The sequence below is a fragment of the Electrophorus electricus genome, chromosome 2 (assembly GCF_013358815.1).
Source record: "Electrophorus electricus isolate fEleEle1 chromosome 2, fEleEle1.pri, whole genome shotgun sequence".
NCBI classification, from domain to species: Eukaryota; Metazoa; Chordata; class Actinopteri; order Gymnotiformes; family Gymnotidae; genus Electrophorus; species Electrophorus electricus.
The window spans coordinates 7,241,570-7,312,240 of record NC_049536.1 but is presented as its reverse complement, the minus strand read 5'-3'; the positions used below and the strand labels follow the sequence as shown (position 1 = coordinate 7,312,240).

The following is a 70,671-nucleotide window of genomic DNA, read 5'->3' as shown; positions in this document are numbered from 1 at the left end:
GTAATTTATCAATGTTGGCAGCAGAACTGCAATGCCTCGCATGTACATAAATTGGCAGGCAGCATACCATATGGTAAGACAAACTTAATAATAATAATAATCATCATCATCATCATTTGTATAGCACTTTCTTAAACACAGACCACTGCTACACCCCATACAAGGACAGCTACAAGGCGCTAGCTCATCCACCGTTTGGTAAGTCGGACCATGCCACCATCTTCCTCATACCAAAATATAAACAAAGGTTGAAACAGGATGCTCCAGTTCAGAGGGAGGTCGCGCGCTGGACAGACCAATCGGTGGCCGCTTTGCAGAATGCTCTGGATGACGCAGACTGGGATATGTTCCGGCGCAGCACTGATGATGTCAGCGAGTTTACGGAGGCAGTAGTAGGCTTTATTGGGAAACTGGTGGATGATACGATTCCAAGAGCCACCATCAAGAAATTTCCCAACCAGAAGCCCTGGGTGGACAAAACCATCCGCGAGGCTCTGAACTCTCGTGCTGCTGTATACAATGTGGGCATCATCAGTGGGAACATGGACGAGTATAAGTCTGCAGCATACAGAGTGCACAGTTTACAAAGTGTTTTACAGATAACAGAGTACATTGAAAGATAATAAACTTTTTACATCATGAGTTCTAGCACCGTATTTTAAAAAATGAAACCATAGTGTGGTGCTGGTGTGTAACTTCAACCAAGATAAGTAAACCTCATTGGGCCTTTCCTAGGTTTGGTAGGAGGGTTTAAACAAGGAAGAGGCAAATCTGGATTTAGTACATTTATTATGAAAACAATAAAAAATTGTTCAAATACAATTCAGGCCTAAAAAAGGAAATAAAAGTTGCTAGCTGTCACGCCATCCGTTTCCACAGATTAATACAATTCCCAGCATTCCAAGGAGGACTCAGAAGAACACCCAGACAATCACCAACAATGCACAAGATCATCATCACCGGACTAATAAATGCATCTGTTGCTCATTTACTCTGTCTATTTGAAATATGCCATTTTCATACTCTTTGCGAAATATTGTCACTAGTATTGTAAGTGCATACCAAGCGTTATACCCGATTGTCCTTCTGTATTACTGAACCTCTTCTGAGTGCTTACTTCTGATTTTGAATTCCCATTTGGATTTGTCTGCTTGTTTATACTCTCTTTTTGGATTTCGAAATGGGTTATTTATACTGTTTTAATGCTTCCTGGCTCTTTATCCTAAAGTGTTGGTTCTGACCCTTACCTGTCTTTTGATCATGTTGGATTATATTCCAATTTATATTTTGGTTTCCAACGTTTCATCATCAAAAATTGTTGAATCCTCCAAAACGTTTAGCAGCCAATAAGGTCTGTACTGAATTAGTTTGGTTAGCACAGACCAACATAATTGTGTGATAACGGTTACATACGATTGTTTATATTAGTGTGTACAATAATTAGATCACATCCTTCGCATATTACATTATTAGTCTTTGTTAGTACTGACAGTATCATCTTTATGTGGACATGTGAACATAAGTAAAGGTCTTCAGGCATAACTCCACCTACAGCATACACTGGGGACTTATTGTGTGTATATTTAACTCAATCAGTCCCTCTTCACACTGAAAGTACTAATACTTTTCACTAATATTTATACTGTCTAAGTAGGATACAATGGATAATTGGATATATTGATGAATACATGTGGATAAATACATGAGTATATTTCCTCCCCAAAGGTTTTCTGTCTCATGGTTTACCTTGTTGTATGATGTTCACAATTATAATAAAAATAAACAAGTAAATGGATATGTGAGTGCTCTTTGGCTTTTAGAGAAAAATGACACTGGTATAATAAAGTCTTCAGTGTCAATAAAAAAGAAGCATAAGACTTAAGAACGCTTCCAGGGTCTACTGTCTTATTGACAAACCATAGAAACATTCTTACCATCAATGCTTACACAATTCAAAACTGACTTTTCACTGTGGTCTCATTGTCTAATCTGCTGAAACAATGACTACAGCTAGAAACATTAGTTAAGTGTTTTGGTGAGTTATGAAATTTTGTAGGTAGTCTATGGTGTTGTGCTGTACCATATAATCAGTTTTGGGAACTGCATGTAGAGAATACCCCTTTGAGAATGTTAAAACTGTAAAAGGAAAATGACATCAGTTTTTTAAAGATGATGATAAGGTAAACTACAACACAGGATTTCCAATACTACACAAGATATGCCATTCTTTATTTTGTTGAACCATTTTATGCCTTACCTGACTCAATGGAAGATACTTTTACAAATCTTTTCATTTGCTGTCATACATCTGAAATTAGACCTACCAATCCAGCACATACTTCATGTATTTGGTGTTCACCAAGCAACTATCATCGGTATATTTGAGGACACCAACTGTATTTTATATTCTCACTGTTGGTGTACTGTGCAGAGACTGTTTGTGGCTCAGTGTGCCAAGCCAGATTGTTGACCTTTTATCAGGAACTGGGGGAATTCCTACTTAAACCACAGGCCTCTCGGAGAGATATATATGTGGCAACCAAATGCAGATATGGCCCTGATGAGCTGTGTTCAGTGTTTGTTCCCATTTTATTAAGGCCTGGACTGAGCAGGCCGGCCTTGGATCAACTTCTGAGTCAGACAGGAACCTGTTTGTATCAAATTGTCTGCAAAATATGGATCCCCAACATGCACAAACTCTGCGGTGTAACACAGAGAACCTCTTTAGTAACTCCCCAACTGAGTTTGCCGCTAGGGTGCGTGAATTAAAGGCTGTGGGCGCCCTTATCATTACAATAGCGCAACCAGTCCTTGCCATGGTTAGCACCCAGTCTAAGGAGAACCTGGAGTGCTGTTATTGTCACAAAAAGGGTAATTTTCCTTATGAATGCCATAAGAAACGGTGGTATGAGTCAAGGTCAAAGAATGATGACGGAAAGCGTCAGCAGCCCAAGAACGGATCCCAATATCCTGGTAATTGGCAGGCTGCGCCTGCCTTCGCCATCTGATCAATAGGGGTGCCCAGAACGGGACCCTCATAGACAATGATCCAAACCAGTTTACAGGTTTAAGTGCCACCCTAGCTAATGATTTTTGTTTGCTTCCTGTTATTGGTCTGCTGGTCGATAATCGTTCTTATTCATTTTTGGTGGACTCCAGTGCCACTTATTCATCCTTTAACTCGCACTGTTACACTGGTCCATTGTCTGGCTCATCCGTTAGCTCTGTGGTAATTTCAGGGGTACCTGTGGACTGTCCTAAAATGCACTCTCTGCCCGTTAGAAGTCCAGATGACCCCTCATTTTTGATGCATCAATTTGTAGTTATTCCTGGTTCTCCATTTAACCTGTTGGGTCATGATTTGATGTTTAAAATGAATCTCTGTCTCTTTTGAACAAGGTAAAATGACAATCCATTCCAGACCAAATATCTCTATGTTTACAGACATGCTGGGCCAGCCTAGCGACACAGACCATTCTATATGTCCTGAGCTGGAAGACATCCCTAAGTCTTTGTGGGCCACCCATAGGAATTATGTGGGGTTTATAGATTGTCCTGCCTACAAGGCTCGACTCAAGCACAGTACCCCTGTTTACTGTAAACTGTACCCGCTATCTCCTGACAAAGAAGCAGGTCTGTCACCTATCATTGACTCCCTGCTCGCCCAAGGCATTATCATTCACACTGTGTCACCCTACAATACACCTGTAAACACATTACATAAACCAGGTGGTAAGGGGTGGAGATTTACACAAGATCTCAGAATCATTAATGACACAGTAGTTCCTATAGCACTGCTGGTGCCTGATGTGTCTGCCATTTTAAGCACTATACCAGCACACCATCACTATTTTACTGTTGTAGATATCTGCTGTGTCTTTTTCTCTGTATCAGTCCACCTGGACAGCCATCCACTTTTTGCATTTACATTTCAGGGTAAGCAATACATGTGGTGCCGTCTCCCTCAGGGCTTCCTGGAATCCCCGGCTGTGTTCTCAGCTGTTGTAAGAGACACATTGGCGTCCTGGGCCCCTCCGGAGGACTGTGTTATCAGTTACGCAGACGACATCCTCTTGTCATCAACAACGGAGGAGCGCTGCGTCATGTGGTCTTGCTCACTACTGGAACATCTGGCTTCATGCGGTTTCAAGGTTTCACCATATAAGCTCCAGTGGTGCAAGCTGCCTGTCATATATCTGGGGTTCCTGCTGTCTGCTGCTGAACGCTGCCTCATCTGGCAAGATGGCGCCAGTGAGGTCGGCTGCCGTCATGACTGCTCCGTCCACACCTGGTACTTTTTTTGCTCTTTTTGCTATCTTCTTTGCTCTTTTTGCTCTTCCCGCTATCCCTGATATCTCCACAGCCCTTCTCTCTACACCACAATGCGCATCTCATACAGCAGAGATGCTCTTATTTCTTTTAGTCTACATAACACTCACCTCAAGCCATCTCTAACCCCAGACCCAAGATGGCCGATGGAGATCCTGAGGGAGAACAATGGATGCGACGCAAGGAAACACCCTTGAGGAAAGTGAGCCAGCATCAGGAACAGGCTGAGAGAACAGGCATCCTGCTAGCCAATGTCCAGTCTCTGGACAACAAGCTCGACAACCTCCGGGCCAGGATAAAGTTCCAGAGGGACATTCGGAACTGCAACCTCCTTTGCTTCACCAAGTCATGGCTGATCCCAGTGGTACTAAGCCATGCTATCCATCCGGTAGAGTTCTTCTCTGTTCATCGTATGGATAGGACAGCAGATTCGGGGAAGTCGAGAGGCAGTGGAGTGTGTGTGATGGTAAACAACAGCTGGTGCAACAATGCCAATGTTGTTACCCACTCCTGCTCACCTAACCTGGAGCTGCTCGCCCTCAAGTTTCGTTCTTTCTACCTTCCTCGGGAGTTTACTTCAGTCATCGTCAACACTGTGTACATCCCACCCCAGGCCAACACGGACACTGCACTGTGGGAACTTGAGGCTCTCACACAGTTTCAGGCACAACCCCGGGATGCTGCACTTATCGTGGTTGGGGATTTTAACAGTGCTAACCTCAAGCATTGCAGTGCCCAACCTTTACCAGCACGTAACCTTCCCCACCAGGGGAAAGAGGTCACTAGACCACTGCTACACCCCATACAAGGACAGCTACAAGGTGCTAGCTCATCCACCGTTTGGTAAGTCGGACCATGCCGCCATCTTCCTCATACCAAAATATAAACAAAGGTTGAAACAGGATGCTCCAGTTCAGAGGGAGGTCGCGCGCTGGACAGACCAATCGGTGGCCGCTTTGCAGAATGCTCTGGATGACGCAGACTGGGATATGTTCCGGCGCAGCACTGATGATGTCAGCGAGTTTACGGAGGCAGTAGTAGGCTTTATTGGGAAACTGGTGGATGATACATTTCCAAGAGCCATCATCAAGAAATTTCCCAACCAGAAGCCCTGGGTGGACAAAACCATCCGCGAGGCTCTGAACTCTCGTGCTGCTGTATACAATGTGGGCATCATCAGTGGGAACATGGACCAGTATAAGTCTGCAGCATGCAGAGTGCACAGGGTGGTGAGAGAGGTGAAGTGGTGCTAGGGGAGGAAACTAGAGACACAGTTCCAGCAGAGTGGCTTTAGATCTCTGTGGCAGGGACTATGGACGATCATGGACTACACAAGACCACCCTCCAGACTGATGAGCGTGGATGAGTCTCTGGCAAATGAGCTAAACACATTCTTTGCTCGCTTCGAGGCTACATCTAGCAGCACTAATGCTAACAGTGCTAGCGCTAACAATGCTAATGGTGCTATTGGCACAGCCAATGGCACATGCGCAGAGCCCACTATAGAACAGCACCCTCTCATCATCATGGAGAGTGACATGAGGAGAGTGTTTAAAAGGGTGAATACCAGGAAGGCAGTGGAACCAGATGGTATCTGCGATAGAGTTCTCAAAGCCTGCGCAGACCAGTGAGCCCCGGTATTCAACAACATCTTCAACCTCTCCCTGACGCTCTGTATCGTCCCATCTGGCTTCAAGCAATCCACCATCGTCCCTGTCCCAAAGAAACCTTGACCCTCCGGCCTCAATGACTACCGCCCTGTTGCCCTCACATCAGTCGTGATGAAGTGCTTTGAAAAGCTAGTCAGAGACTTTATCACCTCTTCACTGCCAGCCTCCATGGACCCACTGCAATTTTTATACTGTGTGATGGAAAATATCATGTGATTCATATGTGATGATTCATATATAATCATGTTAATCCTTTCCATCATATAATCCTATATGAATGGTTTAGTCTGTATACTCTGTCTCTGTATATTGTGTGAACAAATGACTGTGGGAATGCTGCTTTATGACCTGCATGTGACCTGCAGGGGTCATAAAGAGGGATTAGACTATTGTTTTCTTGCAAATGGTGTCTGTCCTTTGAAGCATCCTGGCATATGCAGGAATGTTCATCACCAAATGGAGCAGCGAGTGCGTAAACAAGATCACAGAGCACCCCCTCCCTGGGGAGGGGGTTGAAGTTTAGATATAAGGAGTAGAGTCAGTCTACCCCTTTAGAGCTTTCGCTTTCGAGCATTAGCTCTCATACAGCTGTGTTTTGTGTGTCCTATTTTCTTTATTAAATTACTCTCTTAATCACGTCTGACTTGCTGTTTGTTCAAAATTCCACCACAACTGCCACAACCGCTCCACTGATGATGCAATTGCACATCTGCTCCACACTACACTGACCCACCTGGACAAAGGGAGGGGTAATTATGTTAAAATGCTGTTTGTCGACTACAGTTCAGCATTTAACACTATCATCCCCTCCCGACTCACTACTAAATTGGAGGATCTAGGACTACATGCATCCCTGTGCGACTGGATCTCCAACTTCCTAACAGACAGACCACAATCAGTAGGGGTGGGCAACTGTGTCTCATCCACCCTCACCCTCAGCACTGGAGCTCCTCAAGGTTGTGTTCTAAGCTCCCTGCTCTAATCACTGTACACCTACGACTGCACGGCCAGCTCCACCATCATTGCTAAGTTCGCTGACGATACCGTCGTCATGGGCCTGATCTTGGACAATGATGAGAGGGCCTACCTGGATGAGATTAAACACCTGGAAAACTGGTGCCAGGGAAATAATCTCCTCCTAAACGTCAGCCAGACAAAGGAGCTGATTGTGGATTGCAGCAAGAAGCAGGAGCGGCACTACCAACCTGTGAGGATCAGTGGAACCACGGTGGAGAGAGTAGACAGTTTCAGGTACCTTGGAGTTCACATCTCGCAGGACCTGTCATGGTCCCACCACACCAACTCCCTGGCAAAGAAGGCTCGTCAGCGTCTTTACCACCTCAGACGCCAAAAAAGACTTCAGACTGCCCTCCAAGGTACTGCGGAACTTCAACACCAGCACTAACGAGACCATCCTCATGGGGAACATCACAGTCTGGTTTAGGAACAGGACCAAGCAGGACAGACAGGCACTCCTGGGTGGTACGTTCAGCAGAGCACATCACTCATACGGAATTCCTGACCTGCAGACCATCTATTACAAGCGGTGCCAGACCAAGGCCAGGAGGATTGTCAAGGACCCCACCCATCCCAGCAATAGACTCTTGTCTATGTTGAGGTCAGGGAAGTGCTTTCACTCCCTGAAGACCAACACAGAGAGACTGAAGAGGAGCTTCTTCCCACAGGCCATTTGGGCACTGAATCAGGGCAACTGATAAATTGTGGGGACTACCACCATGATGTAAATAACATCATGACTGTAAATTGTAAACTGGAATTGTACATTGTGTACATATGCATATATTCATATATACATTGTGTATATATACATATTAAACATATATTGTACATACATTGTTATATATTTTTTTGTATATATATTTCTTTATACAGCCCTCTATCTTTCCTCAGTTTGGACATAGCAGTCACAAAATAACATTTCACTGTGAGTTATACCATGTATGACTATGTATGTGACAAATAAACCAAACTTGAAACTTGAAACTTGAAACTCACTAATGACCATTAGGCAATCATATGTGACATCCCTCCGCCCAACACAAAATAAGCCATGCTGAGTTTCCTGGGTCTGGTTAACTACTGCCACCAATGGGTGCCAGATTGTTCCTTTCATGATAAAGTCCTCACGCAGGGCTGTGGAAAAGACTGAAGCCATATATAACTCATTTAGGACTCTGAAATTGGCCTTATGGTATGCTTGAACGCTTGGCCTGCCGAGCTATAATCTGCCCTTCCACCTTTTCGTTTCTTAAAAAGGTTCCACAGTCATGGGCATCCTGGCCCAGGAGTACGGTAGCAGTTATCGCCCTGTGGCTTACCTTTCGAAAACTTTTGATTCGGTCATTCAAGGCATGCCAGCCTGCTTACGCACCATGGCTGCCTCGGCCCTGCTGGTCACTGATGCAGGGAAATTGGCACTGTCTCATCCAATGGTTCTTCACGCTTCACCATTTATTACTATTCTGAATAACATTCAAACACAGCACATGACGGCACAGTGATGTTCAGGCTATGAGGCCATCCTCTGCGCCACTCAGAACCAACCCTAAGTTCACCTGCTAGTCTGTTACAATCACTTTTGACATCGCTAAATCATTCTGTTGACTCTGTGCCCCACAACTGCATGGTGGCTATCCATGATTCCTCTAGCATGCGCTCTGATCTTTCTAGCACGAAATTCGGGGATCAGACAGTTTAAAACATGAACCATCTACAAAAATGTGATAGCCGCCTGTGGAGGATCAATAGGACTCAAGCCAGATGTGCACATGAGCGAGCTTTATTGGTCCTGTCCCTTATGCACCAAAGGAGAGAAGCCTCTCACTTCTCTCTCACATGAGTTCATATACCCCCACCATTCCCTGTTGTTCTCTTGTGTGTGCTAATCTCATGACTCCAGGTGCCAGGCATCTCAACCATCCTTGAAAATTCTTTCCTGCTAAGAACAGTTTGTTACTCCCTGTTGCTGCACCCTTACCCAGCAACAGCTAAGCAATAACTGCCATACTTCTCCTTTTTCATTAGCTGCACCATCATTTCTCTATTCACCTTTCTTGCAGACTGGTCAAGACAAGGGCAATGGTCACATAAATGTCACATCTTTCTTACTTCCTTTTTTAAGCAAACATTAAGCATTTTCTTTCACACCACCTTCAAGCATGGTTATTCTGTTATTCTGGGCTCTCTGCCCAACCTCATTTTGGAGGCTTACTCTCTCCCTTACAGTTCTGCTCAAGCAGCTGAACTGATGGCTTTGACCAGAGCCTGTTATCTATTCCATATACACTGATTCCCATTATGTGTTTGCGGTTGCTCATGACTTGGGTAAATTTTGGCACTCCAGGGGGTTCTGCACCTTGGACGGTAAGCCGATTTCTAATTCAGGACTAGTGTCTGCACTTTTGTCTGCATGTACACTACCATCTCGGCTGGCTATCATAAAGTTCAAGGGTCATGACACAACCTCTGAATCTGACACGGCCACTGGCAATGCCTTAGCAGATGAGGCTGCACGTTGGGAAGCTGTTAATGCCCTCTCATGCCCGTACACTGTATTGTTGATGTGTGAAGCTGTCTCCATGTTTTCTCATTGCTTGGTGCCGACTGATATTGATCTGCATTTCTTACAAACTATTACAGACACTAGCATTAGTAAACGGTATTACCCCAAATTCAGAAATATGACCTTAGCAATATTACCTGTGACAGGTACCACCTGCCTATGTTCTGCAGGTTTACCATTTTTAGGCCACATGCCATGTAAAAATAGGGTATGGGCATTAGGCGTGGGGCTGAGAAGGTGCACAATAAATAATATAACAGGCACACCATCTCTTTACCCTGCAGTCCTGGGCACTGGAGCCCTAGATCTCCCCTTGGAAAAAGAGGGGGGCGTCTGCAAGACCATTAATGAAACATGTTGCTTTGACATCTAGTTACCTAGTTACTATAACAACATTGCTGACATCATTTCACACATGAAGGCTGTAATTGCTGAGCCTCCACCTGCTAATGATTCTTGGTTCAGTTGACTGACAGGCTTTGTCAGCCCTTGGGGTTCTTGGCTCATAAACATATGTTCGCCCATAATCTTGATTATTGTGTTGATTCTTGTTTGTGGCCCCTGTTTATTGTCACTGTTGTCTTCTTTCATAACTCGCATCTCTACCTCTGTGATGAATCATGCTAACGTTGCCTTGGTGCCTGCATATGAGAAAGGTCTATATACTGATGTATATGAGTCCTGTTGGAATGAAAGGGTGGAATGTTAGACACTGAAATCTTTCTGTCTTCAGCCACCCAACGCAAGGTCTCTGCTTATCAGCCATGACATGACTGCTTGACCACGAGCTGGTTGCCCGTGTTCATCCACTCTCTCTGTCCCTGTCTCTCTCTGTGCACAGGAGTGGCTCATGGCTCGCACGGGAACGGCTCGTGGCTTGGTCATGCAGAGAACATCTAATCTTTACTAACATTTTTACACAGACCCTTAGAACATGCCTTACTTTTCCCCCCCGTCATCCTATGAATTTAGATAGTAGATATAGGACACATATATACTCTGCTTTCCTCAATAAAGTGGAACTCTCTTGATTCAGTACCATGGTGTTAGTGTCTCTTGACTTCCTGGATCTGGCTACAGAGGATGGAGAGCAAAGGGTAACTTAGAGGAGACTGAACCTGAAGTACTGGTCACTTTGAACCAGTTTCTAACAGGAAGAACACTGCTGTTGTTTTGGACTGTTCCACAGTGTCCTTAGAAAGACTGTCATGTCTGTAGGTACTGACACAAACATTTTCAAACTACATCACACCAGCAAGTATCCCATGAGCATTCCACCACAAGGTGTTATCGGTTTCATTCAGTGCTGAGGTGGGCACAGCCATCACAAACATGTAACACAGAAGAGTGGCTTTCTAGATAAACTGTTGTTGGTTGACATTATTAGAAGACCATGATTTTGGTATTAAAGTGTGTGTGTGCTGAAGTGAAGATCCCCGCATTCCAAAAAGGACATTATCGGATGAATTCTAAGGATAAGGTGAGAGAAATAACACCTCACGATTTATGCTGAAAGCCCAAAATATGCATAACAAATACAAAATCCCATATGAAATAATTCCCATCAATGTCATTCTTCCTTGTGATGGGGAGAACATGACATTCTACACATTAGCATGTGTCCACGTGTTATATATAAAAATTGTTTCAAAATAAAAACTGCTGTCCTAACCTCAATTGTAAATTTAGTACATGCTATTTTTGTTTGGAGAACCTTTCCTCTGAACAATAAACATATTAGGCAAAACCATATTTATTTTTAGGTTTTTAGTGAAAATACTATAAGAAAAGAAAATTCCAAAACACACGCAAATGTGAATTTTTTATTTTATTTTATTTTTTAAAAGTAGTGCACAAAGGTAGTTTAGGTTAAATAAGGCACCTGTTTCCATGTTTTGACTTAAAATGTGTATTATAGAAAATTCAAAATCTTTTCAAAGATCCATTACCGCCTGGTATTGTAACGCGGGAGGGGGTGGAGAGCGAACACACGTGCGAAGTGCCGACGCCATAACGAACCAAACTGATTGAATAGTATAAATAAGATTAATAATCGACACGGACTAACAACACAAAATAGAATGAAGAACAAACAGACTAACAGAAGAATAATATGATAACAGGTTCAGGGCGAGAAATGGGTAACAAGGAAACATTAAGGAAAGACTAACGGAGAACAACAATAATAAAACATAACGGGGAGCATAAAAACAGACAAACGGGAACAACACAGAACCGGGCTACATAAGATGAACAAACAATATTGACGACGAAGATACAGAACTAAACAAGGAAAGAAACATGCAGCAAGGGTAACAAAACATAGAACAAACGAGATCGAACTAGAAACACATTGATGGAGATTAAACGAGAACTGACCAGAAACCATGAAAGTCAGCCAAAGACAAAGACCAACAAAATACGTAGGAACGTTTTTTTTTTTTTTAATAACACTTCAATCAGGAACAAACTAGGAACAACTGGCGTGAAAAGGGAGGAGACAGGGAACCATGGAGACGAATGAAAACCCGGAAGTGATTTGGTTGCCATAACAACGGGGAATGCTCAGGTCTGCGGACGTGACAGGTATAATATATTTTACATTTACAAACCCACATGGTATTTTACTTCTGATTGGTATCGGACATTTGTGTCAATCTTTTAATGGAAAATTACATTGCATTTGTGTTACAAGAACACAGAGCAGACAGGTTCTCTTATTTCTCTGCTCCGTGTGGATTTCTAGAATAATCTAGTATAATCTGCTAATCTGTTTTCTGTAGTGGGAGGGGTGGGGGAGAACACTCTGTTGTGGGGCAAATAAAACAGCAGGTAGCAAAACAACCCCTTTTTAGGAGTTGATTGGCTAGTTTGTGAAAGCCAAGAGTAGTACAAGAAGCGCAGTGGAAAAGAGGATGCTGCCTCTCCTGTAAGGCATCCTTACAGATGCCTTGTGTTTGTGTGTAACTGAGATGCCCTCAGGCTGAGACAAACAATAAATTAGATTTGCTTTTGCTTTAGCCATTGGTGTTTGGCTCATCATTAATATAGGATTGGAGATTTCCACGACAGTCTCTCAGGACCTTCTTAAACCATTTCCTTGCAGCAGGTGTGTTATGTGATCCTGTGGCAGTAGAACAAGTGAAGTGGTGGGCAACAAGTTCTGGAAGGGTCAATCTTCCTGAAAACTTGCTGCCCTTTCTCTGGACACATCAGAACTCTAGGTTTGGTTGCGTACACAACACAGCACAGTCTTTTAGTGTCCAAACTACAAAATCACAGTATTTTCGCTCAGTTAAAAAGATTAGGGTCTGCACCTGCATGTAGTATCTTTGACCTTTATTAGTTCTAATTACTCATTACCTCTCTCATGGCAGAAGTCAGTGTCTTCATTGGTGCATGCCTTCTGGATGGTATAATGTTGTATTTTGCTGGACAGTGGATTTTAAGCCAACCTCTCCTACAGGAGATACAACTGACCAGGGCCTTCAGACAATGCACCAGTTTGCAGGAAGTCAGGAATGGTCATAAACCCACATGCTGAAACATCTTGTCTGTAGTGTTGTTGATTTGTTATGTTGCTATATGCTCTTCTTGCTTTTTCCTTGTACTGTATCCTCCAAGTAACATTAGCTGTCTGACATATGCAGTCTTTGGGATAGCACATGCATGTCAATTCCTTGTAGGAAGATCTGTGTAAGAACAGACAATTTGGGAATACCAGCACAGCTTACAGTATGATACATTTCATGCTTTAATGGAAAATGTGACGCTCAGAGGCTTAAGCAGGATGTGGGGAGGAGGCACGTTGAAACAGACGTTTATTAACATAGAACACCTAGGCGTAGGACACATGCTATTTTTCAAATACAGACAACTCACCAATAAGACACGGGACTTATATACGCATGACAATTACACACAACAAGCATCAGGTGAACGACACGAGAGGGCATGACGATACAAACACACACCTACACACGGAGATCTTTGGGGGGGGAGGGGCAATACCGTGACAGAGCCCCCCCACCAAGGGCGCAACTCCCGGCGCACCAGCCTATCGGGCTGCGGTCCTGAGACCAACGCCAAACAGTGATATAAAAGGGCCAGATAACCCACCACGGGCCAGCGCGAGCAGGACAGCAGGGGAAGGACAGGGATCAGAACGATGACAGACACAGGGACGCACACACTAACGGGGATGGGCACAGACACAAAGGGGGACAAAGTGACCGGTACATTCAGCATAACAGGGACAGGCACATGAACAACACCACACGTTAAATAGTCCAGGGAAGGGAGAAGGCACCCCAGCCAGTCCACAAGTCATCGGCTGGTTCGGAGACTGACCAGCCTGGGGGGGACTGTCTTTCGCCATCTTGGGTAGCGACGGCTGTCCTGATTTTGGTGCATGTGCGTTGGGAACTGCACCAGCTGTGTTGCCTGGTTCCAGTGCAGGCAATGGTGTCGCTGCCTTTTTGCCTCCACGAGGCTTAGGCATAGGCGCATGTGCTCTGGGGCCTTTCACTTTAGGGAGAGGAGTGTCCTCCTCTGACGATACCTCCCTGCTAGCCACCCAGGGCAGGCTGCTTGCTCTGAGGCAGCGTACTCTGGGCAGAGCCTTAGGTGGCGCCTTGGGTACTGAGAGCTCATCGTTCCCAGAGCCTTTAGCGTCACTGTGGGAGGGAACATCCCTATGAGGGTCCTCTTCCACCTTCATTGGAATGTTCCCCTCTCGAACGGACCCCATGTCTGACTGCAGGCTAACATCGCTACACTCCCCTTTCTCTTCATAACCAGCGTAGCGCCTATAGTCTTCCAGGTAGGGGCTGTAGCACCCAGCGGAGTCCACGTACGAGTGCCATTTCTCATAATCCGGCTGGTCTCTGCAGGACTCCGCAGAGTCCGACCCCTGACCATATATAGGGCCCCCCCCCCAAAATCGTCAAACGGGTTCCTACCTCATTGAAGATCCATGAAGCAAGGCCTGATGAGTGAAGGTCTTTCCGTGAGATAGTTGAAGTCCACACAGTCTGACTCCGAGGACTGGAAATCGTTATACCAGTCCTTTGTTTCTGCCACTGGACCACGCTCACCTCTTGTGGGCGTCAGGAGGGTGCCCAAGAGCACGGGGGGCTTCCCTGTGTGGGCTGTGGAAGGGTGTTTACTTCCTTTATTTCCCTTCCTTTTGCCTTTCCCAAGGATCCTTGGTCGGTTGGTGTTTCTGTGACGCTCGGAGGCTTAAGCAGGACGCGGGGATGAGGCACATTGAAACAGACGTTTATTAACATAGGACACATGCTATTTTTCAAACACCGTCAACTCACCAAAAAGACACGAGACTTATATATGCATGACAATTACACACAACAAGCACCAAGTGAACGACACTGTCCTAGTTTCCTTCATTAACGTGAGGCTACAAGGGAGACGTCATTGTTGTCTACTTCTTTGTATACTGAGACTCTGTGGACTAGGTGGTAGGTGCTAGTAAGGGATTTTGTTCTGCTGATAGTGATACCAGGGATTTAGGGGGTCTCCTCAATGCTGAGTGTAGAGGTGACTCTGGTTCTAGTGGAGCAGATATGGATGGGTAGTTGCTGAAACTGCATATAAAAGTAAATCATCAGTGTCTGGACCTTCCTGTTCTGTTAAGGATGAGTACAGGCATGAAAGCATTACCTACAGTACAATTACTGTACAGTTAACAACCTGAACTGGTCAATACTCAACATATGTTAATTTGGGTCACTAACCTTTTCTGCTAATTTGTGTAACATAGTGCCTGTTGAGTACAGTTATTAGGGTGCTTAGATTTTGTTTTACACACATCCTCCCATGTTTCAGCATAACCTTCAGAGAATGCATATAGGCTTGGCTGGCAGAAATCTCTTTATAGAATCTCTATTAAAATTACCAACATTATTACAGAATTACATACAAGTAATAGAATAAAAATAAAAATAACATTTGTTTACCTGCTTTACAATCTCGTCCCTGCGATGGATAATCGGATCCTTTAACAATCGTCAGATCTTTATACATTTTACTTTATGTAGTCTTCTCTTGATTATATGTCTTGCTGCATGTTTCTTAAAGTGCTTAGCTCTAGACTCACCTACCATAATAATATTACTTGTTTACACCAGATGTAAAATACAAAATTGAGCCACTTTGCATAGGTTCACAGAATATTGAGTACACACAGGGCCATATATGAAATTCTCCATTTCAGCTAACTGCATGTCAGATAAACTCCTGCTTGTTTTGATTGAGAAATTAAACAGAATGTAGTGTACAGCTGAAAACACACACCTGCAATTGTACCTTGAGCTGCAGCCAGTATAAATTCATTCTAAACATCAGTCACACTAATAACATAGCAACAGCCCAAATTTGTCTGCTAAGAAATATTACAAGATAGATAGCCCCATAGATTTTTACATATTTGTATAAGAGCTGACTTTTCCTAGTAAAAGTGCATTCTCTTCTCATGCCTAGAAAAGATGTGCATCTGTACCTGAACCATCATGTAACAACTTCCTCCTCTTGTGAGTAGATCAAGTGATATGCAGTGAGAGGTTAAAGTACATGAAAACTTCACCAAAAGCAAGTGAGAAGCAGAAAGTCACAGTTTACAAAAGGCTCATTTTCAAAATTTCAATGACAAAGCCTTTTTGAGTGATGCAAGAATAGTAATATTCACATTGATGAAATCCGGGATCTTGAATGAACAAGATTATTGTAGCAAACTGTTGATAAAATGACACAGCTTTTATTGCACACTACATATCAGTCCCTTGGTTTTAAGATGAGACTGCTTAAGGCAAGAAAAAAAAACCTAGTTTCCTGCCACTTAAAGCCCACTAGTATACATCTCTTATGAGAAAAGCATTTATTCAAATCCTCTACATTTCTGGAGGTCATTTAATTGTTAAAAGAATTAGACCTTCATCTCTATTACTCCTCATGTCATACTTGATGACTGTTTTAAGTATATGACCAGGAGATCTGCTTAATTTAAAAAAATAATTAAAAAAAAACATTTTGCAGGTGGTTGTCAGTTATTGTTGCACTTGGCTGCATTACAAAAAGCTCTTCATCAGAGTGCTCTAAACTGTACCTTGCTGATACAGCCTTTAGTCTCAGGGGTAGCTTTTACCTCACTTAAAAAGAAGGAAGTCCTCCCTAGCAGGGGAATAGGGTCCACCAAAGCATTTCAGGTTGGCCCAAGCCTAGTAAGGGAGTTGTCTGGATGGCCAACCCACAATGGCCACAGCCTGGAATCATGTTGCTTTACTTCCACAGAAGTTGAGATGTCCCATCCCTACAAGGCTCCTAGAAGGCACTTAGGGGAATCATCTGGTGTTCAAGACAATGGCATACCATAGGCGAATCATAATTTCAGAAGTTTATTTTAAAAGGTTTATATGTGACATGAACAGAAGTGGACAAATTCTTCCACTCATTTACAAACTGATTCATCAAGGGGTACATATGATTGCACAGTAATGCTAGGTGATCTGTGTTTTTCTCCAAAGGTGCTGAGGCACTAAGCAAAGCATTACGGCTCAAAAAAATACAACAGATCTACTGACTATCAATGTGCTGTGAACCTTCTGCCACAGACTGATGTTACAGTCATGACTAGAAAAGAGTTTCGTTTGGACTGAAAATGTAAGAAAATAAGCAAAAACATTCAAATATTAAAAATATGAAAACATTGTAAGATGTAGACCCATCTAACCTTAGTAAGTCTGTCTCAGTCAGCCAAATGAGTGTCCTTGTCATTAAGAACCCTGAGCATGTGAAAACAGAGAGCCAACAGGGCAGTTCCCAGCAGATCTCCCAGAGCTGTGAGATATGGGATAGAAACGCTATCTGGATCTCGGCCATATCGCCACAAGCAATGAACCATCCAATCAGCAATGCACAGCAGCAGAAAAACCTGAGGGCAAAAATACAGATTAGGAGGAAGTTTATTACTCATCAAAATGAGACAATAGATATTATCACATAGAAAAGATAATGATTTAGATTTGTGTATGACTATGTATGTGACAAATAAACCAAACTTGAAACTTGATTTAACAAATCCAAGCTCTTTTCTAACCTGAGTAAAAGCTGCTGCTAAGTAGAGAGTGAAGAAGACTGCTGTAGGGCTGGTGTGGCCACCATGCATTAGATAAATGATGCAGAAAAATATCACATGGCCTGGGATGGCCAGTAGAATCAGCACTTGAGCAGTTCTGCTGTTGTAACCTGTAAACAAACAAGGCTCCTCATGTCTCACATATAGTAAAATCTCTTCTTATCATAACATTGCAGATGCTGGTCATGTGTTGTGCTCAGATGCATTGCTAACGGCTCTATGCAATGGCTCTATTAATCTTTTATTTTGTAATTAGTAAAAAATTTAAATAACTTATGCAACAATGCCCCCCTCACCTTTGTCAATCCCCCAGGTGGTTGTGTTGGCCACGTGGCCTTTGTTTTGTTTTAGTTGTCATTCGCTTCCACATGTTTTAGATTCCGTGCCATGTATTTCTGTGTTGTACTTTCATTTTCATTAAAACCATTTAAGTCTGTTTAACTCATGTTTGCTTTCCTCTCAAGTGCATCCTTGATAGACTGTGACATTTTAATATTTTCTGAAAATATGCATCTCTCACTGATGTACAAGCAATGCGAAGATAAGTAAACACCCATATCTAAAGTTTCTTTAAAATTTCCATACGATCATGTCTTTAATAAAAAAAAAAATCATATACATATTAATCATTATAAACTTCTTACAGTATTTTCTTTTACATTATTTTGGATCTTTTCATGTATATTAATGTACTAAAAATGAATAATGAATAACAGAATGGTAGATCTACATGCTTAGATTGACCTATCAAAGTTTTACATATGGGAAAAACTGCTGAAATTGTTTAAATGTGTGATATGACATCAAGTTTTCTTTTCATACATACTGTGCTGGAGCCATAATCGCAAGATTCAAATACTGAACTTAATTTCAAACCTTATTATTATGGGGACTCAACATTGGGATTGGGTTTGGTAAAGGAATATGGACAAAATACATAATGAGTTAAATAATTACCAAAATTATTAATACCATTACCCCTATTTTGATATAAGTGAGTCCTAAATATGACATTAGCATTTGTGGACCTATGCAAGTTCATACATTATTTAAACACAACAGGAATTCTAAATGTGTCATTACTAGACTTGGGGGAGCAGGTGTAAATGCAACTGAAAATTCTTTATTTGTGAAAACCCTAGCATTTTTACACAAGCATTATGAACTATGATCCTCTGAGCACCAGGGCCCAACTCTGCCCATACAAAAACTTTTTAAAAACCTTCATAACAGTCAATTAATTGCATTACAAGTTATAATAGGCAAGTTATCATAAGCAGCTATCTTGTCAAGATATCAACAGAGACTCTTGTAATATAATCAGGCTTATCCATGTGTCTACTTTGTGCACTGTTGTAGATTGTCATGGAGTGTCATTTGTGACATTTTAACTATTCAAAAGGAAAATTACTTTACCAGACTCTTTACTATTTTAATTTATATTACCATATTTATCTAGGCAGCAAACGAGTATGTCAATGAATAAATGTTTAGAGCACTACAAGTTTGTAAAAGAAATTAGTCATATGAATGAAGAAGAGAAAATACCCTAGACTGATCTACTGTTACTGCTCTGAGTAAACTGGTCTCAACTTTTTCTTTTATTTCCTCTTGTTATTTGTGAAAATTCTGAGTGAATATTTTATAATCTATGTTTATGTATATATAACATGATATATAATATGAATGTGTTCTATGTCATGAAGTGAATGTATCACAGCATGGAATTACTAAAAGTAGCAAATAGATGGATGAGCTTTTCTGGAAAATATCATTTTCTGATCATTTTCTTTTCAGTAATTTATCGTGATACAGCTAGGCAGAAATCCTTACATCATTTGTATTCATGTTTGAATAGTCAAAAAAATGCAAAAATCTTAATATGCACATAGGGTCAGTACCAACTGATAATCTGTATTTTACTTAACCCCATGTACTAAAAATTGTATAGTAGCAACACTAAAAACAAGCATTACACATATTCAGAACATTTCTCATATATATATGGTAGCTGGTAAATATTTGGTTGCTTTAAATATTTGTAGACATTATGATGTTTTTACCTTTTCCACAAAAGGTGCGAGATGGACAGAAACAGCCGTTGGTATCTTCGGGTAGCTTCCCCAATAAACAGTGAAAATGTAGGTATGTGGCAATACGGCTGGATTGGATGGCCACCAGGTTACCGCCAACCCCTTTACATAAACAGATTCATAAATAGTGTGATATCCATGTTACATGTAAATGATCTATAATATGATAATGTAATTAAATTATTTTATAGCCTATGTCTCAAGCACAACACAGAAAACAGCTTATTCCAAAAAAGTGGCTTTATAAGACATCACTCTCCTAACATTTAACATGGTATCAAAATTCGAGATTTTACAGGGCCTTGAAAAAGTATTCATACCCCTTGAACTTTTCCATATTTTTTCATGTTACACCTACAAACTTAAATGTATTTTATTGGGATTTTATGTGATAAACTAACACAAAGTAGCAAGTAATTGTTAAGTGAAAAGAAAATGATACATGGTTTTCAAATTTTTTCATAAATAAAAATCTGGAAAGTGTGGCGTGCATTTGTATTCAGCCCCCTTTAGTCTGATTCCCCCTAAATAACATCCAGTGTGACCAATTGCCTTCAAAGGTCACCAAATTAGCAAATAGAGTCCACCTGTGTGTAATTTATTTTCAGTATAACTACAGCTGTTTTGTGAAGACCTCAAAGGTTTGTTAGAGAACATTAGTGATCAAACAGCATCATGAAAACAAAGGAACACACCAGACAGGTCAGGGATAAAGTTGTGGAGAAATGTAAAGCAGGGTTAGGCTATACAAAAATATCCCAAGCTATGAACATCTCACGGAGCACTGTTCAATCTATTATCCGGAAATGGAAGGAGTATGGCACAATTGCAGACCTACCAAGACATGGTTGTCCTCATAAACTGACAGCCCAAACAAGGAGAGCACTACTTAGAAAAGCAACCAAGAGGCCCATGGTCACTCTGGAGGAGCTGCAGAGATCCACAGCTCAGGTGGGGCAATCTGTCAACAGGACAACTATTAGCTGTGTACTCCACAAATCTGGCCTTTATGGAAGAGTGGCAAGAAGAAAGCCATTTTTAAAAGCAAGCCACAAGAAGTCTTGTTTGCAGTTTGCCACAAGCCATGTAGGCAGCACAGCAAACATTTGGAAGAAGGTGCTCTGGTCAGATGAGACCAAAGCTAAACGTTTTGGCCTAAATGCAAAACGCTATGTGTGGCGGAAAACTAGCACTGTACATCACCCTGAACACACCATCCCCACCTTTAAACATGTTTGTGGCAGCTGGTCAGAGTTGATGGGAAGATGGATGGAGCTAAATACAGGGCAATCCTTGAGGAAAGCCTGTTAGAGGCTGCAAAAGACTTGAGACTGGGGCGGAGGTTTACCTTCCAGCAGGACAATGACCCTAAACATACAGCCAGAGCTACAGTGGAATGGTTTAGATCAAAGCACATTCATGTGTTAGAATGGCCCAGTCAAAGTCCAGACCTAAATCCCATTGAGAATCTGTTGCAAGACTTGAAAATTGCTGTTCACAGACACTCTCCACCCAATCTGACTGAGCTTGAGCCATTTTGCAAAGAAGAATGGGCAACAATTTCAGCCTGTAGATGTGCAAAGCTGGTAGAGACATACACCAAAAGACTTGCAGCTGTAATTGCAGCGAAAGGTGGTCCCACAAAGTATTGAGTCAGGGGGGCTTAATACAAATGCATGCTACACTTTCCAGATTTTTATTTATTAAAAAACTTGAAAACCATGTATCATTTTCTTTTCACTTCACAATTACTTGCTACTTTGTGTTCGTTTATCACATAAAATCCCAATAAAATACATTTATGTTTGTAGGTGTAACATGAAAAAATGTGGAAAAGTTCAAGGGGTATGGATACTTTTTCAAGGCCCTGTATATAAATAAAGTTGAACTATAAAAGTTCATCTTATAGTAAACATCTGTATTTAGGGAACCAAATAGCCATCACAGTAGTTGTAATACATAGTTATAGTACATAGTTTCAAGGGATAATAAGTAATTGGATAATTGCCTGTTATTATTAGTCACTGCAAGGTCACCAGTTATTCATACTTTGTACATGCACATTGTGTGGATTAGGTTGATTGGGCATTTAAGGAGGGGACACCCTACCTACCAGATACCCTACCTTCTTGGCCAGACTGGGTGGAAGCAAGGATGACTGTTGTGTCATGCTCCCTAGCCCTAGTTCCCATGCTCCCAGCATTCACCTGTTGCCTGCTCTCCTGTCACTCAGTCTGGTCACGTCAATCATCACACCCTCATCAGATCTGCATCCCTAGATTGTTCTCACCTGTTTATCATACGTTCTGTCAACTTATACCCATCCATTTTCCTGTGTTCCATGTGAAGTATTGCCATGACATGTATGTGCGTACTGAGCGTTATCTCTGTCTGTCTTTCTGGTATTATGACTTGTTCTGTTTTTGGTTTATCATCCCTACCTGTTTTGGGGGGGGGGGGGGGGGGGTTTCATTTGATTTGTTGAAAAAAGTCAACTTCAATTATTTTGACACAAATCTAATTCCATACAAAGGGGCCTGAATTCTGAGAACATGAACTAGAAGAAACCTGCACACTCCTGGTCTATATCCAATGCTGCCCCCTGCTGTCCCTGCTGCCTATGTGTAGTCAATACAACCTACAACCTGAAAAGAGAAATATGATCTTCATGTCTGTCCTTGAGCTCACACTGCCCTACACAGGCAGGCTTTACCTAAATATAACAATCATATCAGATCAGAAGGAAGAATGAGAAAAGAAGCTTTCGTGGAGTTAAAATTAGATGATTTGTTGAAATTGTTTCAGTTTACTTGCCAAAGAGACTCTTGCAAAAGAGACACCTTTTGCTAAATGCATTATATACCACCTCATTTGAAACACAGTGGCATGGATATGTGTGGATGCTAGTGGAACAGGATCACCTGTCTTCATCGATGATGAGACTGCAGTAGCATCAGGATGAACTCTGAAGTAAGTGGTTCAAAATCACCTTAACTGCTCATATTCAGCCAAATACATAAGTGGTTGTTTATCTTGGAGCAGGACAAATTAAATAAATTACAGCATTTTCCAGGATCAAGAATTGTTCTTGATTAGTCAAGTCAATCACTTAGCCTGAATCTCATCAAGCATGCACTTCCGACTGAAAGACAAAAGACCCAAGAACAAGCTGAAACTGAAAAAGGCAGGATTTTGTGCCTGAGAGAACATCAACAGGGAATATAGCCACTGGAATGTGTTTGCTACCAAGTACTAAACATGAAAAGTGTATTCATGATTATGTTGATTTTTTTTTCAATTACTTGCAGTCCCCTCAAATGGGGGACTATGTTTTAAAAGGACTGTGATTTCTATATAGCTCACCCAGTATAGACATGAAAATACCTTTGAATTAAAGATGGCATTGTGCACCGAACTAACTACAAAATTGTGTCACTGTCTAGTTTCTTAAAGACTGTACTCTAGCCTTTTTTTAAAATCAGTTTTTTTAATCAAAACAAAAATAGCTACTTCCTTGTCAGAGAGGCAGTAGGTGAGTACTAATCCCATGTTTTCATTTTAGACTCCTATCCATAACAGTGTACTAAATAACAAAGCATTTTAACAACTGATGCCTTCACTGACCATTTATAACAGGTGTGTAAACTGCTATTCCCATTAGGTTTGGATTGGTTATGGTTTTGTCCAAAATGAGCCCACCCATGCTGTGGAAATACAAAGGAACAATGGATTCTACATTAATTTTGTGCATTAGCAGAAGTACAAGATACAAATGCTTCCATAATCTATGACAACTACAAGTACAAAGTGAATTGGCCCCATTACTATCCAGCTTTTTTATACAAAAGTGTAGCATCATGAAAAACTGATCTGTATTAATGCTCATTAAAATGTGTGTTATATAAGGATTAGCTGAAAGGATGCAGAAAATAAATGGTAAATGTTTAAAACATCAAAAGGTAATATTAGAGCCAGCCACTCACCTGCTGATAATCATGGCTGTGATTACGGGCTCCCAGCCACAATAGAGCAGTCTGTGGCTCTCGGGGTGACAGAATGAAATTATAACCCAGATTGGTGTCAAAAGCAAAAAGAGAGCACACACCATATAGATAATGTAGGGGCAGAGCTCTACAAAAAAATAAATAAGAGAAAAGTAATGAGAATCAACCCTCACCCCAAAAAATTATATATGTATATATTTCACACTGGCAGCAAAAAGTAGTTGGATAACCATCTCATTGGCCAAACCAAACATTTACTATGGATAAGAAAATCAATTTTTTCTTTTTCTCTCACCAGTGCAGTAAAAGAAGCCTTGACTGATGACTGCAAATAAACCCAGAGTGATGACATCCCCAAAACTGGCTGCAATCGGTGTTGCTATGTTATCTGGATTGATGCCTAACCTTTTAGAGCCAATAATCACACCTACCATAATGATACCTATGCAAAAGCAAATGACAGGTTAGTTGCCAGTATTCCAACACTACAGTCACTCAGCATATTACTTCATAAAAGGATGAAGTAATGCAACCACACTAAACATAGGTTTGCATGCACAGCATCACAAGCCCTGTGATATTTGGCTAAGACAAATCTCATGACTGTCTCTTGACCTTAGTGATTATTCAGTGCAAATACTCTATTCTTACCTTGCAATAAAGATGCTATGAAAGCTGTCACCACACTGCCACAGCACAACAGTGCTACATAATTCATGATAAGATTCTCATTTAAAATCCATCCAAGTATTGTGGCTACCAGTGCAGCAAGAAAACCCAGCACTGTGGCCTGAACCTAGGGGAACATAACAGTCATAAAGCAGAGGTAGGAGGAAAGAATGTATTCATCAAAGACCACACATTCATGAGATCATTATCTGAAAAGAGTAATGAAAAAGTTTATTCATTATGCTGACCTGCTTGAGAGCAAGGTTTCCGATTACCAATCTCCACTTCTCCCTTGAGGAGTTTATTTTGCCAACATTCACCTACAGTAAATATGTAGCTGTTTTAAACCAGTTGGGTCATGTTCCAGTCATTATGATGGGGAAGTTGTTAATTACATGAACACCATTTGGTAATATATTCTATTTTCAGAATACAAAATATATGCACACAATTAGACCGCACAGTATAACAATGTATAACCAACAATTTCATGTTGCTGCTCACTTCAAAAAGAATCTGTTAAGATTCTAGGCATTTAACCAATTAAATGGGATTTTTTAATTTAAATATGGGTGCTCTTTTCTTCGAAGCACAGTGTGAGGCTTCATATTGCAATCATGACCACAGAACAGACAGAACAGGAAGAATAAGATGTGGCAATACCAGTAACACTCTGAGACAACAGGAAATAATATTAGCATGTTCTGTAACGTAAATGTTACATTTAGAAAATAACAAAGAGAGAGAGAGAGAGAGATTTGTAAAGAAACCAGCAGAAAGGTTGTAAGTAGTCATGTGCTCACCGCTGTAGAGAGTCTTGATGCCAGTGTCATCTCCAGATTCCCTTTAAGGCCAAGTAATGGTGGCACCAAGATCATGATATCTGTTACTCTCTGAAACACCTCCCAGTGCTGCATTGTCAAAACAGAGATCTCACTCACTGCCATGTGAGCCAGAGTTTTCCTTTCTCCATTTTTCCTTTACTTACCTGTACAATGTCCAACAGCATTCCAGCCATTACTGTTCCAAAGCCAGCCAGAAGGAAAGGAACCAGGATCTGAAGCACCATAGTGCAGATTGATTCATTTGGCATGGTCTGAGCACAATTTGCCCACTGTTCCTCATTATGCTGTAGATCAGATGTTGCTGATGACAACAGATGGTTACTATGAAGCAAAGGGTCCAATTCTGTGTACTCCTTAATTTTTGTGCTGAGTCCTGAGAAGCTATCATGTCCCCCAACCCATACAGAAGGCATGATCTGTCTGATCTCAGCTGATGTTATCTCTTGCTGATTAGGGTCACCTGCGTCCATAGTCTTTGTAGAACCTTGGTAAATATTTATTCAAAGACTTAAAATGTATAAATGCTTAGTAAATATTTTATGTTAGAGATAATCTTTTGAAAGAAATAATCTTTTGCACATGCATATCTTTTCATCTCACCATGCTGTTATTTAATATCTATTTTGTTTTAACATTTATTTTTAAAAAATCTTTGAAATTTGTAAAAGCAGGAGGTGGACAAATATGCTCTATGAGCCTCCTGTGCTTTCTAATCTTTTTTGCATCTGTCAGCATCCATCCTAAAGGGGGGGAGGGGGGAGTCAGAGAGAAAGAGACAGGGAGAGATCAAGATCAAAGGGTAACACTGGAATTTTCAGACACTGCAGGTAAACAACTGATACTATGCTTGCAAAGCTTGTTATATCAGTAGTAGACCAATATCAACTCCTTTTACATTCGTTTCTTCAATTTGCATAGTATGCTTGTTCACTTCTTATACACAACTCAGTTTGTGGGGGAGCTTTTTCTAATACAGCTCCTAAAACTGTTTCAGAGAATATTGCGAATATAATATTCTATAGGTCTTTTTAAGTTCACATAATTTGTATTTTATTTTATAGTTCACAATTTAAAATTATTTAATTCATGTACTTTATTATAAACATATGAGGTTTAATCTTTCCTATGTAAAGCACTTTGAGATTTTTTACTCAAAATGAAAAGGATTACATAAATAATGAATATTACAGTTATTAAGATTATTACTTTTCATGTGCCTTCAAGAAGGGGCATACAATTAACTTGTTACAGAAGAAACCAGTAGTTCAAACAATTGATAAATAGATATTTATAATTGCAGGTAAAATAGATGTAGATAAGCCCCGCATGAGGTAAATAAATTATTAAATTATTTAACTACATCCTTTTACAAAATTTCTGATGCCACAATACAGTCCAGAGAAAGCAGAAATTCAGTGTACAAGAGTGTACAACATACAAAAGAGCACACTAGTCCAAAGCACCAAATATTTAGTTAATTTAGTTAATTAAGCCACATAAATTAGGAATGGAATGGAATGGAAATCATGAATCATTGAAATTTTAACAATATTTCAGCAAATTACTGCTTACCTGAAGGAAGGCCAACAACAATGACTCCTTAGACTACTTAGTCCTTCAACCTCATACTCAGTGTTGCCAGATTGGGTTGGTGGTTTCCAGTGGATGGTAATATCTACCCCAAACAAACAAACAAACTCCCCAAATATTATATTACTTATTAATACCTATTGCATCGCAGCATTTAGACCAAAATTAAGACAGTAATGAATACTGGTCGCAAGTAAAGTAGATCATGCGACAGAGAATTCATTATCCTAATGTTAGTTCTACGCAATTCCATGATAATTAATAATGGGCAGCTGCAATACCCCAAATAATAAGCTTTATGTAATTAGGTGTAACATGAGCGGTAAATTCTTGATATAATACTACCTTTATGTGTGCAGCACCCACCTTCTAAGTATTCGTACACTCGCCCAAACTGGCAACCTTGTTTATGGTACTACCCGCAGACAATTGGGCAGTGTATATTCACGCTGACCTCACCCTCATGGAGTCTGGCTTGATGGTCAATAGTTTGACTTCTGACTATAATAAAATTAAGCTATAGGACCTATTTAGTATAAGTTTTGTCATACATAAAAATATAGAAACCGAAACACAAAACAATCCAGGGAATACGTACATGAAGGTTTTTTAATCACATCACATGCTATATGTGTGTTTGTAGGCTTTTACAAAGTTGTCAGAGAGTTGTCTGTTTCATTATATCTAAAGCGAAAGGCTCACTGAAAGTGATTAAGTAAAATAAACAGACATAGATGTAATTCTTCAAAATTATGAAATTATACCAAATTAAACGGCATACATTCTGTAACCCTGTAATACATATGGTGGTTGTTTTCGAAAAGTATCCTCTAGCGTATCGCTACGTATCGCATCAACTTTTACTTTAAAATGTACTGCGAGATCGACACCGGAAATTCATGTTATATGCAAATCATGGGACCAAAGAGATCTGAGAACGGGAACAGTCAGTAGCGTTTACCTTCTCCAGAAAAATATCGAGTTGTCAGTGTCTGTTGTCATTTGGTAGAATGGCAGTGGAATCAATCTCAGCCGACTGGGAATTTGACCGCTTCGACGATGGATCTCAGAGTACGTGATTACTGTGTAGCGCGCTAGCAAGTGCCTTGAAGTTTTGGTCTAGCTGAAGTATTCCCTTCAGTATCTTTGCTAAATAGCGCGCTATCGTTAGTTACCTAGCTAGCCAGCCGTGTTGGCTTTCAAGCTATCTGGCTAAGTGGCAGCCTAGCTGTACGTTTTGTGTTTATTCAGATGAATATGCATGCTTCCCATGCTGTCATTTTAATAGCTAGCCTGTCGTCGCTTTGTTATGACAAACAAGCGTCAAGAAACGCTGAAAGCCTGTTGTTTTAATTACAATGAGAAGTAATGCTAACCTAGCTACAATCCCGTGACTTGGTGAAGAGAAAAAGAGTTAGGTTTTCTAACTAAAATGTAAGGTTTACTGGATAATTAGCTAGTTTATCGATTCAGCAATTCACAAACCAACTCACGTTGATTCTTAATGATATAACTAGGCTAGCTGGCTAGCTACACAGCTTATTAGCTGCACAGTTAACCCGAACTTTAGTCATATGACCATGACTAACAAAAAAATCTGGATATACATTGGCGTGTTGGAGGGGGTGTAATAGGGATTTCTAATCTGTGGGATCAAACCTTACTTTCTAACTTAAAATATATGATTTGCTCGCCTTGAAAACCATCGCTACATTTTAAGCAGTACATAGGCAGTGACATTATTGTTTAGTTATGAGCTACTAGCTGAGAAATGTTGGGTTAAACTGCCAGCTCCTGGGGCCAGTTTTCTTGAAAAAGCAATTAAGCCTTGTATACTTGACAGTCTTACCTGACAGTCATTATTCTCATATAAAATAATTTTTAATTAACTGATTTGTGTTTCCATGACACTGTACACATGCTTTTGTTGTCTCATTACAGTGAAAATTCCACAGCAGTGTTTGTGCTCCTTCCACCTGTCAACTGGTATTTATTGTTAAATTGTGGGCCTTTGGTTTTCTTGGCTTCTAGAAATTCATACAGAAGTGCAGCTGAAAAACTATGGAAAGTTTTTGGAGGACTATACCTCTCAACTCAAAGCTATTGAGGAAGCCCTGGATGACTCCATTGGAGATGTTTGGGATTTTACTCTGGATCCGATAGCTTTGAAGGTATGTCACTATTTTACTATCCACTGGATGTCCTAGGTCAATTAATGTTGGATGATTCTAATTCACATGGACAAAAATATGCTATATAAAAATGTATCTTTTAATTTTGTTCCTTTGTAGCTCCTTCCTTATGAACAGTCCTCCCTTTTGGAGTTGATTAAAACAGAAAATAAGGTGAGTACATTCCCAGTGGACAGATTTCAATTTAGCTGTCATATTATTATTTTGAATAGGAAATATTTAAGGGCTCTTCTTGTATGGAAAAATTGGATTTTGTGTGCACTACAGATATTTGTCTTTGAGGAACAGAGGAGGAATTTAGGGGTCATTTAATTGAATAAGGCTAGCTCACTGTAATAAAAAGGTGCAGCACTGAAGTGACTGACCAAAATATATTTTCCCACTGAAATCTTTTCAAAAATAGTAGTGAATAGCCTGATTATTTAAAATAGCATAACTTAAATATACTTAATACTTTACAATTAAATTCTTAATTAAATAATTTCCTCTAGAAATGCATATATATTTATTTGTATCACATATTGCAATTTCAAGTTGAGTGGTATGAAGTGATCAGCATTTCACACTATGTCCTCTTTCCCTCTGTTTATTGCTTAGGTTCTTAATAAAGTCATTACGGTGTATGCGGCTCTCTGCAGCGAAGTTAAGAAGCTGAAATATGAGGTGTGTAGCAGTGCTTGAGCCCTGTGTTTGGGCTGACCTGATAGTGGAATACATCTATTAGCAACATTTTGGTAAGGTGAAATTTTGTGCTCTTTCCCCATTTAGGCTGAGACAAAGTTCTACAATGGCTTACTGTACTACGGTGAAGGGGGTAATATCTTTGTTTCGTTTATAAACTATATAAACCTTTCTTGCACTTTTAAGCAGTGGAAATGTTAAATTCCAAATAAGTGACTCGGTGGTTCTCAAAATGCAGTACAAATACATTCACAGAGTAGCATTTATGCTGCAGACTAGTTGTTAGCCAGATATATCTCTCATAATTCATCTTACAGAAACTGCATACATAACCTTTCCCTTTATGACAGATATATAGATGGGGTTATGCAGTCTCACTGAATTATTCTGAGATTTTCATTTAACAGTAGCCTTGAAAAAGGGTTTTTTTCAGACAATGTCTGTCTCACTTGTACTCACCAGTTGAGGTTATGTAGCTAAAGTAGCATGTACAGAGACAGTGATGTTTCACTAATACTTCACAGCATTGAGAAGAGCAAGGCTGCTATAGACAAGCTCCTGTACTGAAAATCATAAATATAATTGGTCAGATTTCCTGTTATTTTGCAAATAGACTTTCATTACAGAACCTTTCAAAATATCACCAGAAGGGACACATAAGCATTTACACAGCAGTGAATCCCTACAGCCATACAAGCAGGTTTGATTAGCATCACTCTTGGACAGAAATTTCATTGTATAGTAGCGAAGAATATGTATATATGAATAGTTAGATATTTTTTTAATTTTACTTTGTATATAGTATTCGTTTATAGTATTTTTTCCATCCAATATTTTGTCACCCTTTCTGTGATGGGTTAGTGTTGTCTGACTGCAATCACTGCTTCTAAGATATCAGGAAAGTTTAGGACATTTTTATGACATTTTCTGTATTTTGCTAATAAAACAGACACAGTGTGCCAGATTAAATGAGTACTATGAGTACAGTGATATGTTTGACAATTTAAAGTGCTTCAGGTAAAATAATTAACATGCTTATTTCATCCTGAGAGCTATCGTGTGTGTGTGTGTGTGTGTGTGTGTGTGTGTGTGTGTGTGTGTGTGTGTGTGTGTGTGTGTGTGTGTATATGTGTGTATATATATATATATATATATATATAATGTATGTGTATGTATATATAAAGTCTGCGACAGACAGAGGGTTATCTGATGAAAAGTGGATTACTGGAACAAATACAAGATACTCATTGATGAGAGTGGGAAAACAGGGGAATGTTGGAATATTACTACACAAGCAACCCCAGTATGAGAGGGTATATGGAGAAGAAATGGGAATTAAGGATACTTTCATACTTAATTAATACAGAACACTGAACTACAAGTTGTTTCAAACATCCGCAAGTGGCAAATGCTATCACAACCTGAAATCGACAAAATACGATATGAATGCAGCACTACCCACAAAAGCCATGCCTTGCAGCACAAATTAACCAGCTGCTAATGGATGGAACCCAGAGCCCACCCTGCATGGCTAACTGACGGACCTCTGCACAGCATAGAAGATCCTGTCAGGCACATGGCTCATAAATATCTGAACTGATTATGGGCTGGAAGTTCCAAGGTCAAAGTAGGTTACACCCCCAAAGGTGTTGGAGAATGATCAAGCTAAGATCTTGTGGGACTTCCAGATACAGACAGATCAAATGGTAATGGCTAACCAACTAGACATAACAGTGATGGATAAAAAGCAGAAGAGGGTCGTAGTGATAGATGTAGCAATCCCAAGCAATAGCTACATCACAAACACGACAATATTAAGGAAATGCCAAGGGCTAAAAAGAAGAGCTGGAAAACATGTGCAATATGAAGGCAGTGGTTCCAGTAGTAATTGCAGCATTAGGGGCTTTGAACCTCAAACTGGTTCATATATATATCACACACTGTTGTTCCTGTGCTGTTTATTTTCATACTATGATACCACAGTTTGTTGTTCATATGCTCCCTGTAATTGTGTAGTTGTCCTGAAATATAAATCAACACCTAATGCCATCCTGACTGAATACTTCTGAAAGTTGTGTTTTCTGCATGGCAGTGTCAGACACCAGTGTGGTGGAGGGGGAGTGTCAGGTGCAAATGGGACGCTTTGTCTCCTTCCTTCAGGTAATATTTGTGCCATTGTATGTATTGCGTCAGCAAATGCTGATGTCTTGGTTTACCAGTGAGTATTCCACTGTGAGATTTTAATCACTGCTTCAAGTCTCCTCCTTTCTTCTGTCTTTAATCTACTATGCAGGAGCTGTCCTGCTTTGTGACCCGTTGCTTTGAGGTTGTGGTTAATGTGGTCTATCAGCTGGCTGCGCTGTATAACAGCAACAAGTGAGGTTTTCAGTTTTAAGTTTGTTTTAGTAACTGGAAGCAATCTGTGATTTTCTTTGTTCTTTTATCATGGGCAGTAGTTCCTCGTTCACTCTGTCACTTATTTCAGAGGTGCCACCAAAATCATTGAGTCATCTGGAGTACATTTTCAGGTAACTACATGTTATTTTATTCTGTTTATTAATATCCATTTTGGTGGTAATTCAGTGAGAGTTGGAAGCATTGATTTTTTGTGGTTTTGCTAGACAGTGTATGAGCACTTGGGTGAACTACTGGTTGTGCTGATCACATTGGATGAGATCATGGAGAATCATGCCACTTTCAGAGATCACTGGAAGATGTACAAAAGGTGAATGTACAAAATGGTAAATGGATGTATAAATAGATGTACAAAATATTAAATGGAGTCTTAAACCATGTCATGTTAGTTACAATTAAAATTCTGAAATGAAAGATATATGAGAGCCAAAACAAGCCCAAAATATTTGTGTACTATCATATGAATTACCTTGTGGCTCTTTTACAATACAAACCTTATTATTAAAACAATTTGAATAAATTTGTAGTATTTGTTACAAAATCCTTCTTTTGTGAATGTATGGATTTAAGAAAATATTAATTTGATTGAACAGATTACTCAAATCTGTCCACCACAATCCATCCAAGTTTGGTATTCCTGAAGAGAAGCTGAAACCATTTGAGAAGCTTTTACTGAAGCTGGAGGGCCAACTGCTAGACAGCATGATCTTTCAGGTTACTATGGTATTCTTGTTTAGTTGTAAATGTGGGTTCTGAGTGAAGATGGATCTCAGGCAAAAAAAAAAAAAAAAGATTTATTCACAAGAGCTCACAATTGTTAATTGTAGTGATTCTTTGGTTGCATTTGGGATTGCTCAGTCACCTAGCTGAAAATTACAACTGACCTCAGACAGTGTTGTTTGCAGTTCTATATAGCAATTTTGGTACTTTTGCCCAGCCAGTTAAGATGCTGTATTTTAACCCCTGCATTTCATCTAAGTTTCTGCCCAATTCATAGTGTGAAATGTGGTAAATATGTTTAGTTGAAACAGACATGACTATATGTGTGACATCACACGACTTAAATCATCACAAAGTCTTGAGAATTTATTTTTAAATATAAAAATAAATCTTTGTTTAAAAATAATGTAATATAACATTGTGTGTGCTAAGCCCCTGATCTTTATTGTTTTGTTTGATTTTCATTCTTGAATTCCTAACGTATTCTAGAAAGTAGCTGGAGGTGCCTAGGGAACTGTTTAGTGTATGTTGTATGTAAGTATGTGTATATTAATACTTTTCTTTCTGTTCCTAATAGGCTTGTGTGGAACAGAGATTTGATTATCCTGGTGAGGGTGTGTCCGTCTCTAAAAATGGTGCCTTTGCTGAGGAGTTTGCTCACAACATTCGAACTATTTTTGCAAATGTGGAGTCAAAACTTGGTTCGTATGTGATTTATTTAATTAGTTGTGTGAAAACTAATGATTTTTTCATGATTTACAAAATATTATTGTGAAATTAAACAATTTGAATTGGGTGATGTTTTTCAGCTATTTTCTGATTTGTGACATGTAATTCAAAGCTTCTGTGTAACTTGGGGGATTTACAGGGGAACCAGCAGAGATTGACCAGAGGGATAAGTACGCAGGGGTCTGTGGACTCTTTGTCCTGCACTTCCACATCTTCCGAACTGTCGACAAGAGGCTGTACAAATCTCTTCTGGATGTGTGTAAAAAGGTTTGTCTTCATGAATCATTTTGAAGTATTTCTTTCTGTTTTACTATCAAAGTTTTATATATTTGATGACCATTGCAGTAGATTATCCTGTTGTTTTGGTGTGCTTTTTTTTTTTTTTTCCCCTTTTGTTTTTCTTTAGTGTGGAGATTCTACATAACTGAACTAAGTCTTTAGGCCAAGCCTAGCTCTGGTCTTGCAGAGCCAGTTTTCAGCACAGTTTGGTGATTTCCAGCCTGACTCAAGTCACCAAACTGTGCTGGAATGTGGCCTTTCCAAGACCAGATTTGGACAAATGTAACATACTGTAGGTGCATGTGTACATTTTTAAGCATTATTTGTTTTTCAGTATGCTTAAAACTTTCTCATCAAGGTCCCTGCAGTGACACTGACCGCCAACATAATCTGGTTTCCTGATACATTTTTGATTAACAAAGTCCCAGCAGCAGCTAAACTTGTGGATAAAAAAAGTGTCCAGACCATTCGAAGCAGCAGAGATGTATTCTTACAGCAAAAAGCACAGACATTGACAAAGTGAGTTTTATAGTGTTACAAATCACTTTTATGTATGCATGTGTGCAATGAATTGGCACTGCATGTTTTATAGCTTGTATCAGAATCTGTGAAGTCAATCCCAGGAAGCAAAATTGGTGCTGCTCTCACAGGGAGGGGTGGGGGGGGTGATTTAATTCTTTTGTCCCTTGTCAAGTACAGTGATACTATCTAATCATGGAGGTGTGCTAGCTGACACCACACTTTCCTCCAGTTGCATTCAGCTGCTCTGTCTGGCAGCACAGGCATCTTCTAAAAATGTATTTGGCTTCACATGTCTCAGAGAAAACACGTGCTTACCTGCACCCTCCACATTTGTTAGTTGTGGTACAGCAGAGATATCTAACTAGCTAGTCAGTGGGTGGAAATTGGCTTAAAGTTGGGAGAAAATTGTGATACACTATAGCATGCTTCGCGTAGTGTTTTGTCTGCTAGATATGTCTTTCTTAAATCTGTCTCACTTCCTCCAGGGATGTGCAATCTTACTATGTATTTGTCACCTCTTGGATGATGAAGATGGAGGCCATCTTGTCTAAAGAGCAGAGGACTGACAAACTTTCAGATGACCTGAGTAACAGGTGCAATGTCTTTGTGCAGGTAAAGAAGGCCATAATATTTAGAAAGATTGGCACAGCATGTAGTTATCCTTGTTGGACCACTGACTTTATTTTATTTTTAGATCTATGGCTTACCTATGTGCACATACATCCAAATTGCTTCATGTATGCATAAAAATGGAATATATGTTCCCAAAATCTTATTGCTCATCAGGCAAAGGTTTGTCAAGGGCACTAATTTGAATAAATAAAAGTCCAAAAAGGGTTGGCTATTCTGAATTAATGTGATATTTAGAGTGATTGCCTTTCAAAGCACTAATGGGCATTTCCTTTTGGTGTGTTTTTTCTTTGTTTTACCATGTCAGAACAGAGCTTTTAATCACGTGTCTTGTCTGCAGGGAATTTTATATGCCTACAGCATCAGTACCATCATAAAAACCACCATGAACATGCACATGTCCATGCAGCGACCAATGACCAAGACCTCTGTGAAGGCCCTGTGCCGCCTGATGGAGCTGCTCAAAGTAAGCATTTTTCTGTATTTCCCCTGTGTTTTTGTGATTGAGAACAGCTTTCTGGAATTGATTAAGGTCTAAATTCTGCTCAGAATTTCAGGTGGTAATTTCAATTCCTCTTAGGTGCAGAATATAGCCTTTAGTTTGTTCAGAAAGCCAGTCTTTGATGTTTTGCGGGTCTCAACATCTTGAGTCCATAAATGTTTTATACTGTACATGTCAGTAATCCCTGAATTTAGCACAAATGCACATTATAAACAAAGCTTGACTTGTATTCAGTATTGATTTAATGGCTTCATGGTAACGCATTTCATTATTTCTAAGCTCTATACTGCATTAGTATTTGTTGATTTGATGACATTTATGTTTATATTTAATCAAAGGCAATAGAGCACACTTTCCACCGGCGCTCTCTAGTGGTGGCAGACTCTGTCTCTCACATCACTCAGCAGCTGCAATCACAGGCTCTGTCCTCCATTTCTACAGCTAAGGTACAGGCTACACTGCATCCTGATCAATAACATGCTTTCAAGGACAGCAAAGTCTTGAGTATTTTATTTTTTTATACTCAAGCTCTTTGTATTAAAGATGAAAAAAATTAATATAAGGCACACATTTAGGATGCCTGCTGTTTTTAGTAGTTATTTTTCCTCTCTCTCTTTTCCTTCTTCTTCTTCTTCTTCTTCTTCTTCTTCTTCTTCTTCTTCCTCTTTTTCAGCATCATCTTCATCTGTGTGCATGTGTAGGTTACTGTACCTCCTCACTTTGCGTCCAAACGGTTTTCTATTTTGAATGAATTGTCATCTATAACCCTGTTTACAACCCCTGTGCTTGTTCTTTGGGATGTTAAGGTTGTTCTTATCTCCATGGGAACAGAGCAAATTTCTGATCACACACTGTTCAGGACACATTCCTAAAAGTAAAATTGGTATTGTTTTGTACCGTGACAAGGACATATTTGTCTGTCCTGTTTATTCTTTTTTACAACATATTTCACATTGATCAGTATGGTAATGCAGTTGAGGACACAGATTCATTGAATCACTACACTGTAGTAGTCTATAAGACAGAGTTCAGAAGACTCTAATCAAGGGTGATATGTTTATGGCTGTTGAATTTGTTGGTTTTGTTTTATTGCTGGAATCCTTTGATTCCAATCATCTGCTGTATTATTGGTTTACTTAACTGCTGAAAGGGTATAAAAAGTGAAGAATAGACACATAGCCTTTGGCAAACTGTATTCATTCCATTCTGCACCTTTTGTGCATAGCCTTTGCATCCCTCACAGGGATGTTCTCTCTTTTGTTTGTAGTTGTATAGCACTTGTAGTGTTGTTGTTTTTTGTTGTTTCGGTTAAAGAGAGAGGTAAAAGTAAACTTAGCACACCAACTATTGATTTAATAATTGCAGATGTCAATTCCCTGTATAATATCTTACTATGTTGTGCCCATGTATTAGATGAAAGCCCTAACTACCAACAAGGCTGGAATAATTAAACCAAAGCTAATATTGATTCTAATACATTATGGAGTCAGATAACTTTAATTAATTAATTAATCACTCACACACATTACATCTTCACCACTCTTATTTTCTGTAACTGGCACAAGTAAGTGAACTAAGGCAGTTACCAACCAAATCTAGCCAAAAGAACTCTAGAATAGCTGGATAATGACTTCAGTGAGTGTCAAAGTGCAAACAAGTAGCTGAACAATTGGAGGCAACAGAAAAAAAGAAGAAATAAAATCACTGGACCAGTGTAGCTAATAATGAGCACCAATTGGTTAAGAAAAGGATCGGCTGCTAATGACCAGTAAAGTTATAAGATGTGCCATATCCAATGACAGACTTGGCAGCAGAAATGTGACGGAAATGCCACCCACTGCAAACATCAGCTACTACAAAAGACTGAGTTATAAGAAGTTGAAAAGTACAGAACTGAGTCACTGGAGCTGTTTTATATTTATGACCATATGAGAAAGGAACTGCATAAAAGTCAATGGAAGACCATGAAAAGGAACTGGTGGCTCACTTATCATGACTTGTAGTAACTGACTGCCAGCGATTCAGGACCTAATAGTAACTTTTATGCTATTTTAAATATGTTAAATTATTACAATGCTTTTACCTCATTTCTATTTTCATTTTTATTCTCTTGGTATTTACTGCAAATATGAAAAATATAAAAAATATTCACTCCTTTTTCTCAAAACATTTGCAGGGCAATGTATGTCCACCATTTTGTTGTTACTAGTAGCATTTATATTCATTGATTTCTAGTATTCCTATAAAGTCATGGTAACTTCCTTATTTGTGTTTACAATACTAATGTATATATAATACATGGATAGTATTTCATTGTTATTTAAGTAGTTCTGTGTTGTGCTGTAGAAAAGAGTGATCTCCGATAAGAAGTACAGTGAGCAGAGACTGGACGTACTTTCAGCTCTGGTGTTGGCAGAAAATACTCTGAACGGGCCGAGCACCAGAGAGAGAAGGCTGGTGGTGTCTCTAGCACTCAGTGTGGGCACTCAGATGGTAAGGGAGTGTGGTGCTTGGGTGTGGAACACTTTAGCACTATACAGTTTGTTTACACAAGGGCATTTACGATTTCAGTGCAAATGTGTGCCTGTGACATGCTCTAATGTGATTATTTTGGCTTCTTGAAAGATGCAAGGTTCCATGTATTTTGGGAAGGAACTCATAGTTCCTCTCTCCCTTGTGTGTTTATGTACTAGCTATTCAGATTTTGTGCCCTGTGGTTGGTTGTCCAAGAGCATGTGTTTAACAGGGTTCATTTGCCTTTAAGATGAAGGCGAAAAAAATCAGCAAAAGAAAATGTGAATCATGTGTTTTCATCAGCTACTGCTATGCAAATACTCAGTAAAAGGCAAAACAGGATTACATGATGGAGTTCTAGAGAGACTGTAATGCATAGTTGCTACATTATTATTTATTTTAAAAATTCAGTTTGTTACACTTTACTGCAGCACTCTTTGTTTGCATGTTGCATAATTGTGTGTTATTTCATAGAAAACCTTCAAAGATGAGGAGCTTCTGCCTTTACAGCTTGTCCTGAAGAAGCTTGACCTGATTAGTGAATTACGAGAGAGGTGAGCGCTAGGGGCATATCCAGACAACCCCCAGCTTGGTGTACATGGCATTATTATTGTTTTTCTCTAATGCAGGGTTTAGTTTTGTAAACCTGAAAGTCATGTACGTATGTCTCCTCTCCACAGGGTCAAAGTACAGTGTGACTGCAGCTTTCTCTATTGGCACCGTGCAATCTTTCCGATTTACCTGGATGATGTGTATGACAATGCTGTGGATGCAGCAAGGATGCACGTAACTACTGACATTTTCCTGCTCATATTCCTTAGTTGAGCTTAAACTTGAGATTCATTTATGTATGATGTCCTTAGATCTCATTAGATCTCATTAAATGTCCTGCTTCCTGTGGTATTCCTGTGTTGGTTGGTTGTTTTCGACAACTTTCCTGGTTTCCTTCAGTACATGTTCAGTGCTCTGAGAGACAGTGTGCCTTCCATGCTATACGCCAAACACATGGAGTCCTGTGAGCAGTTACTGGATAGCTATGACAAGGAGATCATGGGGGTATTCACTGAGGTGAGAACACTATTAATAAGAAAAAGATGAGTTCTTGATGTAGTTTACAGTTAGGGTGGAAAAAGGTTCCATGTACTGGAGCGCCTAATCTGTGAATGCCGTCTTATTTAGCACTTGCTGGACAAGCTGTGTAAGGAGATAGAGAAAGACCTGCGACTCTCCGTGCACACACACCTCAAGCTGGATGACCGCAACCCTTTCAAAGTGGGTATGAAGGACCTCGCTCACTTCTTCTCCCTCAAGCCTATACGCTTCTTTAACCGGTTCATTGACATCAAAGGTAAGTGGAAAGAGGGGCTGTTTTTAACACATTAATGACTCAGTTTCAAGATGACTACCCATTGAGGTCTGCAGTTATAAATCCCAGAACTCATTGAATTGTGTTGAAAGTATCGCAAATAATGTTCAAAGGCATATTGGATGTTATTGTTTGCATATCACAAGATAAATGAATTTACTTCATTTACAATGATTGGAAGAAAAACATTTTTCATGTTTTCTGTTTATTGTAACAAATGACGCTTATTGTTCATGCAGCCTATGTAACACATTACCTGGACAAAACATTTTACAACTTAACGACTGTGGCTCTTCATGACTGGGCCACATACAGTGAGATGAGGAACCTAGCCACACAGCGCTACGGCCTGGTCATGACTGAGGCCCATCTCCCCAGCCAGACCCTGGAACAGGTGTGTTGGGACATGTTTAGGCCCATTTTATGAAAGCCTTGAAAATAAGTGGGCAGTGTTTCCCATGAATACCATATGTAAATGTACATAGATTTATACTTTATAAAATCACTTTGTATTTTGCTAGGGACTGGATGTATTAGAGATTATGAGGAACATCCATGTTTTTGTTTCAAGATACCTCTACAATTTGAACAACCAGGTTGGTCTAGTGTTTTCAGGTCATGAAACAAGATTATTTATATCTGTCAGTCTTTGTGTGAACACCATATTTACTCAGCTGCTTTTAATTTGTAGATCTTCATTGAGAAGACCAGCAACAACAAGCACTTGAACACCATCAATATTCGGCACATTGCAAACTCTATACGCACTCATGGAACTGGCATCATGAACACTACTGTAAGTAAATTTCTATTTGAGCATGGTCTGTAATGGCAGATCATTGAGAATGCTTTGGTGAGGTCTTCTTGTGCTACATTTAGTGCCCTGAGCAGCTCAATATCATAACATTTCTATGCAGGTAAACTTCACATATCAGTTCCTCCGTAAGAAATTTTACATCTTCAGCCAGTTTATGTATGATGAGCACATCAAGTCAAGGCTCATCAAAGATATCCGCTTCTTCAGGGAAACCAAAGACCAATCAGATCAGAAGGTAGAAAACATAATGCTTTTTTGAAAGATCTAGGGAAGCATTTCTGTATACTCACGTGTGATTTTTGTTTACTGTTCCTTTGGGTGATGAATGTTTATAGTACCCATTTGAGAGGGCAGAAAAGTTCAACCGAGGTATACGGAAACTTGGTATCACTCCAGATGGCCAAAGCTACCTGGACCAGTTCCGACAACTCATCAGCCAGATTGGTAAGCCTGTTTCTTTTTTTTTTTTTTTTCTTACATATGGTTGTTATTGCATTTACAAATTACATTGTGGAAAAGATACAGTATTATTTGTATGTTGTTCCTTGTTAATTGCACCCCTCTTCCTCTTCTGTCATAGGTAACGCAATGGGCTATGTGCGAATGATCCGCTCTGGGGGTCTGCACTGCTGCAGCAGTGCCATCAGGTGGGGTCACATTCAGTGCACTAAATGTTCTCAGATTAAAAGATGTCATAAGTTGACGAATATTTCTCCTGCTTTAGGTTTGTGCCAGATCTGGAGGACATTGTAAACTTTGAGGAGTTAGTGAAAGAAGAGGGCCTCTCTAAAGAGACCCAGAGAGCAGCCAGGTAAAGTACCATACCTCTGCGTCTGACTGTTCTACTCTATGCAATGTCTGAATCAGAAACATCTCAGAAAAACATCTGGAGAATGTTTAAAATGTTTAAAATTTTCATCAGGAATTGGGAAAGCACCAGTAAAGTAAACACTTGTTTAATTTCAGCCTCCTGGATTGTGTGCTCAGTGACTTGACCAGTAACTCTGCAGAGGGAACAGAGTATTTCAAGATGCTTGTGGGAGTGTTTGCCCAAGAGTTCCGTAGTGTCAAGAACATGCACTTGAGGAACTTCTACATGATTGTTCCTCCTTTGGTGAGGATCTCTCTCACTGTATCCTATCTGCAGTGCATTTGTTTCTCGATTAAGGCTTTTTTTTTCCTCTGGCCTGACCATTTGTTTTTATCACTTTGCACGATTTCTAAAATTATTTTTCTGTTTCTTTTCTCACTTCTCCCTTTTTATAGACAGTAAATTTTGTGGAGCACTCAATCAACTGCAAGGAGAAGCTGAACAAGAAGAACAAAAATGGAGCAGCCTTTACAGATGATGGTTTTGCCATGGGTAAGACTGAGATATTACTGTCACACCCACTACTTTTACTGCCACTACCCACTACAGAACTTATGACTGTGTTTGTATTCTTCTAATGAGCAACATCTCTCACCATCCCATTTTCTCCTAAGGCGTCGCCTACATCCTCAAGCTTCTGGATCAGTATCAGGAGTTTGACTCCTTGCATTGGTTCCAAGCAGTTCGGGAGAAATATATGAAGGAAATGAATGCAGTGGTAAAAGAACAGAATGTCCAAGCTACCAACCAAGATGAGAAGCTGATGCAGACCATGAACCTTACTCAGAAGCGACTGGATATCTATCTGCAGGTGTGCTGTGAGCCATTAACCTCATAGACACACTAATCTTTGGTTAAACGGAAGCATATTGGTTGAAGGAATTTGGTGTCAGACGATGTGATTGCGTTTGAGTTGAATAATTGCACTGATAACACATGACCTTTTTAATTTGGCAGGAGTTTGAACTGCTTTACTTCTCCCTGAGCAGTGCACGGATCTTCTTCAGGGCTGATAAGACTGCAGCAGAGGAAACCCAGGAGAAAAAGGACAGAGGTTGGTGAATTACTGTTTGTTAGAAATGTAGTACATCACAAACTGTTAAAAGAGGATAAATTATTGAACGCCCAAATTTCAGTCTTCCTTTTAAATATCTCCTTATGGTCAAAGGCAGAATGTGTTTTTTTTATTTTACCTTAACTGATGTTAACTGCTATCAGCAGAATGTTTTCATAAGTCAGGTAATAAAATTTGATTCACCAAATGTGTATTGATTCTCTTTCAGAGGATGGTGGTAAAGCAGACGTTGCTTCCTCTGAGCCAGCTGTCTCCACTGAGCCCAGTGTCAAGTGAGACAAAAGAACAGCTCTTGTTACAGGTCTTGGGAGATATTAAGGACTAGAACAAAAACCCTCCCATACAAACTTATCGTTTGGATGGTAACTCATTCTTGCATTGCTTTGGAGGACATAAAGGCCTCCATTCTCTTACCATGAGTTGGAAAGGTACAAAAATAGAATTTTTGTTACTTATCATCTACTTAATTTCATTGGAACTGACTGTGATTTATGATATGTAGCCTGCTCTTAGAAGTTTAGGTATTCACTACTAGCACTGCTGATGTTCCTGTGCTATATTCACATTTTTTTTCAATCCAAAACCATTGGACAGTTCTGGTATTCAAGTTTGGCAGCTGGTTAGTGTATTATTTCTAAAGTCTTAAGAGATGTTTAGATATGGTAACAGTTTGCCATTTGAAATAGAATGAAGGAGAATGGAATGCAAGTGTATTGTTAATCTTAAATGACTTCCATTTGTTAATCAGATTTTTGTTTTTACCCTCAAATGTACAAACTAGACCTGCTCAACTTGAGTAAGGTTCTACATTGAATAGGAATGGCATGTCAATGTATTTCTAAAATCTGACCAATTTAGATGGTTATTACAGTCTTGTAATTTATATAAAAAAATAATTAACTAGTTTTGACAATGTCATTAATTGACTAATAATTGACTTGATTAGTTTAGCATTTAGTACACCTGGGCAAAACAGTTTTGGCAGGTTTGGGCATCATGTTTGGACCCAGAGAACACCATGTCATCACTGTTACGGGGAGATAACAACATTTAAAGTGGTCATTCTGCACTTGCCCATATCTTCTACTAGGATCCTCTGCATAGTATAACACCACATAAGGTGAAACGAGTGAACTGAGTTAGTAAAACCGTAAATCCATTACAGACATGGTTGAGATGTAGCAAACTAATGTTCTTTACTTGAGATTTATGCTGCCAAGGTGTGCAATATAGACAGGTTTTTTCCCCCTAAATTATAAATCCACATGTATATGTTATGACTGTGACTAAAGGTGAGAAAAATCTAGCAACATCCCATTAAAGAAGCCTTAATATACAGTATGACAGTGATGCACCATGTTGCATGTTTAACAGAAGAAATTATTTCAGAAACATTCCAACTGAATGTCGACTCTACCTGCTCCTGTGCTCTCTTCACTTTTTGTAAAATGAATTGTGTACATTTTAACCATTGTGTTAATGCTATGATGTTAATAAAAAAATTTCTTAATAGATATTGGTGTATGTCTCAAATGTTTATTTAACTCTCATTTACTAATAACATTGGCAACAGGGAAAATTAGTACATCATGTACTTGTCATGTACAGTTCAGGGGACATGAAAGTTAACTGAGCTGCTGATGTTGCCAATTCTGTTCTGCTGTGTTAAACACGTTTTAACGCCAACTCTTACTGGATTCTCAGGAGTACATGTAGCAGTCAAAGCCCCAGACAAAGAGACATACACTGGTTCAGGAAAGCCATTCTGCTTTATTATAAAGAAAAGAATGAAGCTTTGTGATCAGAAAATACAAGACTGGTCTGTTCTTTTTTTTTTTTTTTTTCCAGCGGTGCACCGGTTTTCCTTTTCCTATGAAATGCTTCTATTCAAACAGCTGCAACCGAAATGTTTCCACCCTCTTTGTTAAGGGGTATGGATGTCCTTGGTTCGAGAAAATCCGGCTTTCCTCCTTTTTTTTTTTTTTTTACCTTGGTCTTAAGTAAACAGGGTAACAAACGTGAAGCCCTGTCTGGCAGCTTAACATTATTAACACTATTGTTTTTTATTTTTTATTTTTTTGGTTGTTTATTTCTAACACATAATGCCACCACTGCTCACCTCCTAAAAAATGAGGTTGAGCAAAGAATAGTTACCTTTTTCCAAAATAGACGTTATGTATATATATATATAGATACAGATATCTATATATATATAATATATACACATTCGTACATACATATCTTTATTCATGTGATGTCCAAAAAATTAAAAAAAAAATGTACACGTTTATTACAAAATCGTAACAAAGACTGAAAAGTGTTTTTTTTTTCTTTTTCTTCTGGAACAATGTAGCTCAGTAATCTCACAACCCCTTCGATGAGGATGGTCCACAAGCTGTTCCCACAATTGTCATTAAAACAGTCTGATTTGTTATTATTGGAGTTCAGCAGAGAAAACCTGACCTGTTCATAGGATCAAAATGCATGGTTAAGATGGCGGATCAAAGGAATGTTCAGGAGAACAAAAAAGTTAAAAGAACAAGGGAGCGAATCCATGATGTTAACAGGCTGTGTATCCTTCCAGACAAAAACAGGAGAAGAGTATTTTTCCACATAAAAAAGCACAAAACAATTTTTGTGTTCTTTTATTACTAAATAGTGCAACAATGAACATTGCATTTTTCTTCTGCCCTTTTGTATTCACATGTATTGGATTGATTTTTACGTCTGTCCTGTTTACTAGCACTGTACGTTTCGGAAAACGAAACGTAGCCTTTTTTTGTTGTTTTTACTGATGTGTGTTTGTTGTACTGCAAGTCAGTTCTCCTGCCAGCGACCAAATGGGCTTTTGATCTAAGGCGTAAACAAAACACAGACCCGTGCTCAAAATGAAAATAGAGAAAAGCAAGAGGGTATTTAAAAACAGTGAGAGTGTGTTTGAGTGTTGTTTTGGGCAGCACATAATTTTTAAGGCAGGGCCCCCCCTCCCCCCACAAGTTATTAAGGTGGAGACCCCCACCCCTCTCCCACAGTCCTTGTCCAGACAGGTGAGGAATAAAACCAGGTTGTGGTAGGGCATGCCGGCTGGCTGGCCCTGAGGTCTGCTCCTTGAGCTTGGAGACGCTAAGCGCCTCAGAAGGCCTGCTGGGCCGGGTTGTAGTTGAAGGTGGTTGGCACGTGGGGCCGCTCCTCAAGCTTGTCATATTCTAGGTGAAACTCCTTAAAAAGCAAAAAGAAGAACAAGCACTTGATATCCTTGACAATATTACCAGAGTCCTGTCACTGCAAATAAGCTAATACTATGCATTTTGTAGGGCTGTCAAGCAGAAACAGGAGTCAGATACAGTCAATAACTTTACCTTAGCTACCTTTCTCCAGTTAAGACAGTCAAAGAAGTAGTATGTCCCTCTCTCATAGGTGTTGGTCTTCAGGGTAGGCTCCATGCCTGGTGCTCTTGTAATCCACACCCTCTCCTCTTTATGGTACCTCCAGTCTCGGTTAAAGCTGCAGTACGGGTATATAATAAGGCACACAGTAAGGCTAAAACAATGCATATAGTCCATTACTTTTGTGTAATTAAGTTCAAACCCTACAGGCCTGAAAGACTGTGACATGCACAAACTTAGCTGTGTAAGATTTCATAGACATGCTCGGCTAAAAATATGGAGTTGGTGCCTACAGTTCCACAGCAGCTAACAGCTGTAAAAGGTCTCCTCCATTCATGTAGTAGAGGTAGAACAGCAGGTCCTCTCCATAACGTGCCAGTTTTATTGCAGCCAGCTGTAAATACATAAAATTAATAAGTAAATAAATTTGACATATGCTGGTTTTTATAGAAACCTAAAAGACAACAAAAATAATAGTTGAATAAAATGTTTTAGTACCTATACAAACCAAACATTCCTTGAAGAAAGAGATCCTATATCATATACATGGAACTGTTTAATTGAAAGATTCTACCTAAACAAATTCAACCTGAAGTGGTAGAGTTACAAAATGTCACATCACCATCACATACCTTGTCCCTTATATGAATGTTGGTTAAATACTCAGAGGGTACATGGAAGTCTGCAAATAAAATCATACCAATTACTGAAATGCTAAGCATTGCTGATCTAGAACTTTACACCACATTAACAAAACTGACACTAACCAATGTCCTGTGGCCGGCATGGTGCAGAAGCCCAGGGAGATGCGAATTTAGGATACAGGTTTCTGTTGGAAAAGGACCAACGACAAACGTTTATAGCAATGACAACACCAAGATATTGGAGATTTACATTTATTAGAAGCTCTTGCCAGCGGGGAGGGGTCAGAAACAAGTGCTGAGTGCATGCCCTTGGGAAAAAGTCTCATACTCAGGAGAATTGAGGTTCAGCCCCAGTGTAGTCAGGTCACTTCCTAACGCCAGGTGAACCATCCCAGGGTCTGTCTCAGCTGCTCGTATGAATGCCAGGAGCCCAATCATTCCAAACTGGTCTGTAACCATTCCTGAAGGAATGTTTGTCACCTTGCCTGTGGGAAAAGTGTCCATATATCAGGATTAGGTCTGATTCTATAATAGATAATCAAGTCACCTGTCAACATAAATGCCTGTCATGTCACTGTTCAAATGAGCTTTTATATGTTTTCTTTTTGCTAATTCGTTTAGTTATTAGCTCACTGAACACTTTACCGAAATTGTGACAACTATTGGGGCTTGTTTCTAAAAATAATAAAAATAAAGTGTTAGACAATGACACCAGCCACATAAAGTTCTTTAAATTAGACAAGTTAGAATTTGCTCCTGGTAAAAAACAAAACAAAACAGCAAAACACTCATGTCCTGTGATGTAATCATGTCCTAATTTTAAACATCTGTGAATGAATTTAAATCTATTGATGTGTCTGACATTCATAACCATCTAGCTTGCTGGGGCCTAACCTACCTTTTAAAAATACAACCCGTGCCCCCCCCCCGGCACTGCAGAATAAACAGGTTGTGTCTTAGCTTGATTTATAAGGCAATATCCACTGTGGCTGTGTTAAGACCAATCAGCTGTGCATAGCAGAAATATGTATCAAACACAAATGAATCCCATTAAACCCTGATCAAATATGATCAGACACCATGTGGTTAATTTACTAGAAAATAAACAGCCTATGTCCCTTATATAGGATGGTGCAGTGGTACTTCCAAACAATGCTAGTTCACAGGTACTATATAAATAAAATGCTAATATTTTAGACAGATGACACGCAGACAGAGCCTACTATTTTAAAAAGAAAAAAATGCTTTTATTAAAACTTTACTGTATTTTCACAGATTGCTCTGAGTGAACAGAGTTTAATCACCTTGCATGATTCTGCTGATAGTTTCACTGTGTGGCAGTCCTGTTATTGTGCGAGTCACTTTGTGAATGATAGCCTCAAAACAGTGGTTTAGCTAAAAGGTCATTCTGTCTGTCTTAATAAAAGGGCATATTGATTATGAAAATGCTTATTATTTTTTCACATCAGGAATGTTAAGTATGTTGACGGACTGAACGTCAAGAACCATCAAACAGGACTGAAGTTTAATCCACAATAAAGATGTCAGGCATTTCTGAATACTGTGAGATCCCAGACACACAGCAGTTTGGGTTTCAAGGAAAGCTCACCATCGGGCAAGACCTGGATCCCTTTCTTTTGCTGGTTGTTGTTCTGTGCTGATGTCTTATCACCTGGGAACTTGGGGCCATCAGCACTGGAGCTGCTCTTGGCTGAAGAGTTCAAGTTCTTCAAGTAAAGGCAACAAAACAGAATTGATAAATAGTAGCAAAAGGAAGTCACACGGAAAATACCCAAGGAAGAAGGAATTAAAAAATACACTCCAATGTATCTTAAATATCTTAAAATTATATTGGGGAACATTTCATGTGCCTAAAATCAGTCATTTGGTCAGACGGTGCATCTTTTTTTTTTTTTTTAAGTCACCACTAAGTAACACTGACTGATTTGCTTTCGTCCGTGCTCAACGTCGGGTCCTTGTAGTTAGGCCCAGGCAGTGCAGGGAAGTCCTCGTTGTGAATCGAGAAGTCTTGTGACTGTTCAGTCGATGGCTTTGTGACCATCCCAACTGTGATGTCACCAAAAACAGACCCATTTACTTTTGGTCAGGTAACAACATCAGTTAGCCTAATGATAAAAATCCATATTAGAAATGTAATTTTGTTTTATTAATTTACTTGGATGCTGTCATACTTGCTCTTTCTCTGAGGACAACCTAACTCTCCGCTTACTGTTACTGGTTGGTAAAATGATCCCTCACCATAGGGAGCCCTTCCAGCCAGAGGGTTATGTAATGGTGTTGGATTTCCATTTCCTTCCCTCCGACTTCTGTCTGCTAATGCTGGAAAGTCTGAGAGATCCAGTCCAGTTACGTTTTCACTCCCATCTACAACAGATAATGCAAAACAATGCCTTTTATTCATAAATCATTTGAATCAAAAGAAAACCTAGAGTTTTGGAGATGAAAAACAGATACTAATTTTCATTTCTTACAATTAGAATTTGTCACTAAACTGTTTGGATGTAATGAACTTGCACTGGTCTTTTTATTTGTCAGAATATCAAACCTATTTCTATCATTCACTTACCCGTTCCATTAAAGATATTGTTCGATAAAGAGTTCATGCCAAACCCCTGGCTCCGACCCATTCCAAAGCCTGACATACTGATGAATAAAAGACAAGTATCTGTTACTACTGACACAGGCTTCCCAATTAAAACTAACATCAAGGTATTTCAAAAAACCCGCAAGCAAGCAAGATTATTCTATGTGCTAAGGTTGATGTATTTTGCACTATCTGTAGCTAGATCAACCCAGTCCCACACCTTGGCAGTTTGACTCGACAGTGCCATGCAGCCTCACATGCCCTCTCCATTATTAGCAGGAACCTTTTACCTGTTGATGGTGAAGGGCTGGCGAGCTGACTGCTGCTTTGGCATGCAGATGATGCTTGGGGAGCTGCGGTTGGGGCTGCCAAGACCCGAGCTGCCCATACTGTTGGTCCTGCCACTCATACTCATGCCCTGGCCCACTTGCGAGTGATTCATAATGTTCCTGGAGTTCATGGGCAGAATACCCCTGTGAAGAATTAATGCATAGCATTTAATCGATGGCTGGTCAGGACTTTGTCACACAGTGCAGTGCTGTCAGAGCACACACACAGGAGAGTATATCAAATAGCAAATGCCTACCTGTTTGGCGAAGGTGGAGTATGAAGGGACATTGTTGGGACTCCCGTTGTTGGGGTGCTATGGCTGGGTAGCTGAGTACCTTGTGTTAAACTGCGATTCAACTGAGGGTTGTTGTTGCTCATGCCCCTTATTGAGAAGCCTAGTGCACCTAAACGCAACAACAATTTACCTTTTTTAATACGAATCAGGACAGTCCATGGTAATGCACCCTGAGCCTAGTTAGATAAGTGGACTCACTTTGTGGACCATACAAACTTGCACCAAGCTGTGACAATTGACCTGACGATGATGGTGAGGGAGATGCCAGCATCTGACAGAAGGGCGATGCAGAAAATTGTTAATTTTTCTTCTACATTTTGTGCTCTAAATATTGGGGACACTTCAGTCGTTTAATTGTAAACCTAGAAATGAACAACTTATAATCAAATTTTAAAATCATTGCATCACTGGTGGTCTAACACACTTCAGTCTCTAGCTAAATAAGCAGTGAAAAGATTAAGTAAAAGTTGCTCTTACATCTTTCTCTGATCGATGAGGGAACATCGAAGGCTGGCCATAGTACATACTCTCATCCGGGTAGTCACTTTCGACCCCCTCAACAAACTTCTTTCTTGTAGCACTGAACATACCGTTCGTCTCCTGTAAAGACAGTGAAGCAAAAATAAATTAAAAGGAATCTAACAGGAATAGTTTTTCTTCATACACTCAACCATTGTCCTCGTGCTTACACTTGTGGAAATAAAGCATTTAGACTTGTGCTGGGACATGTGATTACTATGATATTGATCTGAAATTAAGAACTGAGCCCATAAAAACCATGTGACTATAAATGCAAAAAAGGCTATGGATAATTATGTAGAAAACAGAAGCAATTATTATACAAAGACAGCTGCAAACTGATAACACACTTGTGTGACACTACTGGCACTAAACAATAAACCAAGGGAAATGCTAAAGGGATACGATTAATTTAAATGTATTTACATAAACAAAGGCTGCTATAACAGCTTGACAGTTGGGACCGACAGAATCAGCAAGGTGCATAATACACAACTGAAAGATGCTCACTAGCTAACTAAATTGCAAACTATACCAAGTGTGGACACGGGCTTGTTAGACTCTTTACTGTAGTTTAATAGCTTGCTATTGTCCGCAGTCTAATTTCATCCGCTGACTCTGTGATTTATAATGTAATAGCTTGCTGCAAACTATTTTTCTAACACCCCAAACCATTAATTTTCGTTTCTTACACTACTAAAGTTTGTAGTTTTTTATTAACCCACATCTCTCAAATTATTTAAGTTGATTTAGCTAGCTAGGTTAGCTAGCTGAAAACACTAAACAGACAGCCAACAATCGTGTGAAAATAAAACAGAGCTAGTGATTATTAGCTATGGATCAAACCAGTTACCCAGCCAGCTAACGCTAAATGTTGTCAGCAGATAAACCCAGAAGCCAGCTAACCTAGCTATGTTAGGTAGCTAAAGTTGCTAACCACAAACCAAAAAGAATGGCTAAACGACGGCTAACTATAAGATATATCTTAATCGATATTGTAACTAGCTAATCTTTCGCTTATACCATAATCGTATTTCAATCAACATGACAACATATTTTTTATTATTTCATGGACATATAAAGCTGCAGACTACACCTAGCATCGGAGCAAACAAAGTGGCTTTCGTGGTAAAATAACCAGTGGAGTTCAGGCCTTTGCATCCGTTCAAAACTTGCCTGGATTTCTCTATTTAGTTAGCTAACTAGCAAGCTGGATGCTAACACAGCTAGCTCAGACAACAACAGAGACGTACGATTGCCTTTAAATACATCGGTACGTTTGTTTAAACCAAACATACATTGAAGGTTACAATCGTTAAAAGCAATTGCTTGCTTTTCATTCATCTTCAAGTTTAACCGTGTCGAATACTGTTTTTGTTCATAAAGATAGAATTCACTAACCGCATTAATTTACCCTCTCCTCGTAGATCCAAGATGGCTGTGTATCCTGCAGCCGAGAATCCTGGGTGAATAGCCTTTACCCTCTGACCCCTCACTGACCTCCAGGCCAAATTCATACTGTTTAATATTATTATGGGTCTGAATTTTTAATATTGATGACACATTATGATATTTTGGCAAATAAAGTTTACTTTCCAACAGTATGCCTTTTCTGGCTAGCTCAAAAGGAGTACTAATTTGTCCATTTTATGCTAAATAGCTTTTTATTATATATTTTCTTTACATACCCAGTACCAGAGTGTGAGCACAGTTTTCTCTAAACTTTTTTTTTTACTTCAGGTGGAGTAAGCAAATTGCTAAAAGTAATCTCAGGTGTAGTAGGCAATATTAAAAACAGCAGTCTGTTGGTGAACACAGGTGTGTAGTTATTATGGCTGCATTGAATAATTTGCATTTTAACAATTTATTGTTGTTTATTTATGTCCACAATTTTCAGAGATGTTCAGTTTAATTTCAACATGCCTAATTCTAATATTCATATACTACTGAAGGCCTTAATTAACTGGATCGGATATGTTAGATTGTTTCTGAAACGGTCTAACCCCTGGCTGCCAACCAACTGACATTGCAGCTGACCCCCACCCTTCACCTTAGAGATGGTGAACCCAGAAAAAGGATCCACATTGCCTTATCAGGCTGAGTACAGCCAAAGTATGTGGGTAGTCTGGCCACCAGCTACTTGCCTGCATAAAAAGCCCCAGGCCTGGATTCAGGGGTGTGTCCTAGAGTCCCTAATCTGGGCAGGTTACTCTTATCTAGAGAGGCAATATGGGGACCTGTTTACTCAGACCTGTTCACCAAGGGTGATGCTACTGGAAGTATTGTACTTCCCCAATTATATAGCCCAGGGTATGGTGCCCTTGGACTGGCAAACTGAAGTGGTGGTCACTAAATTTAAAAAAGGAAACAGAGAGTGTGCTCCAATTACAGGGGAATCATTCTCCTCAGCCTACCAGGAAAGGTCTGTGAGAGTATTAGAGAAGATCATTCACATGATTGTTGATTCTAGAATACAGAAGGAATAATGTGGTTTATTCCTAGATCATGAAACAGTGGACCAGTTAAGTGAGGGTTCATGGGAGTATCATCCCTGTCTACATGTGCTTTGTGGACCTGAAAAAGATATATAATCATATTCCCTGGAATAAATCATAGGAAGTGAAGGAGGAGCACGGAGTATATAGGACAATGCTTTAGGTGTTTCAGTCTCTATATGAATTCATTAAGAGCTGTGTCTACATTTTTGGTGTTAAATCATTGGCTGTCAGTCTCTTTGGCATCTTGTCTCCACTCCTGTTTGTGGTTTTCATGCAGTCGACATCATGATGCAGCTGAGGTTGGAGTGATATCCAGTAGGAAGGGCCAAATTTGACATCTCTGCTATTTACAGATGATGTGGTATTACTAGCAATCTCAGAGGTGGACCACTGACATGCACTTGAGCACTTTGCAGTAAAATGTGAAGCAGCTGGTATGAAAATCAACACATCCAAGTCTAGGACATGGTCACGTCACTCTCTGAAAAAAGTGAAATGCTCCTATCAGGAGACTGGAGAAAACTTGCCCTTTGTATAGTATCTCAAAATTTTGTTAATGAAAGAAGGAGCATGAGATTGGCAAATAGATTGAGTTGGCGGCAGCAGTATTGCAGTCTTTTAATTGGATGGTGGTGTGGAAGCAGGATCTTAGGACAAAACTTTCTGTATAATCGTCAGACTGGGTACACGTCTTCACCTATAGTCACGAGTTATGGGTAGTGACTGAAAGGATAACAATACCAATACAAATAACAGAAATTAGGCTTCTCTGGAGAGTTGGTGGGTTTTTCCCTCTGCAGGGCAGTGGTAGCTCAGTGGTTAAGGTACTTGACTTGTAATTGGAAGGTTGTTGGTTCAAGCCCCACCACTCCCAAGTTGCCCCTGAATAAGGCCCTTAACCCTCAAGTTGTGTTCAGTTATAGTTATAAGTTGCTTTGGTTAAAAGTGTCAGTTAAATGCTGTAAATATAATGGGCTGCAGTTGACCTTGGAGTAGAGCTGCTGCTCAAAAGGAACCAGTTGAAGTTGTTTGGGCATCCCATAATTATTAGGTTAGGACATCATAGCTATTACAGGCCCAGGAGGCCCAGTAGTTGACCCAAGATTCGCTGGGGGGATAATATCTTATATATAGCATCTGGGTGTCCCACAGGAAGAGCTAGAATATGTCACAGAAAATTGAGAAGTCTAAGCTGATCTTTTCAGCCTACTACCACTGCAACACAGGAAAAATGGAAGGATGTTAATGATGATGATGAGGAGGAGGAATGGCACCCCCTATATGGATTATTTTCAACCAACAGGACATGTGACAGTCAGAACTTGTCGAATTTGTCACATGATGTTATAGACACTGAACTGGCCAACACCTACATAGCAAAGAGTAATTAGAGTAAGTTGGATACTGATACTTTCCCAGCAACAGGGCATTCCTGTGCTTTTACTACAAATTCAAATTTTGATCTTGTGGCCATTGCAATTTTAATTTGCGTCATTCTGGCACATGAAACATATTATTCTATCAAAGATTACAAGTAAATTGTTGCTGAAATGCAAAATCAATATGAATATGAGTGATATTGAGTTGAACATGTATGTAAAATATATATAAATTTCTTTCTGTTCATAGGCAATTACTGTATGAAGAGGATTACTGGGAGCATATTAAGTTTAAATGGGAAAATTTGCTATGACAAAATGACTTTTTTTCTATGGTTTATTAGTTTCCTGGTCTGACCAATAATATTCTGTTGTTCTTGTGAGGTTTTAAGCAACTACTACAAGCCATGTAGGATATAGTTGCATGCCAGAAGATGTTCATTGGGTCTGATAGCTTTCATAAGTGAGATAATAGAATTGTTCCACTTAAGTATTCCTGGTAATATAGTGGGTTAGAGGCTAGATAAAGGCACAAATAGGAGGGACTAAGATAACCCCAACATTCCTTAATCACTGGACACTTCTTTACTTATCACTGCCACTACCCAGCTCCGCCTTCCATAGCCTGGGAAGTCATACAATATGAATGAGGAGGGGCAAGCTGGATATCATCACTGACACTCTTGGGAGTCAGCAGAGCAATGCTCAGAGCAGGGCAGAGGTTTCAGAAGAGTGCAGGAGCACAAAAACATCACTCTCTTCTGGATAAATAAATTACTTGACAGATGGACTTGAATAGGTGTTGATAAAGGATTATGTATTGCAGCTCTTTAGTAAGTAATGTTTATTAGTTTTTCCTGTGACATTGCTTTATTAGCATTTAAAATGTATTACAATCTATATTTAAACTTCCGGCTACGAAAAAAATGTGCATGTGAAACAGACATTCAGGCTTTTGAGTTAATAATGCTTCCCTAATCAAATTAAGTTATTAACTATAGATGAAAAAGGATGATCTATTTCAAATTTCTATTAATAATCTACTTCTATTTTCTGTGTCTTCATGAAGAGATCATGACTTTGGGTTGGAATAATGGGAAATGTTGTTCGGGGAGCTGTGGCCTTCATTCCTTCAGACCGCTGTCAGCGATTCTTGGTGGGGGACTTGAAAGAGATGCCCCTTGATCGTACCTTGGACCTAAGTAGTCGTCAGCTGCGTCATTTTCCGCTTGCAGCTTGCACCTTCAGTGAACTTGTTAAACTCTACCTGAGTGATAATCGCTTGAGCACTCTGCCACCTGAGCTTCACAGGCTGCAAAAGCTCCAACTTCTGGCACTAGACTTCAACTGCTTTGAAGAACTGCCTTCAGTTGTTTGCAGCCTGCGGCAGCTTAACATCCTATACCTTGGGAATAATCGAATTTACAAACTGCCAAAGGAGTTGGCTGAGCTCACTGAACTAAAGTCATTGTGGCTGGAGACCAATTGCTTTACAAAGTTCCCATGTGTAGTATGTAGGCTTCCTAACCTCAAGACCCTTCACCTGGGCTACAATCAGTTTCGCAGTTTGCCTGCTGATCTGGCAAGATTAAATGATTTGCGAAGTGTCTGGCTAGCTGGAAACTTGCTGAATGAATTTCCACTAGTGCTTCTAGAAATGCATTGTTTAGAAGTTATTGATGTAGATAGGAACCACATACGGTATTTTCCAGCACTGAGCCACTTGAAGGGACTTAAGCTGGTTATCTATGATCATAACCCTTGTATTAATGCACCTATGGTAGGAGAGGGTGTGAGACGTGTGGGGCGCTGGGCAGACTGCTCTGATGATGAAGATAATGAAGCTGAAGGTAAGGCAGCTGAAGTATCAATAGAAGTGAGAGAGCAACTCCCAGACAATGAATAACATGAACAATACAAGCAATATAGTATATGCTATGACTTATTGTATATACTATGACAAGCAATACAGCATGTTATAATATGATATGCTTGTAAAAAGACAGGTATGAAAGGGTTTACAAATATGTCCATGTGATATTGAAGAGGATTTCTAGATGCAAGAATATTACTTTTCATGGAAATGTTTATAATGAAATAATGGAAAACTAATGCATTTTAAGACAACTGTTTTCATAATACTGCATTAAGATTTATCAAATCTGAAAATAGACTTTCTATAGCTATGATTTATGCATTGGTTTCAGATATTAACTCAGGCTCTATCTGATATTCTCTTTAAGTTCAAGTTCAAGTTCGGTTTATTCATCACATACATAGTCATACACAGTATAACACGCAGTGAAATGGTGGAGTAGTGAAGTGAATTAATGTATTTTAATTTAATGATTTCTTGTTAATTTCCAACAATATACCTCATCTCCTCACTAATGCATATTTCATGTGGCAGATTTGGGTCTCCATTTTGATGTAAGACCTTTAATAGGTTCTAATCATTATACTAGTTTTTCCCTTGTCGGTGGTGGAGCAGAGGGTTCAGTAGAATATTCTCCACACAAATTGTTAATTACTCTCATATTTGAATGCTGTGTTTCCACTAAACACATGCTAAAGATACAAATTAAGTTACAATGGTGGTAATATTCAAGAAGTGATATCATATGTTTCTATATAATTAATAATGTCAGTAATAATTATTCTGATATTTCACACTTTCAAAGATTTTTGTGCAATAAAAGATCACAAGCTTCAGTATGTCTCAAACTTTTGAGTTCTTGATGATTCTTAAATAGACGAATTCGTATTCATCTGACTACATTAAACTGCATATTACAATCATTTGAATTAATAATTACAATAAACTTTATGATTTTTACATACACGCGGATATAGCCTACCTTGTGGAGTATGTTTAAAAGTACATAAGATGTAGTCTACTGATCGTCTTTCTTGAATGTAATTTTAAAAGAAAATTATAACGTGTGACAAACATTTATGTTTTCTTAGCTCTTCATGGCATTTATACATTTATACATTATACATACTTGCAGTAGAATTAACCAAAACGGTATACCTCAATGACTTGGTGCGTCTTTTGTTCTGAAGGGAGAGCACGACGGCATTGATGATGGCTTCACGTAGTCTAACCGAGTCTCATTTTGTTGCTTGCGGGGCACCATTATCACAATACACAACGCCGTTTCATCCATTAGGAGTTAGCTAGCTAGCTAGCTAGGTATGGGAAAGAAAACCCGCACAGGGACGGGACGACGAACAATTTTACAGCTCTCTCCGCCAGGACCTCGTAGTGGGACAGGAGTAGTAAGAGGAGAGGAGGCTTTAGGTTCTGGGTCCGAGGGTAAGGAAATATATTTCTATTTTATTACTCCGTCGGTTTTGACAGGCCAAGTAATCTTTCGTAGGTGAGCTAGCTGACTAGTTAACGTTAGACCAAGACATGGGTGCGTCTCTTCCTTGTCTAGGCCGAAAAGATTCAAAAGCTGCCCGACACCTTTTCCGCTGGTAATTCGCAAGTAAACGGCGTTAGCCAAGTTAGCTAGCTAGCTAGCTAGCTAATAAATCAAACTGCTAATCTATCTAACTAGCTAGTTAAAATATAAATGAGGCTAACTTTTTAAAACGTATTTACTTAGCCTGCTTGCTAATTGTTGGTATTACTGAGAATTTGTGTTCTTAAACTTCGTTTTGGTTAACTAACTGACCATTTGTTTCGGCCTATATTCAGTAACCTACATCTTAGTGTGTAGCTACATGGTAGCTAGCTGCGGGCAGATGTCTTTGGTAGCGTTAGCAAGCTGGCTAACTCCACCAAAGATATCTGAACCCAAATTGGGTAACTAATAGCTAGCTAGTAGCTAGAAATTATTGTTAGGCTAAACATTATCGGGAAAAATATTGGCTTGCATAGAAATCGCTCTCTAGCTTGTTAACAAAAGCCCAATTTATCTAGCTAACCTAGCTAGTTAACTGATCTTACTTGAGGTACGCATGGCATCGCAGCGCACGAGACAATGAGACGATCTACATTTGTACACTGAACAAATTGCTTTTGGACATTACAAAAACCTCGCTGCTCTGTTTAGCTTTCTAACAGAATATTAATTCCTAACAGAGGAGCCCGAAGGTAATGCTGACGGACAAGGCATCCATAGAGAAGTAAATATCGAAATGAAGACTCCAGCTGTGAAAGCAACACGTGAGTGAAGTGCCTTAGTGCCTACTTAGTTTGTGCTTCAAAGATTCTTTTTTAGATGAGATTCTATTGGTAAGCATGCAAATGCATGGTGCTGGTTTTGCAGAGGGATTATCGTTGCTTGGTGCTTATGAGGACAGTGAGGAAGAAGATGCAACTGAAGCATCCAGTTCCATCATAAAGGGAAAGCACAACCGGTCTGCGGATATTGACAGTACCCTTGCCAGTTTCATGGCTGTGAGTGTATATATATATATATATATTTATTTATTTATTTTTTTGTTTGTGGTGGTGGTTTTCCACGTATTTTAAGTGGAATCTCAGAGAATCTCAATTGTTAATTGTAAAAAAAATATCTTGAAGTCTTTGTCATTGTTTTACCATTAGTATAATGACTTTGCTATGTTTTTCCCCCTTTCTTTAATTTTAACCTGTTGCAGGAAATTGATGCTATTACCACTCAGCCAGCCCAGGCTGATGATGCTACAAGAGTCTCCAGTGCTCCTGTACCTACCCCACCACGTCCCGAGCCCAAGACAGAACAACACACTCATAATCAAAATGGCTCTGCACAAGAGTTTCAGTATAATACGCAGTACTCCCTGGCAGGAGGTGGGTTTTACTGTGTGATCTCAGAATTTCTCTGTCAAGTTTACTGTGCTGTGAAGGCACAGCAGGTTTGTAGTACAATTTGCCTTGATGGTGATCATGCAGTTTATTAGATGCAGTGGTGTATTTAATTTAAAAGAAGTGTTAAACATCTTGTGTTGACACAATGTTGAGCGTTTTTAGTTGCGTAGGAAAGTGTCAATAGTAGTCCAGCTCTTCAAGTAAACTGATGAGTTCCTTTTTGTTTGATTTTAGCTGGGTTAGAGATGGGTGATTGGCAGGAGGTATGGGATGAGAACACCGGCTGCTACTACTATTGGAACACCCAAACTAATGAGGTTGCCTGGGAGCTCCCCCACTACTTGGCAGACCAGATGCAGGGCCTTCAGCAGTACACAGACAAGTGAGCTTTCACAAAGAGTTTAATTCCACATGTTTTAAAGATGTTAGAAGTTTCCAAATATACTTAAATGTACTTGTGATGTTCATTAATATTCCCATGGTGTTTTTCTAAATGGCATTAGGGTGATAAGCACAGATAATGCCAGTTTCATTTTAAATGGTTTTCTCTGCATAAAGGCCTACTGGGAATATTTGACTTGTTACAGCTGAATTTTTATATCCTACAGCTCCTCTGTAAATGGTAATGGTGTGTCACAACAAACAGGAGGTTATCAGGAACAGCAGTCTGCTATGGCTGCCACTGCATCTAAGAAGGAACCCAAAAAGAAGGCATGTTTTTAATGCTTACTTCACCATGACTTCTCTGTATTTTTGGTCAAAATATTTTGTACGCATATACACATTTGTGGTACCTGGGCGATGCGTAAGTCTGTTTTAATTAGTTTAATAATTCCCATGTTTGTGCATTTTCCTCAGGAAGTGATAGAAAGTGTGGTTGCATTAACCAGTGATGAGGAGGAGAGGAGAGGTGTGGCTGCCTCTCTGCTCGCACCCCTCATACCTGCTGAAGTGAAAGAGGCAGAAGAGAAATGGAGGAAAAAGGTTTTGGCGATAGAGGAAAAAACAGAGAATGCTCAGGAGATTGAGGAAGGAGCCCCTTACTCTGTAGGCTCTCCTGTTCTTTGTGAAGAAGAGAGCCCATCTCAAAGTAACCAGCTCAGTAAGAATGATTCTGCAGAAAATTCTGATGGAGAGGAGGAGACAGAGGAGGACACCATGGAATTGGAACTTGCATTAGAGAGAAAAAAGGTATGATGCAAACATTTTTACATTTTCTTTGATGGGTTTATGCTATCAGAATAATTTTTTTTTTCTGTACAGATTTGCACATTTGAAATATTTATGAAACATGGACATATATTTATGAAATGTACATTATAAAGAGTGATGCATCATTTTCCATTGCAGATGCTGATTCGAATACTGAATTTCAAGTATCTTCCAAGTCATATGTCTCCTAGCTTTTTCCATAATTAGTGGACATTTGTCTACATGCCCTATAATTATAATTATTGTGCTTTAGATGGTCGCTGTTAAACTTAGGAATTTTTCATTTTACAATGTCATCAGATATTATACAATATGCTGGAATTAATATTGCTGCTGTTTGATACTACTATAAGCAATTTTCAGCACTTAATCTTGATTCATGTCGTCTTGGCTTTCACAAAGGCATCCAAACCATAATCTTGTTTCTGGGTTTTGGTTTCACAGTTCACAAAGTAGTGTCTCAAAAGTAGGTTCCACTACTTTATATTTTTCCATAATTATTTGCCAGAACAGTTTGCTAAAAAATTTTACCTGTATTTTAGTGAAATGGATCTGGATGTGTTTGAATATAGTGCTGGGTGATTAAATTTGATCACAGTCATGTTTCATTTTATGTCTAACGATTATTATCAATTTTCACTTGATAAGATGTAACATTTCTGCTGTGTGATGGGCTGTTACATTCTATCACACTTCAGAAATAAACATGACAACAGTCAGTCAGTTTTGGCTTATACATCAAAGTAAATGTCTATTTCCTACCAGCAAGCATTGTTTGAGCTATTAGCTCTGAAAATTAGGTGGAACCAGCGAGTGACACGAAGGTGAACTCGCGGTATCTTCCAAATCTGAGGAAATTGTTGACGCACATCAACAGTTATATGGAAGTGTTTTGGATATCTGAAAAGCGATGAAGTGCAGATTAGCACAGACGGTCTGCAAAATATGTTGTTGGTTGGTGCAAACCAAGACAGAAAACCCACAAATATTTTCCAAAGAGAACAGTGTGAGAAAATTCAGCCTGTGTTAGCAGTGCTAGAGGGGCTGTACCAAAACAATAAATTGTGCCCTCTTTTGTGGCCATTACTCCATGTGAAAAGTGAGTAGAAGTGAACAAGGATGTAACAAGCGCAGTAGCATAATGACTGGTTTGCAGTGTTTACATTTTGCACTTTTTACACAGATTTCTATCTATAAAACGTTTCAGATATAAACTAGTACATAATATATATTCACAGTTCTGTGTGTGTGTGTGTGTGTGTGTGTGTGCGTGCGTGCGTGTGCGTGTGTGTGTGTGTGTGTAAGACAGGTCCTTTATTGGCTGTGTAAGCACAGTTGTACAGTTACCCACCTAGAATCTTCCATGTGTGTTTTTATTTTATATATAAAAGTTAAGGCAGATGAAGCATGTTTGCAGCGTTAAACATTTACATTGCAATCTATTTTTTAAAATAAACTATATTCTAAAGTTTAACTAATGAGCATTTTAGTTTTCTTAGGCTTCAGTCATTAGCAAGATACTCTTCAACCTGGCAGTATTATCAAAATATATATTATGATAAGTGTCCATGTTGATTGGGGGGGGGGTTGTGATCATATTTTTGCCATATTGCCCAGCCCTATTCTAAGTATTTCAGAATTATAGATGTTTGTATGCTTACTTATTTATTGTTCTGAAAGTGTAGCTCACTTGGTAAGGCTAAACAGGGCATGTAGGACAAAGTCATAGGTTTGGTTCCAAGAGAGCACACAAATTGTCATTCTAATTAATCTGCAAGTCATTTGGGATAAGAGTATGTGCCAGATGCTGCAAATTTAAGTATGTTGTTTGCTTTCAGGCAGTTTGAAGGAAGTAACTGAAAAATCTTTAGTTGTGAACTGTGTCTTGTTGATATCATGAATTTGATTAACATTGGGTGTTTAGTTGTTTAGGTGTTTAGTAGAAAGTTCCTTAATAAATTGATCTGGAGGGGAAGATTGTTATTGTAAGGAAAAGCTATATAAGTTGTCAGACAATACTCCGTTTCCTTTACCATCCTAGGCTGAGCTTCGCGCCTTGGAGGAAGGTGATGGCAGTGCAGGTGGTTCCAGCCCCTGTTCTGAGGCAAGTCAGGAATGCTCTCGTGGTCTTCTTGTGAAAAAGGCTAAGTGGAAAACTGCTTTCCTTCGTGCTCAAAGCCCCGACTCAAACAGCAGAGGCTCTGACAAGGCAGGATGGGACACACCAGAACTTACAGACCTAGGTACAAACTCCAACCCAAGAAACTATTTGTAATCCAAAATGTAACTATTCTGTAACTTGTACATGATTTTAATCCATTGGCATTTAATTTAACAGCAGCAGCAGCCTGCATTGTTATATGTTTGAATACAAGTTTTTAAAGGTTTTTTTAAAAAATTGTTTTTTTGTTTTCTAGCACATTCCAAAACAGCTGAGAAAGAAGGGGACAAAGAGGACAAGGACAGGACTGTATCCAAAACGCAAGAGGAGGATACAGCAGACCTCAAGGTAATGACTAAATGTTGTAATATAGGGTTGAATAAAGGTAACAACCAGATAATTACAATAAACCTCTGTAGTTAAAGGAAGGAAGGAATGCAGAGGGTAATATTTATAAACTGTACAAGTTAAACGTGCTTCATTCATTTTTGCTTTGCCTACTTGTTTTTCAGTTTCAGATTGGAGAGCTTGCAAATACTTTGACCAGCAAAATGGAGTTCTTGGGAATCAACAAAAAGGCCATCTCTAACTTTCAGCTGCTTTTGCTACAAACGGAGGTAATTAGGCTTTAGCATTAACCTCAGTTCAGCAGGTTTTAATTAGCTTAATTGGCTATATCTTAGGTTTTGTTTAAAATTCAAATTTAGCTTTTTGTTTGTATTACCAAAACAAGTAATGCCCCTGAAATGGAATAATTGTGAAAGTGTGGCATTAAACACAGATTCCCAATTATACTCAGATACAGCGCCAAATAAATTCAGTTTAAATGAAGTGGTACACACAAATGTGCATCTGCAAGGAAGTGTCTTCCATTTGTACACTGGCTAGGTTTGGGCTATAAACTTAATTCCAGAGACAATTTGTTTAAATTATTGCTACAAATGATACGCTGCAAATTCAGTTACGATGTATCCTATATGAGCATTATCAGCGCCTTTCATCTGTTTCATCACATGACTCTTTTTTTCTACTCAAATAATCTGCATCTCAATGGGAGATCAAATGAGAGAATCTTAATTCTGGGGGGAAAAACCCTATGATTAAGTAGCATGTTTTCATTCATGTATAGTTCCCCAGTACTTACTGATTTTAAAGTTTTTAAGAAGACAGACTATCAAACATGAACATTCTGGTACTGCTAATCATCCGTTCAGTAAAACAAAAAACAAAACAAAAAATTTGCATTGTCAGTAAAGGAGTAGCTGTGAAAGCTAGGCCTGTCATATTCTTATCAAGTTCCTTGTTGTCCTTGTTGTTCCTTGTTGTTCCTTGTTGTTCCTCATTGTCGAATCTTTGTCCCCATCTCTGTCATAAAATCTTTGTCCCGCTTGTTGAGGAGATGTGCTTAGAAGCCTGAACAACATTTTATTTTTATCCAGAACAAAGGGAAAAGCTAGTTTTAGATGTTTTTGATCACCTTGAGCTGCACAACTCTTGAATCAAATATTACCACATCTGAATGTGAAGGATAACCCAAGTCATTTTTGTTTCTGCAATTTTTTTGACCATCTTGTTTCAGTGTTATTTTGCTTACTTGACACTGGCCATCCTCATAGATGCAAGCTTTACTTTTTTAAACATGAGATGAGGCTCACCTCCCTATTAAAAAGGTGACGTGAACGCACTATCGGAGGAAAACCATGCCACTCATAGTGAGAAAGCATTCTGCAATATTTAAAAGGAATTCATGGGAAATGGCGAGACACCGTCCCCTAGTTCCAGTATTGGAAATGAAAGCTGCTCCCACAATTCCTCTCCCTACTAGACCTTGGGAGAATGCCTACTGTCATGTTGAAGGACATTCTCCAAAGGGTCATTCTCCAAAGTTGGCACCAGCAGACCCTCAAAACTTCCGTTGTGCATGAGAGAAGGAGTTTACTGAACAGTAGACTTCGGGCAGTGTCATATCTGGTTGAACATTTGTCACAACTGTGCAAACAAGTTATGTAGTTAAATATAAATAAAAGTAATGTTATTAAGTGAAAATGTATATTGTCATGTTAATTGCTAAACACTGGGGCCCCATGGTGGCTTGGTTTGCGACTCAGAGTTAGGGTTTAGGTTCGTGTCCCTATCTGGGTGGAGTTTCCATGTTCTCCCTGTGCCTGTGGGTTTCTTCCTGCAGTACAAAAAAGAAGGTTGGGTAAATTTGGCTTATTTCTAAATTGTGTGTGTGTGAGTGTGTGTGTGTGTGTATGTATATATGTGCGTGCGTGTGTGTGTGAGAGTGTGTGTGTGTGTATGCCTAGTGATGGATGGGGCTCTTTCTTGGGTGTTGTCCTCCTTCCCCTTCTCTGGTCTTGATGCAGTCCCCCATGGATGCTGTGGTTGTGTGTTTGGTTGAGACATCAATGTGTATGATTAGCTGATGTTTTTCAAAGGCTTGTGTTGTCTGATGATATGTGTTGAGTGTGGAGCATCCTTGGGTATTAGAAAGACCTTATACAAGTATAATAATAATAGTAGTAGTAAATAGTAAAATAGTCTTGGCTTGACTAAAGTGCAGTCTTTCAAAACTAAATGCTAAGTAACAAAATTATTCTGACCTGCTGAAGACAATTCATCTCTTCTATAACTTATCCTCAGTATTTTACATTGTGCCCCCTTAGTTGTAGCTCAGTAGGTAGCAGAACAGTATGCTAGATATCATCTAATGGAGTCAGCTCCATAGCTACGGCAACAAGTTGACCTGCCTGCATATTTGCCAGTGGTTAGAGGAGAGAGTATGTTCCATTTTTTTTAAAAACTTGCTGTGTTTGCACCATTTCTTTCGCAAGTAGCCAATTGTATTATGTAAATGTGAAGCGCATACAGAGTTCAGGAGGGTGAGGTGAAGCGAAAGAGAAAAGAATTGAGTGCGTGTTTTGAAACATATTTTACATAAAATATAAGCACCAGTTTAGCCTACATGGTGACTGTTAAATAATGATAGAAATCAAAATGAGTGATAACTGGCCACTCTGTGGGATTATTTTTCACACTGAGTTTGGGATAGAAAAGGGGCGTGGGTCAAATCAGATTTAGTTTTTCTATACATCTGGTCCTTTCTTCGGGTGGAAGGGTATTGAAATAGCCTGCTGTTTCAAGACATGGTGTCCCACAATTTTCCATTCACTCCCTTTTAAACTTCTGTTTTCCTCCGTGAGGGCCATTGTTTTCTGTCTGATGATAGGATGTGCTGGCTCTGTCTGTCTGCCTGTCTGTCTAAAATGTATATAATTTATATTTAGTATTGGCCAGAGTACGTCTGTCGATTTTCTTTTTAAAAAACACTGTAGGTTACCTTTTAAACAAATTTTCTATGCTCGTGTGGTTGGCAACTGGTGCGTTGACACACTTCTGGACAGTTTTTTAACATGAGAGTAGGTAACAGAATTTATTTTTCATTTGCGTGTACCCAATTGTTTGCACCCTACTGAAAATATATTTGAACTAATCATAGATTAGAATGTTTGTATTAAGGGAATGGTTAAATAAAGTCACAGCCATATAAAAACAGGCAAATTGCAGTGGCATGTGACAGAAAGCAATAGAATTAATTTTGTCACAAATTTAAATGATCATAGTTATCATAATTTATTGTCCCAAGCCTAACAAATGCACCGCCTGACAGCCCAGCCCACTCTCTGAAGAAAGGGGGTGGGGTATGGAATGTGTTGGGCCCTATGGATATGATTCCTAGCTCATGATTCTTGGACTTGTGAGGCTATGTGTGATGTAAACGCTGACTATCCATGTCTTTTCTCATCTGCAGACGCGGATAGCAGATTGGCGTGAGGGTGCTCTGAATGGAAATTATCTCCGCCGCAGGTTGCAGGAAGCTGCTGAGCACATAAAACATTATGAACTTAACGCCACTCCCAAGGGCTGGTCCTGCCACTGGGACAGGTACGCGCTCCTTACCTTTCACATCTTTATCACTCCACTCCCTCCCTAGAAACTTACTCCCATCTCACTCGTGTGACGATTGACCACATTGCCTCTGCTACATGTCAAGTACCTGACTGGTTCAAGTAGTATTGGGAAATGACAACAAGCAAGGAGAAAGACACAAAGTTGTGGTGTAAGGGAGCATCTGTAAAGAGCCAGCCTGACAGCAACAGAGCCCCCAAGGGATGAGCCCAGTCACCCCCAAATCAGACAGAAGGGTTCACTAGCTCTTAGGAAGGTGCTTGCGCGTGCAAGAGCTTTGAACTTTACAGGACTGGCCCAAAATGATGGGAGAATGAGTGACACAGAGTGACTACATGGAAGCAGCGTGTCACACAAGCATCAGTTAAAGCGAAGACGGTGCCTTGCCCTTGGAGCCTGAAGGTCAGACCAATCTATTTTGTTTACTGTTTTGCTTTCCATGCACCATTTGGTGATTGCATAAATGCTCTTTCTTTTACCCTATGCTGAAGATGTCTACTTAAAGGCATCTCGGGTGGGTTTTTTTCTGTGTGAGTATTGCCATAACTGTTGTTTAATAAACTTTTCAGGATTTGCTTTATTTATTTATTTTTTGTTTGTTTGTTTGTTTTTGAGACAAGGTGGGTTCTCCGCCAGTTGCCCCCTTCCAATCTGGCTCTTCTCCTGGGCTTCAAGCAAAGTCCAGCTCAACATTTCCTCAATTGGGAACTAGAGACCCCCTGCTCCCCTTAAGTCTCCATGGGTCTCATGATCTTGGACTTAGGTTAGAAACCAGGTGGTAAGACGGTGCTGTGTGTTTGTTTCTCCACCTCTAGAGATCACAGGCGGTACTTTTACGTGAATGACCGGACCAGTGCCTCCCAGTGGGAGTTTCCAGTAGTGGGGGAAGAGGAAGAGGATGCAAAGTGTCCCCAACCCTCTACAGCTGGGCAGGAAAATGCAGGTCAACTGCCTTCTGACACTTCCAGTGGTCTTGTAGGTAGGTAACTGTTGCAGTTGCTGAGTGTTTTATAGAGTATTCTGGATATGGTGCACTTAATATTAAATTATAGTGAAACACATCTCAAACAAAGTTTGTCTCAGCAGGTACATCCTTTGGAGAAACCCAGTCCTACTGGTCTGTCCCTTCTCAACCCCCGCTTCCTCCAGAAACTCCCCCTCCTCCCCCCACAGAGCAGCCCCCTCCACCACCACCTCCTCCAGAATCACCTCCTCCACCCCCTCCCCCACCCCTCAGCGATGATGGGGAGATCGAGGAAGTAGAGATGGAGGATGAGGATGCTGAGCCACCTGCTCCAGGAACAGAAGAATTCAAGGTGTGATTTTATTTTTCTTGTGAGTTATATTTCTTTTACATTGCACTGTGCCTGTAAGTTTACATGTTTGCCTTTCCCAGGCCAGTGAAACAGCCATACCCCAGGGAGCCACGGCCAAAGCTCAGAAGCGGAAAGCTTCAGGTGCAGTGCAGCTAAACAAGGCCATCACAATTGGGAGCAGTCCCATACTATACAGCCAGCCAACTGCCACTGCAGGTGACACATGGAGCCAGCACTGATGTGCCTCACCAATATAAGAATTACATTTTTCTTGATTATTTAGTTGCTGCAGACATTGTCTGACTGAACTAATCAGGAGTCATGATAAATGCATGTTTTCCATGTGTCCACAGCCCCTTTGTTGGCTGGAAATGCATATTGGGGAATGCCTGCAGCTGTTACACCACCTCTGCAGTCAGAGACTTTGGCTCCACCAGTGCCAGCTCCACCCTCGCAACCTCCACCACCAGCACCTCAACCACCAAATGATCCAGCATGTGGGAAAATGCCTATGGACAAAACTAAGAAGCTAAAGAAGGATAAGGTGGTTACTGGGTTTATGCCTGTCTTTATTGATTTGTTTCTTGCTATTATACTTTGTTTTTACTTGTTGAGCTCATAACTAGAAGAGATACTGTTGTCATTGAATAGCTCATTAAATGTGCTTTCAGATGAAAAAGAGCAAAACAAAGATGCCATCTTTAGTAAAGAAATGGCAGAGTATCCAGAGAGAGCTAGATGAAGAGGAGAAATCAAGTTCTAGTGATGAAGATCGAGATCAACTGAACAACAGGCGCATAGAAGAGTGGAAACAGCAGCAGCTTGTGTCGTAAGTCCATTGAAGAACAGAGAGCTTTGATCCTGTTTTTTCTTGTTTATTATGTGTGTAAATATGTGTGTTTACTGTTGACAAAATATTAAGATATTGCAACTTGCAGTGGTAAAGCTATTAATTTCTGTTTGTAGTGGGAAGGCGGTGAAGAATGCTAACTTTGAGGCTTTGCCTGAAGACTGGAGAGAAAGGCTGCTGAAGAAGAGGAAGATGATGCAGAGTTCATAGTACCTGTCATGATTAACCTCACATTCAAATTCGGAGTGGACTCTTTTCTCATCATGGTCCGATAGGCTAAATTAGATCAAACTGAACTGAATGTTTTTTTAGTGTGTTTGTGTGTGTGTGTGTGCACACGTGTGTATGAATGTGTTATATACTGTAAAATTATACCAACCACACACTTTCCTCAAACCCATTTGTAAAACTTACTTACATTTTCTGTACAAAGATATTTAAAAAGGTATCCTTCTGGTTATTGGTTTTTGTAAATTAGCCCAAGTGTAAATATATTGCATTTTTGTTTACTTCCTTTACATGAATCAAAAATGTCTAAAATAGTTTTTATTTCATTATGGATTGACTTTGAGCCTAATGCCATTTTTGATGTTCCTTTTGGCATTCATTGTGTAAGCATCTTGAAATTTGAGTGCAGGATAATGTACTGTGGAAATTAAAGAATTTTCCCAAAATGGATGGATGTACATCAGACACTTTGATGCCTGGGACAAGCATCCACAAAAATCTAGACCCATCTTCGCCCAAGTGAAGGAATAATGAGCCACTGGAGAATGGAGTTTTCCCACATCACTTTTCACCTCAAATTTGATGCAAACTTATAGAAATTGAAAACACATTATGTGTTTAGCAGATATTTAGGTTCCTGGTGATAAAATTGTATAACAGTTCTTAGTGTAGCCTCCTGGATGTGAGTCAGTAGCTAAAATGAGCCATGCAAGATGGAGTCATTGCACTCTGAATTTTTAATAAGTGGATTAACAATATTTAATCATCTCCAGTGAATTGGAATTAAGAAAAAAACACCTATTCAGAAGTGCCAACTCTTTCAGTTCTCCCAAACACTTCTGAACATTTTTTTAATGCAGTGTGTCTTATCCATGTCTAACTGGAGTGTTCTGTATAGCTGTGTTCTTCTACGTGGATGGGGGTTAGTGAATTTTTTTATGTTGTAAATAATGAATAAAATTTTTTCACCTGTTGCAGATGTTAATTTCTAGACATTTGTAGACAAAGAGCCAATATTTCTGTTAAACTATGTACTGGCAAACGTTTGAAAGTAGCCAACAAACTACCTTGGTTTAATGTTAGGAGGAAACATTTATGGCCTTTTGGTTTATATTTAAAGGAGGCTTTAAGATAATGATTACGTACTGAATAAGACCACTTTTGTGTAGAAGATTGAGAAAGTAAGTAAATAATTGTTTTACAAGAAGTTAATGGTGTGATGTAGTGTTAAGTGTTCGTGGTTTGAGGCCTGAATCTAATTTTCCTGCTTAGTAGCATAAATCGCCTTTATGGTCACGTTTAGATAAGCTTGAATTCACCAGTATGCGTTGTATAAAATTGTACAGTGATTGTGTTGCTATGCTTGATATGCCGGTAGGGTTGAGGTCGATTAAGTCTCCTGGAGCATTGAAAACTTGCTATTCCCGAGCCTTGCAGCGAAGGTGCATCCATTGTGAACTTGTGCATTATTAGATAAATAAATACTTTATTTGTCTCCATGGGGAAATTGGTTTGCAGCACACACAACGTATGTCATCACAAATTAACAGGACGTTTCCACGTAATGTGAATAAACTGTCTGCAGCAGCCAGACAGTGGGTGTCATGGCTTCTTGTTTGCCAAGTAAATATTCTCCAACACCTGCCTGTACTGTTGCTGCAAAGAGTGGCTCGTTAGCCTAGTGCTGATCCTCCCATCAGCAAGATTTATCCGACCAGCCAACATATTTACACACCTTGCCAAAGGTAAATTACTGTATATAGAGGGAGAGCAGATATTGGTCCTATTTTAAAAAGCGTCATTTAACCGTCGCCATCAGCTGTGCTAATAAAGACGCGCAGTTCGCATTTCTAACAGTAGGCTTTATGAATGTAGTACACATATTGATGTGTAGCAGAGGAGCGGCATGACAATACCATTACAAACATCGTCCTCAAAACAGCATTTAATACCATTACAAAGTTTAAATCGGCGCAACAGTTCGCATTCATTCTATCTTATTCATGCGTGCCATCGTGTCTGCAGATTCACAGTATAATGAGATAAGGGGCACCTGCGGGAGATGCTGTTGCCTACAACCTGAAGGAGCCTTGAAACCTGAGTCCGACAGATTTATTATTTGGGTGATCTGACACCATTACCGATCCTTTTGCACTGCGTTGCCTAGAAATGTTTATAGCACTTATCATTGTTTAAGATAGACCTTATGTATTTTGCACTTCTA

General features: G+C 39.6%; 5 protein-coding genes across 7 annotated transcripts; 3 read left to right on the top strand and 2 right to left on the bottom strand.

Moving 5' to 3' along the window:
• Positions 1-16,571: 16,571 nt before the first annotated feature.
• Positions 16,572-27,354, bottom strand: slc41a2a (solute carrier family 41 member 2a). The gene is made up of 13 exons (XM_035521167.1): positions 27,302-27,354; positions 26,918-27,020; positions 25,489-26,085; positions 25,304-25,411; positions 24,749-24,820; positions 24,483-24,627; positions 24,127-24,273; positions 23,811-23,958; positions 23,452-23,531; positions 19,798-19,929; positions 17,696-17,844; positions 17,330-17,530; positions 16,572-16,944 (listed from the first exon to the last, which is right to left on the bottom strand). The coding sequence occupies exons 3-12, from the start codon at positions 25,813-25,815 to the stop codon at positions 17,345-17,347; spliced, it is 1,494 nt and encodes a 497-aa protein (XP_035377060.1). The 5' UTR covers positions 25,816-26,085; positions 26,918-27,020; positions 27,302-27,354; the 3' UTR covers positions 16,572-16,944; positions 17,330-17,344.
• Positions 27,355-27,857: 503 nt separating this feature from the next.
• Positions 27,858-43,762, top strand: washc4 (WASH complex subunit 4). Its single transcript, XM_027018387.2, has 33 exons — positions 27,858-28,006; positions 28,967-29,106; positions 29,227-29,280; positions 29,725-29,790; positions 29,896-29,941; positions 31,901-31,968; positions 32,102-32,184; positions 32,294-32,336; positions 32,430-32,533; positions 32,817-32,937; positions 33,521-33,644; positions 33,812-33,939; positions 34,310-34,470; positions 34,959-35,085; positions 35,444-35,569; positions 35,944-36,051; positions 37,952-38,098; positions 38,594-38,673; positions 38,800-38,905; positions 39,071-39,187; positions 39,299-39,467; positions 39,725-39,879; positions 40,007-40,081; positions 40,177-40,281; positions 40,403-40,537; positions 40,638-40,746; positions 40,883-40,949; positions 41,027-41,113; positions 41,269-41,416; positions 41,569-41,665; positions 41,788-41,984; positions 42,131-42,227; positions 42,457-43,762. Exons 1-33 carry the CDS (start codon positions 27,946-27,948, stop codon positions 42,522-42,524), a joined length of 3,519 nt encoding a protein of 1,172 aa, XP_026874188.2. The 5' UTR covers positions 27,858-27,945; the 3' UTR covers positions 42,525-43,762.
• Positions 43,763-44,075: 313 nt separating this feature from the next.
• On the bottom strand, positions 44,076-51,506 carry cnot2 (CCR4-NOT transcription complex, subunit 2). 2 transcript variants are annotated; one of them, XM_027018374.2, is made up of 15 exons: positions 51,429-51,506; positions 49,986-50,108; positions 49,707-49,779; positions 49,470-49,617; positions 49,174-49,356; positions 48,866-48,942; positions 48,538-48,663; positions 48,221-48,345; positions 47,888-48,005; positions 46,607-46,763; positions 46,402-46,463; positions 46,267-46,316; positions 45,928-46,028; positions 45,608-45,752; positions 44,076-45,467 (listed from the first exon to the last, which is right to left on the bottom strand). In XM_027018374.2, exons 2-15 carry the CDS (start codon positions 50,094-50,096, stop codon positions 45,381-45,383), a joined length of 1,563 nt encoding a protein of 520 aa, XP_026874175.1. In that variant the 5' UTR covers positions 50,097-50,108; positions 51,429-51,506; the 3' UTR covers positions 44,076-45,380. The 2 variants fall into 2 exon arrangements, with proteins under 2 accessions (XP_026874175.1, XP_026874176.1); XM_027018375.2 differs by having other exon boundaries at positions 45,617-45,752.
• Positions 51,507-54,592: 3,086 nt separating this feature from the next.
• Positions 54,593-56,616, top strand: lrrc10 (leucine rich repeat containing 10). Its single transcript, XM_027018376.2, has 2 exons — positions 54,593-54,737; positions 54,974-56,616. The coding sequence occupies exon 2, from the start codon at positions 54,998-55,000 to the stop codon at positions 55,808-55,810; it is 813 nt and encodes a 270-aa protein (XP_026874177.2). The 5' UTR covers positions 54,593-54,737; positions 54,974-54,997; the 3' UTR covers positions 55,811-56,616.
• A 406-nt stretch (positions 56,617-57,022) lies between these two features.
• On the top strand, positions 57,023-69,421 carry fnbp4 (formin binding protein 4). 2 transcript variants are annotated; one of them, XM_035522768.1, is made up of 17 exons: positions 57,023-57,223; positions 57,998-58,081; positions 58,185-58,315; positions 58,519-58,690; positions 58,943-59,090; positions 59,317-59,419; positions 59,567-59,899; positions 61,962-62,163; positions 62,338-62,429; positions 62,594-62,698; positions 65,896-66,029; positions 66,869-67,032; positions 67,140-67,369; positions 67,450-67,585; positions 67,723-67,913; positions 68,041-68,198; positions 68,336-69,421. In XM_035522768.1, the coding sequence occupies exons 1-17, from the start codon at positions 57,103-57,105 to the stop codon at positions 68,427-68,429; spliced, it is 2,598 nt and encodes an 865-aa protein (XP_035378661.1). In that variant the 5' UTR covers positions 57,023-57,102; the 3' UTR covers positions 68,430-69,421. The 2 variants fall into 2 exon arrangements, with proteins under 2 accessions (XP_035378661.1, XP_026874173.1); XM_027018372.2 differs by having other exon boundaries at positions 67,137-67,369.
• The last annotated feature ends 1,250 nt before the right edge of the window (positions 69,422-70,671 follow it).

Excerpts from the sequence above, each read along its gene's own strand:
- slc41a2a (XM_035521167.1), bottom strand. The coding sequence starts at position 25,815 with ATGGACGCAGGTGACCCTAATCAGCAAGAGATAACATCAGCTGAGATC. Across the intron at positions 24,274-24,482 it reads CATAGCATCTTTATTGCAAG|GTATCATTATGGTAGGTGTG; the intron begins GTAAGAATAGAG and ends GCTTTTGCATAG. Across the intron at positions 23,532-23,810 it reads ACAGCCATGATTATCAGCAG|CATGGGTGGGCTCATTTTGG; the intron begins GTGAGTGGCTGG and ends GTATTTCCACAG.
- washc4 (XM_027018387.2), top strand. The coding sequence starts at position 27,946 with ATGGCAGTGGAATCAATCTCAGCCGACTGGGAATTTGACCGCTTCGAC. Across the intron at positions 39,188-39,298 it reads TCATGGGGGTATTCACTGAG|CACTTGCTGGACAAGCTGTG; the intron begins GTGAGAACACTA and ends CGTCTTATTTAG. Across the intron at positions 41,666-41,787 it reads AGATGATGGTTTTGCCATGG|GCGTCGCCTACATCCTCAAG; the intron begins GTAAGACTGAGA and ends TTTTCTCCTAAG.
- cnot2 (XM_027018374.2), bottom strand. The coding sequence starts at position 50,096 with ATGTTCAGTGCTACAAGAAAGAAGTTTGTTGAGGGGGTCGAAAGTGAC. Across the intron at positions 49,618-49,706 it reads AAGTTTGTATGGTCCACAAA|GTGCACTAGGCTTCTCAATA; the intron begins GTGAGTCCACTT and ends TGTTGCGTTTAG. Across the intron at positions 46,764-47,887 it reads GATCCAGGTCTTGCCCGATG|GCAAGGTGACAAACATTCCT; the intron begins GTGAGCTTTCCT and ends CTTTTCCCACAG.
- lrrc10 (XM_027018376.2), top strand. The coding sequence starts at position 54,998 with ATGGGAAATGTTGTTCGGGGAGCTGTGGCCTTCATTCCTTCAGACCGC.
- fnbp4 (XM_027018372.2), top strand. The coding sequence starts at position 57,103 with ATGGGAAAGAAAACCCGCACAGGGACGGGACGACGAACAATTTTACAG. Across the intron at positions 57,224-57,997 it reads TTTAGGTTCTGGGTCCGAGG|AGGAGCCCGAAGGTAATGCT; the intron begins GTAAGGAAATAT and ends AATTCCTAACAG. Across the intron at positions 62,164-62,337 it reads ACCAGAACTTACAGACCTAG|CACATTCCAAAACAGCTGAG; the intron begins GTACAAACTCCA and ends TTTGTTTTCTAG.